The 69674-nt window shown below is 44.8% G+C and overlaps 4 protein-coding genes and 1 non-coding gene across 23 annotated transcripts in view; 3 read left to right on the forward strand and 2 right to left on the reverse strand.

Moving 5' to 3' along the window:
• The first annotated feature begins 10034 nt into the window (after positions 1–10034).
• TRNAK-UUU (transfer RNA lysine (anticodon UUU)) lies at positions 10035–10106 on the forward strand. The gene has a single exon. It is a non-coding gene; the product is annotated as a tRNA-Lys (tRNA).
• Positions 10107–16375: 6269 nt separating this feature from the next.
• Positions 16376–32208, reverse strand: PYM1 (PYM homolog 1, exon junction complex associated factor). The gene is made up of 3 exons (XM_059081514.2): positions 32138–32208; positions 17709–17802; positions 16376–17319 (listed from the first exon to the last, which is right to left on the reverse strand). The coding sequence occupies exons 1-3, from the start codon at positions 32169–32171 to the stop codon at positions 16836–16838; spliced, it is 612 nt and encodes a 203-aa protein (XP_058937497.1). The 5' UTR covers positions 32172–32208; the 3' UTR covers positions 16376–16835.
• Positions 32209–36643: 4435 nt separating this feature from the next.
• DGKA (diacylglycerol kinase alpha) lies at positions 36644–56529 on the forward strand. 14 transcript variants are annotated; one of them, XM_067009466.1, is made up of 25 exons: positions 36696–36795; positions 37472–37582; positions 39270–39469; positions 41597–41744; positions 42165–42238; positions 42568–42700; positions 42952–43026; positions 43483–43532; positions 43893–43967; positions 44167–44286; positions 44400–44514; positions 45079–45167; positions 45292–45411; positions 45606–45704; positions 45879–45962; positions 46165–46238; positions 46543–46617; positions 47024–47109; positions 47201–47290; positions 53921–54081; positions 54360–54424; positions 54662–54752; positions 55253–55451; positions 55564–55684; positions 56178–56528. In XM_067009466.1, exons 3-25 carry the CDS (start codon positions 39350–39352, stop codon positions 56326–56328), a joined length of 2415 nt encoding a protein of 804 aa, XP_066865567.1. In that variant the 5' UTR covers positions 36696–36795; positions 37472–37582; positions 39270–39349; the 3' UTR covers positions 56329–56528. The 14 variants fall into 14 exon arrangements, with proteins under 14 accessions (XP_058937457.1, XP_066865571.1, XP_066865569.1 ...); XM_067009464.1 differs by lacking the exon at positions 39270–39469 and adding an exon at positions 55876–55936 and having other exon boundaries at positions 36738–36795; positions 56178–56529; XM_067009465.1 differs by lacking the exon at positions 36696–36795 and adding an exon at positions 36823–36921 and having other exon boundaries at positions 56178–56529.
• Positions 56530–56610: 81 nt separating this feature from the next.
• PMEL (premelanosome protein) lies at positions 56611–64868 on the reverse strand. The gene is made up of 11 exons (XM_059081468.2): positions 64750–64868; positions 62249–62359; positions 61942–62088; positions 61005–61136; positions 60461–60622; positions 59180–60208; positions 58313–58429; positions 57991–58075; positions 57675–57880; positions 57485–57572; positions 56611–56861 (listed from the first exon to the last, which is right to left on the reverse strand). Exons 1-11 carry the CDS (start codon positions 64823–64825, stop codon positions 56720–56722), a joined length of 2295 nt encoding a protein of 764 aa, XP_058937451.2. The 5' UTR covers positions 64826–64868; the 3' UTR covers positions 56611–56719.
• A 740-nt stretch (positions 64869–65608) lies between these two features.
• Positions 65609–69674, forward strand: part of CDK2 (cyclin dependent kinase 2) — a 5525-nt gene continuing 1459 nt past the window's right edge. Inside the window, exons 1-7 of one of the 6 annotated variants that reach the window (XM_059081496.2) lie at positions 65609–65965; positions 66701–66778; positions 66886–67006; positions 67675–67845; positions 68320–68421; positions 69101–69244; positions 69548–69674. The exon at positions 69548–69674 is cut by the window's right edge and continues 77 nt beyond it. In XM_059081496.2, the coding sequence (XP_058937479.1) occupies positions 65850–65965; positions 66701–66778; positions 66886–67006; positions 67675–67845; positions 68320–68421; positions 69101–69244; positions 69548–69674 (859 nt within the window). In that variant the 5' untranslated portion in view covers positions 65609–65849. Of the gene's footprint in view, positions 65966–66700; positions 66779–66885; positions 67007–67674; positions 67846–68319; positions 68422–69041; positions 69245–69547 lie in introns of those variants that run through there. The other 5 variants (XR_010835824.1, XM_059081497.2, XM_067009475.1 and 2 more) reach the window with 5 other exon arrangements.

Genomic DNA, 69674 nt, shown 5'->3' on the forward strand with positions numbered 1-69674 from the left:
CAGTCCAGGAAGATCCCACATGCCGCGGAGCGGCTGGGCCCGTGAGCCATGGCCACTGAGCCTGCACGTCCGGAGCCTGTGCTCCACAACTGGGGAGGCCACAACAGTGAGAGGCCCGCGTACCACAAAAAATATATAATAATAATAATAATCCATTCAAATATCATTAACCTTAGAAATACCTGAACTTAGGAAGACCCAAACCGTTCTCTAGATCGGTTCTCCATAGTGGCTGTATCAATTTACATTCCCACCAACAGTGGAAGAGGGTTCCCTTTTCTCCACACCCTCTCCAGCATTTGTTGTTTGTAGATTTTCTGATGATGCCCATTCTAACCGGTGTGAGGTGATACCTCATCGTAGTTTTGTTAGGAACCAGGCCACACAGCTGGAGGTGAGCGGTGGGCTAGCAAGCGAAGCTTCATCTGCCGCTCCCATCGTTCACATTACCGCCTGAACCATCCTCCAACCCCCGCCATCTGTGGAAAAACTGTCTTCCACGAAACTGGTCCCTGGTGCCAAAAAGGCTGGGGACCACTGTGCTAACCTGAGTCATACAGATTGTTAATCAAGTGGTGCTGAAATAGGCAATATTCCTGGTTTAGGTAGTGCCTGGTAAGGTAGTCTCATGTGTGCTGAGCAGGAGAGATAAACCAGACTCTTAAATTACTTTAATACATGAGCCTATGTGATGATAAGTACCATGAGAGACATAAGAGGCTATAGAATTTCGAGACGTAAACAACCATTTTCAGTTGGAAGAGTCTGAGAACAGTTAACAGATGAGTAACTTCTCAGCTGATCTCTGAAGGATGGATAAAACACTTTAAAATAAACTTCAGGGACTTCCCTGGTGGTCCAGGGGTAAAGAATCAGCCATCCAATTCAGGGGACACGGGTTTGATCCCTGGTGGGGGAACTGAGATCCTACATGCCGAGGGGCAACTAAGCCTGTGCGCCACAACTACTGGGCTCGTGCGCCTCAAAGAGAGAGCCCGCTTGCTGCGAACTACAGAATCCTCATGCTCTGGACCCCACGCACCACAAGTACAGAACCCACGTGCCCTGGAGCCCCCACAGCCACAGCTAGAGTGAGAAAACCTGCACACCACAACTAGAGAGAAGCCCACGAGCCACAACTAGAAAGAAGCCTGTGCACCACAGTGAAGAGCCTGCTCCACAACAAAAGATCCCACATGCCTCACAAAGATCCCGTGTGCTGCAACTAAGACCAGACACAGCCATAAATAAATAAATAAATAAAATAAAACAAACTTCAATTTTTAGATTATTAAAAATGCATATTTATTGTAATAAACTTAGAACATAAAAATTACATAAAAGAAAAGAAAAATCATCTATAATCCCACTACCCAGAAATAACCACCACTGACATTTTGCAGTATTTCCTCTTAGTCTTTCCATGTAATTAAGTGTTCTTCTTAAAAAGAACATAGTTGTTTTTTAAAATTTCTCTATGGCAGTATGTTATACATCATAGTATATTTCATCAATGGCTTGTTTGGGGACATTAATTCCCTGGTGGTCCAGTGGTTAGGACTCCACACTTTCACTGCTGAGGGCCCAGGTTCAAGCCCTGGTTGGAGAATTAAGATCCTACAAGCCATGGGGTATGGCCAAAAAAAAATTGTATTCTTTATTTTTGTTTTATTTTTTCTCATTTTGTTTTTGTAAAAATACTCTTAACAAAACATCCTTGTGACTAAATCTCTACATACCTCCTTGTATTTTCCTTAGGACAATTTCTTGCAAGAATAATTTCTTTGTCCAAAAAAAAAATCTTTTTTAGGCCTCTCATTAACATTTTTAAAAATTGTTATAAAATATACATATTTTAATCATTTTATAAGTAAAAATGCAGTGGCATTAAGTACATTTACAACACTGTGTAACTATCACCACTATCTGTTTCCAGAACTTTTTCATCATCTCAAGCAAAAACTCTCTACCCATAAAACAGTAACTCCTCATCCCACTTCTCCCAGCCCCTGTTAATCTCTACTCTACCTATTATCTCTATGAATTTTCCTATTATAGGTACCGCATTTAAGTGGCATCATATAATATTTGTCCTTTTTTTGTGTCTGGCTTCTTTCACTTGCATGATGTTACCGAGATTCATCCATTTTTGGCATATGTCAGAATTTTATTCATTTTATGGCTGAATAACATTCCATTATATGTATATATCACATTTTCTTTATTCATTTATCTGCTGATGGAAACTTGGGCTTTTCCTGATTTTTGGCTATAGGCCTTTAATATTTTTGACAAATTGTCCCTACAAGAAGACTTTAACAATTTGCACCAGCAGAAGTATGAGTGTGCCCATTTCTCTGGTACTTATGAACACTAACTATACTCTTTTTTTTTAACAACATAATAGTAAAGTATATCTTATTGTTGTTTTACTTTTCATTCCTGATAAAGACACACTACATTTGGAAAAACAAAGATAGCGGTGCAAGTCAGAAGACAATGGAATGACATCTTTGAAGTACTGAAAGAAAAAATGCCAACCTATAATTCTATATCCAGTGAAAATTGAATTGTCTGTTTATTTCTACATGGCAAAGTAATGTGACAAATTAGCCCTCCCACCATTTAATTTTTTTAAAAAACTAGAAAACTGTACAAAATAGATGAACTGTTTTCAGATATTGGGCAAAGGCAACACAGGATTACAACCCCTGAGAGAAAAAGAAAGAAAACAAATTATGTGAGCCTTTCAATTATCCCAACTATCTGACCAGAGATACATTCCAGACAATATCACAGGGATGGGAAATCCAAGCAGAGTACAGTGGTTTTGCTGAGATAAAGGGACAGAGATTAGATTTTTGGGAAGGCTGAAGAGGTGTGATTCTGTGGAAGAGAGTACTAGAGAGAAGAGAGCTATGTGAAGAAAGAGCTCCACAAATTTTCATAGTGGCCCTGTGAATCTTTGACTGAACAATAGACTGCTCATGGATGAGAGTGAGACGGGAGACTCCATGAAACTGGCCAAAAATCAACTATCAGGTAAAAAAACAACTGCTGAAGAATTACAAAGTTTTACAAAAAAGAAAAAGAATTACAAAAATTACAAAATTACTGGCACTTACACAGGGATGGGAAAATTAGAGTTCCAAGCAGTCAGACTGAAGAGACCTTGTTGAATACTCAGAGTATTCAGTAGAGACTTCAAAAAAGCTATGCCTTAGGAGTAGGGCACCTACAAGCCTGAGAGTAAAGCTACACTAGACCTACACTAACAAAGTTTAAAAACATGCCTCAAAAGTACCAAGCTGATATTCCAGTAAATTAGCTGCCTGCCAGAACAAAGCCCAACACTCTTTAAAGGAAGGAAATAAAATTCAGAAACTCAACAATGGAACATTCACGATGTCCAGAATCTAATAAAAAATTACTAGACATACTCCTTGCAACCATCAAATAAATAAATAAGTAAATAAATAACATTTAAAAAGGAAAATGGGATCTATCGCCACCAGAAAAATCAGACAACAAAAAAAACCCAGAGACATTCACAGAAAGACAGACAAGATGAAAAGGCAGAGGGCTATGTACCAGATGAAGGAACAAGATAAAACCCCAGAAAAACAACTAAATGAAGTGGAGATAGGCAACCTTCCAGAAAAAGAATACGGAATAATGATAGAGGAGATGATCCAGGACCTCGGAAAAAGAATGGAGGCAAAGATCAAGAAGATGCAAGAAATGTTTAACAAAGACCTAGAAGAATTAAAGAACAAACAAACAGAGATGAACAATACAATAACTGAAATGAAAAATACACTAGAAGGAATCAATAGCAGAATAACTGAGGCAGAATAACGGATAAGTGCCCTGGAAGACAGAATGGTGGAATTCACTGCTGTGGAACAGACTAAAGAGAAAAGAATGAAAAGAAATTAAGACAGCCTAAGAGACATCTGGGACATTAAACACAACAACAGTCACATCATAGGGGTCCCAGAAGGAGAAAGTAGAGAGAAAGGACCAGAGAAAATATTTGAAGAAACTATAGTCGAAAACTTCCCTAACACGGGAAAGGAAATAGCCACCCAGGAAGTGCAGAGAGTCCCAAGCAGGATAAACCCAAGGAGAAACATGCCGAGACACATAGTAATCAAACTGGCAAAAATTAAAGACAAAGAAAAATTATTGAAAGCAACAAGGGAAAAACGACAAATAACATACAAAGGAACTCCCATACGGTTAACAGCTGATTTCTCAGCAGAAACTCTACGAGCCAGAAGGGAGTGGCATGATATATTTAAAGTGATGAAAGGATAGAACCTACAAGATTACTCTACCCGGCAAAGATCTCATTCAGATTTGATGGAGAAATCAAATGCTTTACAGACAAGCAAAAGCTAAGAGAATTCAGCACCACCAAACCAGCTCTACAACAAATGCTTAAGGAACTTCTCTCAATGGGAAACACAAGGGAAGAAAAGGACCTACAAAACCAAACCCAAAACAATTAAGAAAATGGTCATAGGAACATAAATATTGATAATTACCTTAAATGTGAATGAATTAAATGCTCCAACCAAAAGACAGAGACTTGCTGAATGGACAAAAAAACAAGACCCATATATATGCTGTCTACAAGAGACCCACTTCAGACCTAGGGACACATACAGACTGAAAGTGAGGGGATGGGAAAAGATATTCCATGCAAATGGAAATCAAAATAAAGCTGGAGTAGCAATTCTCATATCAGACAAAATAGACTTTAAAATAAAAACTATTACAAGAGACAAAGAAGGACACTACATAATGATCAAGGGATCAATCCATGAAGAAGATATAACAATTGTAAATATTTATGCACCCAACATAGGAGCACCTCAATACATAAGGCAAATACTAACAGCCATAAAAGGGGAAATCGACAGTAACACAATCATAGTAGAGGACTTTAACACCCCACTTTCACCAATGGACAGATCATCCAAAATGAAAATAAATAAGGAAACACAAGCTTTAAATGATACATTACACAAGATGGACTTAATTGATATTTATTGGACATTCCATCCAAAAACAACAGAATACACATTTTTCTCAAGTGCTCATGGAACATTCTCCAGGATAGATCATATATTGGGTCACAAATCTAGCCTTGGTAAATTTAAGAAAATTGAAATCATATCAAGTATCTTTTCCGACCACAATGCTATGAGACTAGATATCAATTACAGGAAAAGATCTGTAAAAAATACAAACACATGGAGGCTAAACAATACACTACTTAATAACGAAGTGATCACTGAAGAAATCAAAAAATACTTAGAAACAAATGACAATGGAGACACGACGACCCAAAACCTATGGAATACAGCAAAAGCAGTTCTAAGAGGGAAGTTTATAGCAATACAATCATACCTTAAGAAACAGGAAACATCTCGAATAAACAACCTAATTTTGCACCTAAAGCAATTAGAGAAAGAAAAACAAAAAACCCCCAAATTTATCAGAAGGAAAGAAATCATAAAGATCAGATCAGAAATAAATGAAAAAGAAATGAAGGAAACAATAGCAAAGATCAATAAAACTAAAAGCTGGTTCTTTGAGAAGATAAATAAAATTGATAAACCATTAGCCAGACTCATCAAGAAAATAAGGGAGAAGACTCAAATCAATAGAATTAGAAATGAAAAAGGAGATGTAACAACTGACACTGCAGAAATACAAAAGATTATTAGAGATTACTACAAGCAACTGTATGCCAATAAAATGGACAACCTGGAAGAAATGGACAAATTCTTAGAAATGCACAAGCTGCCGAGACTGAACCAGGAAGAAATAGAAAATATGAACAGACCAATCACAAGCACTGAAATTGAAACTGTGATTAAAAATCTTCCAACAAACAAAAGCCCAGGACCAGATGGCTTCACAGGCGAATTCTATCAAACATTTAGAGAAGAGCTAACACCTATCCTTCTCAAACTCTTCCAAAACATAGCAGAGGGAGGAACACTCCCAAACTCATTCTATGAGGCCACCATCACCCTGATACCAAAACCAGACAAAGACGTCACAAAGAAAGAAAACTACAGGCCAATATCACTGATGAACATAGATGGAAAAATCCTCAACAAAATACTAGCAAACAGAATCCAACAGCACATTAAAAGGATCATACACCATGATCAAGTGGGGTTTATTCCAGGAATGCAAGGATTCTTCAATATACGCAAATCAATCAACGTGATACACCATATCAACAAACTGAAGGAGAAAACCATATGATCATCTCAATAGATGCAGAGAAAGCTTTTGACAAAATTCAACACCCATTTATGATAAAAACCCTACAGAAAGTGGGCATACAGGGAACTTTCCTCAACATAATAAAGGCCATATATGACAAACCCACAGCCAGCATTGTTCTCAATGGTGAAAAACTGAAACCATTTCCACTAAGATCAGGAACAAGACAAGGTTGCCCACTCTCACCACTCTTATTCAACATAGTTTTGGAAGTTCTAGCCACAGCAATCAGAGAAAAAAAAGAAATAAAAGGAATCCAAATAGGAAAAGAAGAAGTAAAGCTGTCACTGTTTGCAGATGACATGATACTATACATAGAGAATCCTAAGGATGCTACCAGAAAACTACTAGAACTAATCAATGAATTTGGTAAAGTAGCAGGATACAAAATTAATGCACAGAAATCTCTGGCATTCTTATACACTAATGATGAAAAATCTGAGAGTGAAATTAAGAAAACACTCTCATTTACCATTGCAACAAAAAGAATAAAATATCTAGGAATAAACCTACCTAAGGAGACAAAAGACTTGTATGCAGAAAACTATAAGACACTGATGAAAGAAATTAAAGATGATACAAATAGGTGGAGAAATATACCATGTTCTTGGATTGGAAGAATCAACATTCTGAAAATGACTCTACTACCCAAAGCAATCTACAGATTCAATGCAATCCCTATCAAATTACCACTGGCATTTTTTACAGAACTAGAACAAAAAATTTCACAATTTGTATGGAAACACAAAAGACCTTGAATAGCCAAAGCAATCCTGAGAATGAAAAATGGAGCTGGAGGAATCAGGCTCCCTGACTTCAGACTATACTACAAGGCCACAGTAATCAAGACAGTATGGTACTGGCACAAAAACAGAAATATATATCAATGGAACAGGGTAGAAAGCCCAGAGATAAACCCACACACATATGGTCACCTTATCTTTGATAAAGGAGGGAAGGATATACAGTGGAGAACAGACAGCCTCTTCAATAAGTGGTGCTGGGAAAACTGGACAGCTACATGTAAAAGTATGAAATTAGAACACTCCTTAACACCACACTCAAAAATAAACTCAAAATGGGTTAAAGACCTAAATGTAAGGCCAGACACTATCAAACTCTTAGAGGAAAACACAGGCAGAACACTCTATGACATAAATCACAGCAAGATCTTTTTTGACCCATCTCCTAGAGAAATGGAAATAAAAACAAAAATAAATAAATGGGACCTAATGAAACTTAAAAGCTTTTGTACAGCAAAGGATACCATAAACAAGACCAAAAGACAGCCCTCAGAATGGGAGAAAATATTTGCAAATGAAGCAACTGACAAAGGATTAATATCCAAAATTTATAAGCAACTCATGCAGTTCAATAACAAAAAAACAAACAACCCAATCCAAAAATGGGCAGAAGACCTAAATAGACATTTCTCCAAAGAAGATATACAGATGGCCAACAAACACATGAAAGAATGCTCAACATCATTAATCATTAGAGAAATGCAAATCAAAACTACAATGAGATATCATCTCACACCAGTCAGAATGGCCATCATCAAAAACTCTAGAAACAATAAATGCTGGAGAGGGTGTGGAGAAAAGGGAACACTCTTGCAGTACTAGGGGGAATGTAAATTGTACAGCCACTATGGAGAACAGTATGGAGTTTCCTTAAAAAACTACAAATAGAACTACCATACGACTCCGCAATCCCACTATTGGGCATATACCCTGAGAAAACCATAATTCAAAAAGAGACATGTAGGGCTTCCCTGGTGGCGCAGTGGTTGAGAGTCCGCCTGCCGATGCAGGGGACACGGGTTCGTGCCCCGGTCCGGGAAGATCCCACATGCCATGGAGCGGCTGGGCCCGTGAGCCATGGCTGCTGAGCCTGCTCGTCCCGAGCCTGTGCTCCGCAATGGGAGAGGCCACAACAGTGAGAGGCCTGCCTAGCACCAAAAAAAAAAAAAAAAAAAGAGAGACATGTAACAAAATGTTCATTGCAGCTCTATTTACAATAGCCAGGACATGGAAACAACCTAAGTGTCCATCAACAGATGAATAGATAAAGAAGATGTGGCACATATATACAATGGAATATTACTCAGCCATAAAAAGGAACAAAATTGGGTCATTTGTAGAGACGTGGATGGATCAAGACTCTCATACAGAGTGAAGTAAGTCAGAGAATAACAAATATTGTATATAAATGCATATATGTGGAACCTAGAAAAATGGTACAGATGAACCAGTTTGCAGGGCAGAAACAGAGACACAGATGTAGAGAACAAATGTATGGACACCAAGTGGAGAAAGGGGTGGGGGTGGGGGTGTGTGATGAATTGGGAGATTGGGATTGACATATATACACTAATATGTATAAAATGGATAACTAATAAGAACCTGCTGCATAAAAAAGTAAATTAAAAAAACACAATAATGCTGAAATTTTTTAAATAATAGAACCAGAAATGACAGAAGTTATGGAATTAGTGGATAAGAATTTTTCAACACCTATTATAAGTTTAAGAGAAAAGAAAACAATAAATAAAATGAGGAAAGAAATAGAGACTACATAAAAGAAATGAAAAATACCACTGTATGGCCTTAACAACAAATTAGACAACACAGTTGAAAGATCAGTGAACTTGAAGACATAGAAATAAAAACTATATAAAATGAAGCATAGAAAGAAAAGAAAGCTGGGGGGAAAATGAACAGAGCCTCAGTGACCTGTTGGGCAATATCAAGTACACTACCATACATGTGACTTGGAGTACTGGAAAACAATAGGAACAGAAAAGGATATTTGAAGAAGTAATGGCAAAAAATTCACCATATTTAATAAAGAAAATATCAACACACCCAGATCGAAATATTTGATGAACCACAAGCAGTATAAACACAAAGAAAACTATATCAAGACACAACATTAATAAAATTGCTGAAAATCAATGAGAAAAAGGACGTCTGAAAAGCCAGAGAAAAAGATCATTATGTATATGGAAGCAAATATAAGAATAACCATTAACTCTCTTCAGAAACAATTCAAGATGGAAAACAAGGGAATGACGCCTTTAAAAAGTACTAAATGAAAAATGTATCAATCTAGAATTCTATACCCGGTGGAAATACCCATTAAAAATGAAAGCAAAAAAGAAATTTTAAAACAAACAAAAGCTGAAAAAAAATATATCGCGGGCTTCCCTGGTGGTGCAGTGGGTAAGAATCTGCCTGCCAATGCAGGGGACACAGGTTCGTGCCCTGGTCCTGGAAGATCCCACATGCTGTGAAGCAACTAAGCCCGTGAGCCACAACTACTGGGCCTGTGCTCTAGAGCACATGAGCCACAACTACTGAGCCCATGTGCCACAACTACTGAAGCCCACGTTCCTAGAGCCCATGCTCCACAAGAAGAGAAGCCACCGCAATGAGAAGCCCGCACACCGCAAAGAAGAGTAACCCCCACTTACTGCAACTAGAGAAAGCCCATGTGCAGCAACAAAAGACCCAACTCAGCCAAAATAAATAAATAAATAAATAATAAAATAAATTTAAAAATATATATATATCACTTGCATTACCAGAACCATTAAAGGAGGTTCTTCAGATTGAAGAAAGATGATACCAAGTGGAAACAGATCTACACAAAAGAATTAAGGGCATGGAAATAGTAAGCATGTGGGTAAATATAAAAGACATTTTAAAAATTGTTTAGGGAGTTCCCTGGTGGTCCAGTGGTTAGGAATCAGTGCTTTTACTTCTGTGGCCCAGGTTCAATCCCTGGCCAGGGAACTAAGATCCTGCAAGCTGCGCAGCACAGCCAAAAAAAAAATTGTTTAAAGATCAACTGTTCAAGACAAAAATAGTATTAATATATAGTGGGATATAATATATGTAGAAGTAAAATGTATGACAACAAAAGTAGAAAGGATGGGAGAAGGGAAAATGGAAGTATGCTTTTGTACAGTTTTTACATTATATATGAAGCCATATAATATTATTTGAATGTAGACTGTGATAAGTTAAAGATACATATGGTAAACCCTAGAGCAACTACTGAAAAAAATAAAGAAATATAATTAATAATAGGAGATAAAATGAAATACTAAAAATAGTCCAAGGTGAGCAGGAAGAAAGGAGTAAAAATGGATAGGACAAGTAGAAAACAAATGGCATGGTGGTAGGGACTTAAACCTGACCGTATCAATTGGAATTGTCCGTTTATGGACTTTGCCTATCTTTCTATTGGAGAGGTTGTCTTTTTGTGTTGATTTGCAAGAGCTCTTTATATAATAAAATATAAATCCTTTGTTATATATGTTTTCTGCCTTTAATGTTATGCTCAGGAAACCTTTCCCTGACCAAAATAGATAGCACTTTGACAAGGAGATGAGATTAGCATAAACTTAAACACTGACTCAGAAAACTGAAAATAGAATTACCATATGATCCAGCAATCCCACTCCTGGGCATATAATTCAAAAAGATACATGCACTGTTCACAATAGCCAAGACATGGAAACAACATAAATGTCCATCAACAGAGGAATGGATAAAGAAGATGTGGCACTTATATACAATGAAATACTACTCAGCCATAAAAAAGAAGGAAATAATTCCATTTGCAGCAACATGGAGGCAACTAGAGATTATCATACTAAGTGAAGTCAGAAAGACAAATACCGTATGATATCACTTATATGTGGAATCTAAAATATGTTGCAAATGAACCTATCTATGAAACAGAAACAGACTCACAGACATAGAGAACAGACTTGTGGTTGCCAAGGGGGGAGGGAGGGGGAGGGAGGAATGGACTGGGAGTTTGGGGTTAGTAGATGAAACTATTACATATAGAATGGATAAACAACAAGGTCCTACTGTATAGCACAGGGGACTATATTCACTATCCTAGGACAAACCATAATGGAACAGAATATAAAAAAGAATGTATATATGTATATAACTGAGTCACTTTGCTGTACAGCAGAAATTAACACAACATTGTAAATCAACTATACTTCAGTAAAAAAAATAAATTAAAAAAACGTAAACACTGAGAAATAAAGAGCTGTATTTAGGAAATAAATATTGCGTAGGTGAGTTTAGCTCTAAAAGGCACTCAAGGGAATCATAGAACATAAGGTGGAAAGAGTAATTCAGGACCGAAACATTGAGTGCTATCTTAGTCTATTCAGGCTCCTATAACAAAATACCACAGACTAGGTAGCTTATAAACAATAGAAATTTTTTGCTCACAGTGAGAAAGGCCAAGGCAGAAGTAGGGAATTAAGAGGTAGAAACTACTATGTATGAAATAAATAAAATACAAGAATATATTGTACAGCACAGGGAATATAGCCAATATTTTATAATAACTTTAAATGGAGCATAATGTTTTAAAATTGTGAATCACTATTTTGTATACCTGAAACTTACATAATATTGTAAATCAAATATACCTTGATAAAAAGAATAAAAATTATTGCTCACAATTCTAGAGGCTGAAAGTCTGAGATCAGGGTGCCAGCATAGTCAGGTGAGGGCCCTTTTCCAGGTCTCAGACTTCTTGTATCCTCACATAGTGGAAGGGGGTAGGGAGTTTTGTGGGGTCTCTTTTATAAGAGCATTAATCTCATTCACAAGGGCTCCACCCTCATGACCTAATCACCTCCCAAAAGTCCCACCTCCTAATACCCTTTGGGGGATAGGATTTCAACATATGAATCTGGGGGGACATGAACATTCAGACCATAGTAACTGCCTTGATTATCTGATGAATAAGCTTGATCTCCATTGGGTAGACCAAAGGGAACGCATTAAAGGTTATTGTTTGATGAAATGACACCATCAACATTGGGCTTAAAGGAAGTAAGTCTTGTTGAAGATCAAAGTGTGTGGGACTGACTGGGGGAGGTGGGTGGTGGAGAGAGATCTAAGTTGGAGACCAGTTAGTGTGCTTTTGCAGTAGTTCAGACAAGTAGTGACTAGGATATCCACCTAGATAATGAATAAGGATAAGAATTATATAACTACTGTAAAAACCAATAGCCTCAAGCTTCTTTCAGTTCTGAGTTTTAGACAAATTGAATCTGAAGCACCAACATCCAAACAGGAGATATTGGATAGGCAGGTTTTAGAGGTGGTCGGGTTAGAGAAAGTTCGGGAGTTATTAGCACAGAGGTAATTATTGAAATCGCAAGAGTAAATGAAGTCACCAGGGGAGACTTGAGTACAGCAGAACCTTGTAGATTTCTAGAACGTTGGACTCATCCTTCCAGACTCAGCCTAGTCATGTCCTCTGGGGAGCCTTCCGTGATCACCACCTGCCTGTCCGCACCCCCACAGATGGGGGACTTAGGAGTCCCTTCTCAGCTTGCCCCTAATAGAGTATCTTTTATACTTTATTACTGTTGAGTGTTTGCTTCTTTGTTTTTCTTGAGGTTCTAGAAGGGAGGTACCAAAATTTATCCAACTTTGGGTTCTCCTGGACTATAGAAGACTCTTGAAAAATGTTTGCTGAATTTAATCAAAATCTATGTCTTGTTGCTTTCCCCCCAAAAGAGATCCTTTAACATTTCTCTCCCCACCTCTCCGCCAATTCTATTACCCCCACTCAGCCAGTTATCTATTTGGGGTTATAATTTCCTTCCCTCCCACTGCAGTTCAGCATCTTCTTTGATCTCCAGGAGAGAATGGAAAGCATTACTGTTTCTTTTGAGAGATGGCATTACTGACAAAAAAAGGTACCCTCTCGATCCCAGATTCTCTATCCTCCTCAATTTGCAGCTCTAGGTTATAGCTGGGTAGGGGAGATCTATATATCCCATCCTGGAGTGCCTGGGAGCCTGAAGAGAAAAGATTTTCTAGCTGAGTAAACCTATCTGCTAATTTCAAAACAAGCTGGAGTTTAGGGACAAGATAACTTGCAAACTTTGACCCCTCACAGTACCACCTAGTGGACAATAAGAAACTAACACATGGATTCTGAGCCTGTGAGGGTAAAAGGCCAATCCTAAAATAATTCACTTCTGGATCCCTAGAATCTTTGCTATTTACACAATAGGAGAGACGATTCATCTTCAAGGAGGAAAGAAATGGTAAGTAAATAGTAATATAGTCTCAGGATTTAAAAAAAAAAGCCAGGGGCTAATGTACTTCACCATAAGCAATAAGGGTCCTTGAGGAAATAATTAAACTAATATCCTTCTATCCCACCCATCCCAAATATAAAGACCAGAAGGAAAGTGTGTGTGATGCTTCAGCCCCTCAGTATTGATTTCATCAGTGGCTTTGAAATTTATTTTCCTGCAAACAAAGGTAAGGAAAACATCTTACATTCTAACCCAATACTCATATAGTATATATCTGAAACAAAATTATCGTGAGACATATTTACTCTTATTAAGCATCAGTCTCTGCTCTATTATATTCTATTTAAGAACCAGTACTGGTAACAAGTTTCTAAATTGATTACATTACCCACATATAGAAAAACACTAACTTATGTGCAAATTTTCATTTGCACATAAGTTAGTGTAATATTAATCAAGTGATTAACGTTGGTTTTATGTAAGAAAATGTGCCCCTACAAAATTGAAAGCAAATTGGGACTTCCCTGGCTGTCCAGTGGTTAAGACTCCTCGTTTCCACTGCAGGGAGTATGGGTTCGATTCCTGCTTTATGAACTAAGATCCTGCATGCCACATGGCCAAAAAAAAAAAAAAAAAAAAATCAAAATTGAAAGCAAATTTACCACATACCTTTCATGCTGCCAAGCCTTTGTACATACTTGCTCTCCACTACTTGTCTTTCTTGAGATGCTAGTCATGGTCTTCTTTAAGATTCAACTTCACCATTAAGGCTCCCCATCCCCGCAATCAGAATAAACAGTTTCCTTCTTAGCTCTCCCTCAACTCATTGCTGATACCTCTACCACAGCACTTAATTAAATCTGACCAGTGCTTAGTGATTTACATGACTTAACAGCTTCCTTAAATGAAGGTTCTACAATGTGTAGAATTGTGTAAAATGTGTTCATAATTTCACCCCTCCAGACTAGCGCAATGATTGATGGGACCCAAAAAATAGCAAAATAAACTTTAAGCAAGCCACTAAAGATCCAGGAAATTTAAAGGTTTACTGTGGTAAATACTGTGCTTTTGCAAAGCAAATAATCTCTCCCTAATAATGACTGTTAAAGTATAGATTCCTCTATAACATCTGAACTTACAAAGCATCAAACACCTACTTATAAGCCAATTAAATCTTATTTAAGGGACTTCCCTGGTGGCGCAATGGTTAAGAATCCGCCTACCAATGCAGGGGACACGTGTTGGAGCCCTGGTCCAGGAAGATCCCACATGCCGCGGAGCTACTAAGCCCGTGCACCACAACTACTGAAGCCCACGCACCTAGAGCCCATGCTCTGCAACAAGAGAAGCCACTGCAATGAGAAGCCCACACACTGCAACGAAGAGTAGCCCCTGCTCGCCGCAACTAGAGAAAGCCCACACGCAGCAACAAAGACCCAACGCAGCCAAAAATAAATAAATAAATTTGTATTAAAAAAATCTTTTTAAAAATCTTTATAATTGCATAGGGGTCTTTCTTACACAAGGGAACTTGAACTTTTGGTCTCACACTGAGGTGCCCAATCAAGTTCTCAGGAACTGCTCAGGTGTGCAAGGCATACATTTTCCCTCGTCTTCTGTTTCCCCACAAAGTTTGTGTCTTCATTCATTCAGCCAAACATTTGAGAATTTACTATACTGGGCACTGGGATGCAATGATAATAACCACAATCCCAATGCTCGAGGAGCACATGATCTAATAAGGAGAAGAAGGGCTAACAAGAAAACAAGTGTGACAATATAATAAATGCCACCACAAATGTAAGGGTGGAGTGTTAAGGAAGCAGGTTAAGAAAGACACCTAGGGCTTCCCTGGTGGCTCAGTGGTTGAGAGTCCACCTACCGATGCAGGGGACACGGGTTCGTGCCCCAGTCTGGGAGGATCTCACATGCCGCGGAGCGGCTGGGCCCGTGAGCCATGGCCTCTGAGCCTGCGCATCCGGAGCCTCTGCTCCGCAAGAGGCCACAACAGTGAGAGGCCCGCGTACCGCTAAAAACAAAAACAAACAAGACATCTAAATTAATATTTGAGGGTAACAAAAGTCTTCCCAGAGAAGATAACATTTAAGCAGAGATCCAAAGGCTAAGAAAGAGTTGATTAGGGAGAAGGGGACAGGAAGAGTATTCTAGGCAGAGGGACCAGCATGGGCAAAGGACTAAGGCTCAGAGAATATGGCTCATTCGATGAAATGAAAGTAGTTCAGTAGAGTTAAAGCAGTTTGACCAGAGTTAAAAGAATGGCAAGAAACGAGGCCAGATTGGGTGGGACCTTAAGAGTCAGGTTAAGAACAAAGGTTGACTTCTCCTCCGTGGGTTTCTATTCTGGCAGCTGGCTAGAAAGAAAGATTATGACAAGTAAAGGTGTGGAAATCAGAGGGTATGCGAAAATTAAGTGACAGCTCCTTTTGGCTGTAAATTCCTCTTCCTGTATCATTAGTTTGCCCCACAATGCCATCTTGGGGTAGCATCTGAGAAGGTAAAATTTCAAAAGAGCTGTCCCAGGAATTCCCTGGTGGTCCAGTGGTTAGGACTCGGCCCTTTCACTGCAGTGGCCCTGTTCAATCCCTGGTGGGAGAACTAAGATCCTGCAAGCCCTGCGATGCGGCCAAAAAAAAAAAAAATTCGGTCAATGACCTTCAGAAGTAAACAGTAAGGGAGATACTAGGGCGCCATTGCTATGCAGCACAATAATGATGATACATGTAAATTAATATCAAATTAAATTTGTTCTAAGTTTCATTTTATTATAACACTAATTTCTATTCACTGAAGTCTGAGCAAACGTGTACAGAAGTCAGTGTTGCTAATTTGGTGATACACATTATTTTTAAAAATCAAAAGGAATATTACTCCCAACACTTATCTTCCTGTGCCAAACTGAAGGGGATAAAACACCTACTACAAGCTGAAAAGAAGAGAGGCAAAACATGTTGTCTACTTGAGTTTATTCTGTTCTTTAAAAAAAAAAAGAAAAAAAAAAGAGGTTAGGGATGGAGGGGGAAATAACCCATAAACACTGTGAACAGGAACCAAGACTCCAAGACTTGGGCGTACTCCCCCTACCCTCAACCTCAGTTCTCCAAGAGACTCCCGCCCACCCAATTTTCTTTTAAACAAGACACCCAAATCAGCAGCAAAGGTACCTGGGATAGTCACTGAGATTTTGAACACTGGGAATGGGAGGGAGAAAAGTCCAAAAAAATAGGAGTTGGGAAAAAAAGGGAAGGAATGAGGGAGAGGCTAGGCTCTGGAGGACGGAATTGGGCCATGAGAGGTGGAAGTGAGCCAGTACGGGGGTACCCCTCCTGACTGCTGCTGCCCACATTCCCGAGGACCCCAGAGAGCCCCATGGTTTGTTCTGCAGTCCATCCTCTATTCCCCAAAGGCCTCACAGGCCCAGCTCCAAGTCCTCTAGCTCCTCCTCCAATGCCCTCCTCCTCGCTAGCTTCTCCAGCTGCTCTTTGCTGGGCTGGCTGATTTCCCCAGCCTGGATCCGCTGCTGCAGCTCTTCCACCTGCCGAAGCTTCTTCTTTAGGTTCTTTATCTTCTTGGCCTTCTCAGCGGTGGCAGTTGAATCAGGCTGGTCGGAGGCAGCTGCAGGCGCTGCCCGGGAGGCCTGTGGGGCACTGGGGACCTGGGCTGTCTCTCCCAGGGACACCTTCTCGAGAGTCCGGCTCAAGGCCTCCGCCTCCCCTTTCTCTTGCTGCTGCCGCCTCTTCTCCTTCCGCTTCAGGTTGCGTTTGGCTGTCTTGGAGAGGCCTGGTTCACCACCTTCCGGCCTGGATGGGGTGACCGGAGCAGTGGCCTCCGGGCTCAGGCCGGGGGGCAGTTCTGGTTTACTCTTGAAAAACTTCACATACTTGTTCTCATACCTGTGGAAAACAGTGTTAAAGAATCACTGACTTTTCAAGTCCTTTTCCTAACCTTGTAATTTACTTCACCCTTTTCACTTTCCTGCTTTCTTCCTCTGCCTCTGGTCCCTCCCCAACTTTCCTCTGCTCTGCAGGTTGTAGGATCCCTAGGTCCTAAAGCTCTGGATCTCTGAATGCTATTTACAGGTTCTGCTGAACAGAGGCCACAGCAACAGGACTTGTCAGTCACTTGGTTACTGATCCCTCACTCATCCCTGAATCCCAGCCCCCTCCTTCCCTTTCCTAGGATCCTGGTATCAGGAAATTCTTCCCTGATCTCATAGTCACACATATTCTTTCTTGCTGTAGGGACCCCATTAAATACTCCCTCCTCACGCCTAACCACGCACACTGGGACCTCCTCCTGGGGCACATAGCCTTCTTTCACCCTCCGCTGCTTTCGCCAGGTCCCGTCAGGTCGCTGTGTTGAGGCGATGTACTTGCCTGAAATGGAAGAATTAAATTGGAGAGTTACTCTTTCTAATTTTAAAATAGCCTCCAAGGTGAAAGAATGCATGAATGCCCACAGCATCCCCCAGCACCTTCCACTAAATGCATCCATTAAGGCATTCTTTTCTCATATCAACCTTCATTCCCGCTCTCATTATTTACTGAGTGCCTAAACACTGTATAATACACCAGCCCTGCCCTCAGGGAGTTTCTACTTTTATAATCTAGTTGGCAAGACAGGGCAGGGATAGAAGAAGTTTAAAAAAAACAAAACAGCATGAGGACATCAAAGGACAGTACATGAATAAGAGGCTAAAAAGGGAAAAAACAAGAATCAAAGGAAGGAGAAATGACCAGGGATGTAGAAAAGGGGAAGTTTTAAGGTGGATGGTGAAAAATAGGTCAACTTTCAGGAATCCATACTGTAGATATAAAAGCACCAGTACACAAGGCTATATGTAAAGATGTTTGCATTATAATAATGTTGCTGCATTATTTAAATTAGCAAAAAGCTGAAAGCAACTTGAATGACCATCAATAGATGAGTGACTAAATAGATGTGGGTCATCCACATGATGGAACACCGTGCCGTTATGAAAAAGAATGTTACATACAAAGGTACTGACCTTGAATGGTATTCATGATATACTAAGTGAAAAAGCAAGTTGCAGAATAATGCGTAAAGATCCTCAAACTTTTTTATTTCAGAATTCCCCATACGCTCTTATTTTGTAATATTATGCATTTCACTGTGCAATCATTTTTAAAAAAATCACATCCGTTGGGCTTCCCTGGTGGCGCAGTGGTTGAGAATCCGCCTGCCAATGCAGGGGATACGGGTTCGTGCCCCGGTCCGGGAAGATCCCACATGCCGCGGAGCGGCTGGGACCGTGAGCCATGGCCGCTGAGCCTGTGCGTCCGGAGCTTGCGCTCCGCAACGGGAGAGGCCACAACAGTTGACAGGCCCGCGTACCACCAAAAAAAAAAAAAAAAATCATATCCGTTAATCTCATCCGAAAACCCTTTACTGAAAAGCTGTCACGCTCCCAGTGGCAGTTAACAAGTGTTCCAAAATTCTAATTTCCACTTGAAGGCTTGAATCTTATCCCTGGCAACAAACACTGAGAGTTGTTTTCCTTGAAATGACAGGCTCACTCCTTTCATTTTTCAGGAAAATACCTATCAGGTACTCAGGTCTGAATTACTATAGTTTGTCAGTGGTTCTTTCAAGGAAAAATAGAGTTCCATGAAAAGGAAGCTTGTTTAGCTTACAACTCCAACAACTGCGCCAGTGCTTTCCCTTGAGACACCACTTCAGTGCGCAGCAGTGTTCCATGCTTACTTCCCATTTAATTCACAGAGAACTCTAAAAAGATGTGTAATTTTCAGTTATAAGATGAATAAGTTCTGGGGGTATAAGGTACAGCATGGTGACTACCGTCAGCAAGACTGAACTGTAGACTTGAAAGTTGCTATGAGAGTAGAGTTTCAGTGTTCTCACCATAAATCAATGAAATGGTAATTATGTGAGGTAAAGGATATGTTAACTAACCTTATTGTGGTAAACCTTTCGCAATATATATGTGTATCAAATCATCACCTTGTACACCTATAACATTGTACACAATGTTAAATGTCAGTCATATCTCAATAAACCTGGAAAAATAAATAGATAAAAAGGTGTATTAAAGAGCCAGGGTTTAATAAAATTAATAATTTTTATTGCATCATCAAGGATACTCTTACGTGAAACTGGCATTATTTACTGCAAGCATGTGGCAGTGAAGAACACAATGACCAGTACGGTTTGGTGCCACCACCTTGATTAGTGCTAAGAGGCCAGCAGTTTTACCCACCATTGCTTTTGTACCCTCAGTGCAAATGTCAACCCAGTAAAAGGGCAAATAACATCTCAGTATATTATCAAAATAGTTACGCTTGCAGACCTCCTGATAGGGTCTTAGGGAATCCCCAAGGGTCCTGGACAACATTTTGAGAACCGCTGGTGTAGAGGGTGCTCCCATTCTTGTTGGGGCAAGGAGCAGCACTTAGAGGTCCAGACAGTTTGTGTATAGGGGCAAAGAGAAAGGTGTGGAAGGACACATACCAAGATACCAAGACTTTAATGCTGGCTACCTTAAGAGGGATAACCTGGAAGAAGAGGTGGTAGAAACCATTAACCTTTAATAACATATTCTTAAAAAAAACACACATATATATTTATATCTTGTGTTACTCTTGTTTTTCTTTTTTTTAGTATAACTTATTTTTTTAAAAAAAGGAAAAAGAAGAAAATAAAAAAGATTAACAAAATAAAAATAAAAAGTCCAGTCCAGAGCCTCCCACGGGGATTATACATTGTTACATGAATTGGGTTTTTGTTCAAAAGGCAAATATCATTAATGAACTAAAACAAAAAATGTTAAAGAAAATGGGTAAGATTTGACAGGTAGAGGGGATGGGAGAAAGAACAAACATGTGCCAAGAAAGGCTTGGATGTGGGGATGGCCTGAGTATGTAACAACAGAAAACAGAGGAGTCCAGGAGAACCAGACAGTTCATGATGGGGAATAAATAACATGAAGCTAGGTTGAAAATTAAAAATGGGGCCAGACCTTAGAAAGCCTTAAAAACAAGGTCAAGGAATTTGGAATTTATCTGGTGAATAAAGGAGGGCCACTGAGAATATTGTTTGCCGAGCTACAACAGTTTAGAGACAAGAGTGAAGATTCAAGAATGAAAAAACAGGGACTTCCCTGGTGGCCCAGTGGTTAAAAATCCACCTGCCAATGCAGGGGACATGGGTTCGAGCCCTGGTCCAGGAAGATCCCACATGTCGCGGAGCAGCTAAGCCTGTGCACCACAACTACTGAAGCCTGTCCACCTAGGGCCCGTGCTCTGCAACAAGAGAAGCCACGGCAATGCAAAACCCGTGCACTGCAATGAAGAGTAGCCCCCGCTCACCACAACTAGAGAAAGCCCGTGCACAGCAACGAAGACCCAATGCAGCCAAAAAGAAATAAATAAGTAAATTTAAAAAAAAATAATCTTTCAAAAAAAAGACTGCGATAATCCTGGCATGAGAGACAGAACTGACTGAGAATGGAAAGGAAGAGAATGATGCCAGCCACATTACCAAAGGATCAACCTCACTTGGTAATTCACTAACTGGGGGAAGCATAAAGAGGTTAAAGCCAAAGACACTTCAACACACTTCGTTTTAGCAATGCCAATCTTGAAAATTTAGCATAAGGAAATAATTCCAACAGGAAAAAACAAAAACAGAAAAAAGAAGAAAGGGACAGTAATCATGTGAAAACTATGGCATTATTTATAAATAGCTAAAAATTAAAAACAAACTTCACATCCAGTTATACAGGAGTGGTTTATAATATAGCCATTAAAAATAATGACAAAAATTTTAATCATTAATATGATATAATGGAATATAAAACAAAGTTATATACACTGTGATTTATTATTAAATGTTATGCATATTCATAAGTTTAGAAAAGAATGTGCAATACGAAAAGTTACGTTGGTGATTGGCTTATAAATAACTTATCCTTTTAAAAATTCCAATTAATGTCGTTGCTATATTGTAGGTTTTTAAAAATCTCATTTTGGGTTTCAAATCCAAGCGGCTTTGGAGAACGAGTACACAAAGGAGAGTGAAATTACTTTTGACCAGGTAAAGTAAAAATTTTATGGAGGACAAAGTATCTTTGTAATCTTTGGAAGATGAGCAGGATTTAGACAGGTGGACATAGGGGTGTGGTTATGAGGAAAGAGGAGAAAGGGACGTATTTCAGGCTTATAGGACAACATAAACAAAGGGACAAATCTGACTAGTCATTCCCCTACTTAAAATTCTTCCTGGATTCCTGTTGCCCTCAGGGTATTTACATGGAAGATGGAACCACACACAAAGGCCTTCTTGACCCAGCTCTTGCTAGTCTCCAGCCTCTTCACACCCAGTCATTCACACTCTCTGCTCCTGCCACTGAAATAGTCACAAATCTCACCTGACTGTGTCTCTTTTTTTTTTTTTTTTTTTTACCCCGGTATGCGGGCCTCTCACTGTTGTGGCCTCTCCCGTTGCGGAGCTCTGGATGCACAGGCTCAGCGGCCATGGCTCATGGGCCTAGCCGCTCTGCGGCATGTGGGATCCTCCCGGACCGGGGCACGAACCCGTGTCTCCTGCACCGGCAGGTGGATTCTCAACCACTGCGCCACCAGGGAAGCCCCTGACTGTGTCTTTATTTTCTACGACTTTTTGCTTTTACTTCCTTTGGCTTGGAAGACTTTTCTTGATTCTTATCTTAGTTAACAGCCTAATTGGTTTTTTTTTTTTTGCGGTATGCGGGCCTCTCACTGTTGTGGCCTCTCCATTTGCGGAGCACAGGCTTCGGACGCGCAGGCTCAGCGGCCATGGCTCACGGCCCAGCCGCTCTGCAGCATGTGGGATCTTCCCGGACCGGGGCACGAACCTGTGTCCCCTGCATCGGCAGGCGGACTCTCAACCGCTGCGCCACCAGGGAAGCCCCCCAAACCAGTTTAGAAGTTGCCCTTTGTGCATCCACAGCACCTGTTGTGGCCTTTTATCATGATCTAATGTTTAAAATAATTGTTTGCTTAAGAGCAGAAACTTTGCCTTTGATCTTTGAAGCAAAGGGCCTGGTCTATGGAAGACTGTAATTAATTCAAATTAATGAATAAATAAAGTTAAGCATCATAATAGGGAATAGCAAGAATCCAGTATATTTTGGCAAAAAGCATATGTAATGGAAAAAGAGACTAGAGGTAAATTAATCAGAATATGAAAGGTATCCAATCTCTTGAGTTTGGACTCAAGCTTCAAAAGGTAGGAGAACACTGAAGGCCATTAAGAGAGTGCAGATGATCTGCTCAAAGCATTGCTTTAAGATTAACCTGAAAAATGTGTAACATAAACTAAACGTAGAAAAAAATGAAAGCAATAGCTGCAATGTGAGAAGACTTGATTTAAATGGTCTCTATAAGTGTTGAAAAGAAAATGAAAGAGAAATTCATTATGAAGAATAAGTAGTCAGGATCTGAAGACTGCCAAGATTTGAATGAGAGAGAGGAAATCATTGTGCTACAGTGGATTTAATCTGGTGCTTTTCACATGTTTTCTCTTATTTTTCACAACATCACTGTGGGCATGTAGGGCGTATAGTAATAACATTATTTACACATGGATTTTAAATGTTTATTGAGTACTTGCTGCTGTGGCAGGCAATGTAACAGGAGTTAGGGATACAACAATGAATGAATAAAGCAAGCAAGGGTCTTGCCTTCTTGGAGCATGCATTCTAATTAAAAAGAAAGGTAGGGCTCCCTTGGTGGCAAAGTGGTTAAGAATCCGCCTGCCAATGCAGGGGACACGGGTTCGAGCCCTGGTCTGGGAAGATCCCCCATGCCACGGAGCAACTAAGCCCGTGCGCCACAACTACTGAGCCTGCGCTCTAGAGCCTGTGAGCCACAACTATGGAGCCTGTGAGCCACAACTACAGAGGCCCACATGCCACAACTACTGAAGCCTGTGTGCCTAGAGCCTGTGCTCTGTAACAAGAGAAGCCACTGCAAGAGAAGCCTGCGCACCACAACGAAGAGTAGCCCCCGCTCGCTGCAGCCAAAAGTAAATAAATTTATTTTTTTCAAAAAGAGTCCATAGGAGAAGACAACTTTGTGAAAATAATTCAATTCTAGACAGGCAGTGTTTTTACATGGAATTAAGGAGAAAGGGACAATGCTAGAAACATATATTTAAGTACACTGCAGAGATTATAGTTGAAAGCTTAAGACTAGTAAAGATGGCAAAGGCGTGGATGGACTTAGATCCTCTCATACAGAGTGAAGTAAGTCAGAAAGAGAAAAACAAGTATCGTATATTAACGCATATATGTGGAACCTAGAAAAATGGTATAGATGATCTTATCTGTAAAGCAGAAATAGAGACAGAGACGTAGAGAACAAATGGAAAACAAGGGAGAAAGGGCAGGGTGGGTGGGATGAACTGGGAGATTGGGATTGACATATATACACTACTATGTATAAAATAGATGACGAATAAGAACCTACTGTATAGCACAGGGAACTCTACTCGGTGCTCTGTGGTGACCTAAATGGGAAGGAAATCCAAAAAAGAGGGGATATATGTATACATATGGCTGATTAACTTTGTTGTACAGCAGAAATTGACACAGCAGTGTAAAGCAACTACACTCCAATAAAAAATTAAATAAATAAAACACAGCAAAAAAAAAAAGAGAAAAAGACTAGTAAAGATGGAGTGTGAGAAAAGATAGGGCAGAAGCTTCTTGAATGGCCATCCTAACTGGAAGCCCTCAGAGACACAAATAGCCCATTATCACAAAGGAATACCTATTTTATGCTATCTTGGTTTCAGTCTCTGGCCTTGATGGTATCCAAAGATAAAGTCAAAAAGAAGGGAGAGGTTTGCTGATTCCTAACCCTAGAAATAAAAACCATGGGCAGATTACCATGATTTTCAGTAGCATCTTTGAGAGAACCAGAAACTAGAGATTAGAGACTGCTACTATAAGAACTTTGTAAGCTTTGTTATTTCCCCACATCTGCTATTTTGTAATCCTCAATCTATTTCCTTAAACTGAAAAGGGCTTTGTTTTCAAGGGTGGCAGGAAGACAGTGAAGAGACAACACAGCAAGGCTTGAAAGAACTCCAAGGGGTTAGGTGGAAGTGACTGTTAAAGGTGTGCTGAATCCCTGGGGCCTGTTTCAAAGTTAAGAAAGGAGATCTGGGTTATAGATCTGAGCCGAGGATGACCTCAGGGCCAACAATTATAAGACTTAGACATGGTTTCTTTTTTTTTATTATTAGTCATCCAGACATGGTTTCTAACATAGAGAAAATATTAAAAGAGAAGATCCAATCTGGAGGAATGACCCTGGAAAAATGGTCATGATTATTTTCCTCAAAGAAGAAAAGGTATCAGCAACACTAGAAAATAATCCTTAGAAAAGAAGGACCAGGACAGTACTATTCCATGGAGACCAAAAGAGTTTGAAGTAATGGCAGGTGATTAACAGTATTAAATATTACAGAGAGATTAAGGAAAAGCAGAACTGAGTAGGAAAAGGTTATTGATTTTGGAAATTTGGAAATCCCTAATTATGTTCAAGAATACAGCCTCAGACAAGTAGGGTGGTCAGAAGCCAGACTGTAAGTTAATTAAGTGCAATGAACGTTTATTGAAAGCCTCCTATGAGAAAAATACTATATGAAGTGCTACAGGGATTATCAAGATCAGTAAAATGGCCCCTACTTTCAAGAAATTTACAGTTTAAGTAAGGAAGAAGGTGGGCAATTTAGGCAAACAAAGAATAAGACAAAAGTATAAATGTCTTAGGTATCCCTAAGAGACACTGACACATAACTAATAGGAGATTTCAAGAGTATAAACAACCACACCCCATTTGATGGGGGAAGGTGACAGGAAATTAGGAAAATCTCAGGGACTTGACCTCAAAAAGTAGGAAGCAGTAGTAATAATAACAACAGTAAATCAGTGGCTGATATTTTTGCAGGCAGAGAAACTAAGGGAAAGGGCATTCTAAGAGGAATAATAACAAGCAAAATGATGGCAGTGTAAAACTCACAGTATGTTAAGAACAATTAGGAAAGAATGTTTATTAATGAGTGGGTACTTTACACCAGGAACTTTTCATACACTACCTGACTGAATCTAGACAATAGGTAGATTATTATGATCTATAGCTGAGGAAACAAAGTCTTCAAGAGGTTGAAGATATGTCCAAGATCACAAGGGCAGCATGTAGCTGCAGTCTGAACTCAGTCCTGACGCCGAAGCTTACATACCAGAACACTCCTATTCCACCTGTTTTATACTATACCTCCCAGTTTCACTAGAGGGTATAGGCAGAGATATATAGTATGTGATGATACTGTATTGAAAAGTGGTTAGTGCTCATATTAGAGAGGAGTATCTTGAATGTAAAAGTGAATGGTCCATATGTAAATTTGATAGTCAATTCCAAAAAGATAATAGCAGCTACCCTTTATTGAGTGCTTGCTTCATGCCAAGGACAGTACTCAATGTTTTTGTGTATATATATATATATATATATATATATATGTATAATTTATATATACATATGTATGCATATATGTATATACATGTATGTATACATATGTGCATATATGTATATATACACATACACATATATGCATGTATATAATACATATACACGCATATATGTATATATGTATAATTTTTTAAAGATTTTTTTGACATGGACCATTTTTAAAGTCTTTATTGAACTTGTTACAATATTGCTTCTGTTTTATGTCTTGGTTTCTTGGCTGCGAGGCATGTAGGGTCTTAGCTCTCTGACCAGGGATTGAACCCGCACCCCCTGCATTGGAAGACTAAGTCTTAACCACTGGACTGCCAGGGAAGTCCCTGTTTATATATATTATTTCATTTTCACAACTCCATGTAGGATTATTCATTTCACAGATGATGAGAAATTTAATAATTTGCCCAAAGTTACAATGTCAGTAAACTGCAGTAGAATTCGAATCCAGGCTGTGGGTTCTAAAGACTGTGCTTTTTATACGATTATTGTGTATTGTGTTATAAGTGAAGAAGAGTACCAGAATGTTCAACCTCACTAGTAATCAAAGGAAATACAAATTAAAACAATAAAGTATCATTTTTACCTATCAAAGCAGTAGAATTTTTAAAGATCAGAATACCAGTGTATTCCAAGAAGTGATGAAACCAGTATATTCATATACTGTCAATGGTAAAACCCTTCAGAAAGCAATCTGGCTAACTAAGTGAGAGAGTATAAGGTAGTCCTATCATACAGCAGCATTTCCTAAATATTGTTATGTAATAAAACACTACTTCTGTAAGATATTCTAACACTACTTCTGTAAGGTTACCCAAAAAAACTGTTAAATAAGTTTGAGAAATTCAAGGTTAAACATAGGAAAAAAAAATTTCTGTTCTTATCAGCGAGACTTAAATGTTATGTTCTCGTTCATGTGAATATTCCGATGGAAATGTGGTTTACAGTGTTTCCCAAATTTATTTGACCACAGGAAGCTTATTTTTATTTTAGTTTTTTATTTTACAGCACATCTCACAGGACTACTAAGTGTTCTGAGAATCATATTTGGGGAAGTACAGCCATTCGGTATGATCCAAATTATGTTAAATAGATATGCTATATATGTGCAGAGAAAGAAAAACTAAAAGGAAATGTAACTGTAGTTATCTTTGGGCTCTGGAATTACCAAATATGCATGGGACTTATATTTTAGACTAGTTATGAAAATATTTTCCAAGTTTTCTACAATCAATATAAATTAATTTAATAATTAATTTAAAATAAATAAAAGTTTGTACCCTCTAATCCAGTAATTCGACTTCTGAGAAATCTGTCCTAACAAAATAACCCTAGGGCTTCCCTGGTGGCGCAGCAGTTGAGAGTCCGCCTGCCAATGCAGGGGACACAGTTTCGAGCCCTGGTCTGCGAAGATCCCACATGCCGCGGAGCAAATAAGCCCGTGAGCCACAACTACTGAGTCTGTGCTCTAAAGCCCGCAAGCCACAACTACTGAGCCTGCATGCCACAACTACTGAAGCCCGCATGCCTGGAGCCTGTGCTCCGCAACAACAGAAGCCACTGCAGGGAGAGGCTCGCACACCGCAACAAAGAGTAGCCCCCACTCGCTGCAACTAGGGAAAGCCCGCGCACAGCAACGAAGACCCAATGCAGCCAAAAATAAATAAATTAATTTTTTAAAAAAGAAAATAACCCTAAATGCAGACAAAAATTTATACACAAAAATATTTATAGAGTTCTTATAACAAAAATTCTGGAAACAATCTAGAAGTCCAATAACAGAAGAAAGGTAAGAGAGGGTGTATGCCCAAATAATAAAACACTCTGCCAGTATTTTAAAAGATGTTTTCAAAGAGTTTTTAATAGCAAGGAAAAATACTTATGTCGTGAGGTTAAATGAAAAGGCAACACATAGAAATGTAAATACCGTCTGATTAAAAAATGTTTTTAAAATGCACAGAAAAATAGAGATCAGAAGGGTATATTCCAAATTTAACAGTGGACAAATTATACTGAACAAAAATTAAATAATTAAATTTGTACTTAAGTAGCAGTAATCTGGTAACAGTGTGTCAAATGAACTGAAACAGAGAAAGAGACAGAGGTAGGACAACTGTTTAGGAGGTCACAGCAATATCTGCAGGAAAAAGGAAACTAGCATTTTATCAGGCACTTAGATTGACCCAAGTACTCTGTTTGATACTTTACACATGTAATCTATTCTAATCCATAATCTTTATAACAGTAATAATTACAGAAACATTTCTTGGGTACTTTCTATGTGCTAGACATGTACATTATTTCATTTAAATTTTAATTCTCACAATAATCCTATGTTGTAGGAGTTATTATTCCTATTTCATTGATGAGAAAACTAAAGCTTGCATTCCCTAGGCTTAAAACTCCCAGGCCATGTAGCTAACAAACACTGAAGATGGGATAAGGGTAACAACAGCAGAAACAGAAAATGATACTTTGACAACTGGAAGGTGGGGGGTAGAAAAGGGAGTAAAAGACAATGCAAAAACAACACCCCAGTTCATTTTGTTAATAACAACAGAAACACCTAGTGCTCTGATCTTGGTTTCCCACACCATTCTTCAGTAAAAGGAACAAGGGCTCCTTAGAGAAATAGCTGATTCTAGGACTCGGCCAGGAAATATGCAAGATGAGCCTGGAGCAGCTTCTAGTGCCAGAAAGTAAGAAAGAGCTAAACAAAACAAAACAAAACAAACAAACAAAAATCCTACACTGATGGGGATATGTCAAAGGGACACAGGGCCAACTAAAAGAGCTCCCAATGTTCAAAGCTGAAACATTTGAGCAATAAAATAAATAAAATAACCCGATGTTCATATTGATACACATAAATGATTGAATAAATAAATGGCAGAGAAGAGACAAATCTGTGCAGAAGAATTTCCAATGATGTGTATAAATACTCCATCCTTAAGGAAGGTAGCATAACTCCCCACTCTTTAAGTGTGGGCTGTGAATAGTGACTTTCTTAAGAGTACAAAATGGAAAGGAGAAGGGGAAAAAAGTAACTTTACAGTGGAGAAACTACAAACACTACCTCAGTCAGGAGATCATGGTAAATATCAAGAGTAAAAAAATCTTTGTGATACTATGTATCCTCGATACTATGACAAACACCACTTTACTTCTATGGTCCTCCCCTAAAAAACACATAACCCCAGTCTAATCATGAGACAAACATCAAATTCCAATAGAGGGGCATCCTACAAAAACAACTGACCAATACTCCTCAAAATTGTTAAAGTCATCAAAAACAAGGAAAGTCTGAGAAACTGTCACAGCCAATAGGAGTTTAAGGAGACACGAGAACTAAACATAATATGGGATCCTGGATGGGATCCTGGAACAGAAAAAAAATTAGGTAAAAACTAAGGAAATCTGAATAATGTATGGATTAGTTAATAACAATGTAGGAATATCGGTTCATTAATTGCAATAACGATACCATACTAATGTAAGATGTTAATAACAGGGGAAACTGCGTTTAAGGTATATGGGAACTGTCTGTATCATTTTCTCAATTTTTCTATAAATCTAAAACTGTTCTAAAAAGTAAAGTCTATTTAAAATAAAGAAAGAGAGAAATGATGCAAGAAGTTGATCTTGGGTTGGCTAGAACAATGGTGCCTTTAACAGAAATAAGGAAGGAAAAACTGATATTGATTATGGTCAGACTGGATTTAAGGTGTGATAGTATATCCAAGAATGAAAGCTACTCACCAAACAATTAGAACTGACAACTCAGGAGAGAGGCTAGTGCTAGAAAGAAACCATTTTGAAGAGTTAAGGAACAGGGAATTCCCGGCAGTCCAGTGCTTAGGATTCGGTGCTTTCACTGCTGTGGCCCAGGTTCAATCCCTAGTCAGGGAAATAAGATCCTGAATGCCGCAAGGCCAAAAAAAAAAAAGTTAAGGAACAAGTAAGCAGTGAGGAAATGGAAATAGTATGTGTGGACCTGATATTCAAGAAATCAGGCTATGAAGAGGAAAGAAACAGAAATAACAGACCTTGATTTCTCAATGAAAAAGAAAATGAGGTCATTTGCCACAAGAAGGGGAATTAAAAGAGAAAGTCACTGTGCCTTTTCTCTAGCCATGTGCTGTGGCCTAGAAGCTGAATCCAAGAAAACAGTTGATGGGTATGATTCAAGATAACAGAAGTGCTTGCTTAGTATTGAAGATCAAAATGAATGAGGAAAGCAATGAAGATCAGTGACTGGTCACAGAGGTCTAGCAGGGTAGCATCAAAAGTAGTCATGAAGATACTGGTAGACTCAATGAAATGGGAAAGGTCAAGGACCAGAGAACCTAAGGAGGGCAAAAAGCTGATTCTATGAGCATGTGGAAGTAAAAAAGGTGACTGGGTAAGGAAGCTAAAATAAGTGATGGGGAACACCTGAAGGGGGAAGCAGTGTCATAGGTGATGTCCTGTGTAGTAGGATATGTAGTAGGTCCAGATTGTAGTGATTCTAATGTGTGGCTGGTTTGAAAATTCAAAGGAAAGTTAATGGTCTCATGCTGAGAAACTATACAATAAGAGTACTCCAAAGACGCTGAAGACACTGAGAATAAGCGGAGACACTGAGAAATAGAATAAAAGAAAAGAAAAAAAAAAGATATGCTACATCAGGGTCCTTGTGGGCAGTGAATGATAGCCCTGAGGTTTTAGAGAAAATGCTATAATTGCATGGCAATACCTTCCATGAGAATTACAGTGACAGTGGTAGATCAATGATCTGGAAGTAGTAAGAGAAAGCAGAAAAGCAGTGTGATTCCTTCTCTTCCACACAGTCACAGAGAACAGAAGATACCTCTTGGTGGGAGGGTAGGGTGAATTGTGATGTCTGGATGTCCGTTAAATCAGTTTAAAGAAAACAGTTAAGAATAAAGAGAAGTGTACTGGACAACGAGTAATATTTGCAAAGCACACATTAAAAGAAGCAAACTGAAGAAGTACCTACTATGTAGAGAGCAAGAGAAGAGGTTGTACCACTTTGAAAGGTGAGGTTGCAGAGAAGTAGCAGAGACTTGGGTTGTCATTAGATACCATAGGAGAGGTGGGTTGAGATGTAAGTAACATGGAAAACAAGCAAAGCAAGAGGCATAAAAGGTACATTTTAAAACAAACCGCATGTACCAAAGCACACACACACTGTCACTTCTACAGAATACACATACACAATGAGGGCTACAAAAAGAACAGTAATACTTTGCCTTGCACAGTATTTTATAAATTGCTTTCACATATACTATCTTATTTGACCGTCACTGGGTAGATATGCACATTTTTCTGAAGGTGGGGAAATTAGGATGGGCTATAGCCAAAATGAAAATCTTGATTTTCAGTTTTCAACACATAAACCTCACATACACAACAGATATTTCAGCATCTCAATCAGCCAGGTTGAAAAATCTTCTCTGATCAGAAGGCACAGTGGGTTCTGTAAACTTGTCACACGGCTTGAGAGGCCACTAGACACCTTCTTGTTCACCTTCTACCACCTTAGATCCCTCAACTCCCATCACCATCGCCAGAGAAGGTACAGAAGGGTGGTGCCATCAAGGAGAAAACTCTAGTTGAAAGTTGTATTAGGTTCCTCTTCCCTTCACACCTCTGTACCTCAGTGACCCAACAATGAAAATAAGGGAGTGGAAAAAAGAACTATGTAGCAATGAGGAGGTCTCCAACAGATATAGCTTCGAGAAAAAGAATTTAAACGGGGCTGGGGTAGTGCAGAAAGCAGGTACACTGAGAGATGGGGGAGGGGAAGAGGGAGAGAGCAGGAATTGGAGGGAACTGAGAGTGGAGGAGCCCCCAAGCCTGAAGAACCCAAAAGAGATATGGCAGCTCCAACTTCTGGACAAAAGCTAAGGGCCTGTGAGGGTCCTGGAGCAAGGTCCAGCATTGAAGGACCCCACGGTTTGGGTGACCGGAAGCGGAGACCCCCAAACACGAGACCAGAAGGGGGCGCAGGTGACACCCCGAAGGAGAGAATGAATGGGGAAGGCGGTCCGGAGGGCGGGGCAAAGGAGGGGCCCCGGGATGGGCGGGGCACAGACCCCTTTCCAAGTCCGAACCCCTACCCCGAGAGCCCGGGGAGAAGCAGCTCCACATCTCCCGCACTCACCGCCGGTCTCATCAGTTACATAGGGAGTCGCCATCTTGAAAACGCAAACCACTTCCGGCGTGAGCGGGCTGGGGTCCCGCCCCCCTCCCCACCGGAAGTGGAGTTCTGATCGTAGCAAGCCACCATTTTAGTCTTAAAGGAAGAGTGCACCATTTCGTGGGCAGCCCTGAAGGAGGAGGGAGGGAGTAGAAGCTGAAGACTCTAAAAAATAAGAGCAGTGGGCTTTTTTACTGCCACTGATAGCATTATTGAGCGCCTGCTGCGTATACAGCAGTTCTCTGGGCGCCGAGAGAAGTTCCGAGGCACAGCCCCTCTCCTCAAGGCACTCTTCGACTGTCTAGGACCTGCGGGAGGAAAGGGGGCAAGGCCCACCTGCACCCAGAAAGGGCGGGGGGCGGCTAATAAATGAGGAAAAGAAGAATATTCAGGCCCTGGCCTTCATCCAGGTCCCAGAGCAGCTTGGGGACATGGGGCGGGACAGGCAAACTCCGGGAACGCACTGGGGCGCACCAATGTTGGGGGCGAACGCAAGACCCCAACTAACCCTCTCTTAGAAGGTGGGGCGGTCGAAATCGCGTGCCGATTGCTCTTGGCCGCTCAGCTCAACCCTCTGGACGGAGACTCGAGAGAGAGGAGTGCAAGGCCGAAGGCGCTGCCGGTCGGTCACCCGTCCCCGCAGCCTCAGGGTTGGCGCGGCGGCTTCTACGGCTAAGGAGGCGCGGCGGGCCGGGCTGGGCGGGCAGCCCGGGCCTGGCCCTGCCCCTGGGGCGGCCCCAGGGACTCGGGCGGCGAAGTGACGACGGCCCAAGTTTGCTCTGGCCTTTGACCCGGGAGCCTCCTCGGGCTTGGCCCCAGGGTCAGAGGGCAAGGCGAAGGCTTCTGGGCGGACCCAGTTAGTATTCTAATTAAACTCGTCCAAGTCTCTGGGCTCTGGGGATCGAAATCGGGGCAACGCGCCAATAATTTGATCCGTACAGTCACTCCCTTTGCAGCCCTGCCCTGCCCCGTGCCTCCCTATTCTTGAGAGGAACCCAAACGTTCTCCCTCCCCCGCTGTTTTCAGCAGCTCTTGTTCCTTCTGGGCTAAGCTTGGGAGGGGCCGGCTGCAAGTTCTTCTCCTCAGGTGTCTGCCCTGCTCTCTTCCTCCTCCTCCCCACCATGTTGCTTTTTCCTCATCAACCCTTTTACCTTCCTCCAAATCCCCCACTTTGGCTTAGGTTAATGTCCAACAGAACCAGTTAGTGACCACCTCCAACACTAGGCTGCATGTCCCACTTAAAAAACAAACAAAAAACACAGCAATAGCTGACTAGGAACTTACTAAAGCTTTGAAATAAAGCTTCAGAAGTTTTATGGGGTCACAGCTTGGCTTCTCTTCCATACTCCACCTCCCTGAGTTCCACCAGAGGCCCAACTCAGAAGATCTCAAAAAGGCTCATTTAAAAACTGATTTGCAAAAAAAAAAAAAAAAAAAAAAAAAAACTGATTTGCATTCAATACACTGTCATTGCAAATGTTCTAACACTGCCATCCTTCATCCCTGCTCTTCCTTCACCAATTGTGCTTCAGCCCTGCTGGTGTAGTATCTTGTCCGTAGCCTTGTTACTAAAGGTAAGAGTGAGCTGAAGCATCTAAAAACTAGAGGGGTGCGTTGGTACTGACTGTACTACCTGAGGAGTACTAATGGGCTAATCAAAGGACCTTTCTGCAAGAAGCAATCCTAAAGTGGCCCCTGTTGACCACCCTACCCTAGGCCCCCCACTATGCCTTCAGACATCCTGCCTCAGCTCTGGGGTTGACAGGAAGTGAAACTCAACTGTCTGCCTAGCAGACCTGCCTGGAACCCAGCCCTGAACCCCGGATGTGTCCCCCACCACTCTGAAGAGGAAGAGGGGAACGAAGAAGCTGGGGAGAACAAAGCTGTTGTTTTTTCCTTTCCCTTTGTTCATTGCGGTTTCTTTCTTTCTGATTTTTATGATGTGGTTGATTAAAGAAATGAGCACCTGGAACTGTAGGCATTAGACGCCTCCTCCTTAGATGTTTCTTGGCCTTTCTTCCTCCCACCCCCACCAATAACTGACTGGGGTATGATGGAGCACAGATCCGAAAGAAGACGCAAGCCTAGAGTATGACCGATCCCATCTTATTGCTCATTAGAGAGATCACCTCATGCCCCACTTTTTTTTTTTTTTTTTTTTTTTTGTGGTACGCGGGCCTCTCACTGTTGTGGCCTCTCCCATTGCGGAGCGCAGGCTCCGGACGCACAGGCTCAGCGGCCATGGCTCACGGGCCCAGCCGCTCTGCAGCATGTGGGATCTTCCCGGACCGGGGCACGAACCCGTGTCCCCTGCATCGGCAGGCGGATTCTCAACCACTGCGCCACCAGGGAAGCCCCTCATGCCCCACTTTGAAGTCTCAAAAAATGTCTTAAAAGGAGCATCTTTAACTTCATGTAGGAACATATCTGAGGATGACAGGGTGAAAAAACACAGGTCGTACATAGGGTGGTAGCACTGCAAGTGTTATTTGCAAGGAAAGCTGAGTGCCTTAAGGATTAGTATCATTCCAGGATTTCTAGATGAGGGGCTCAGGGGCAGAAAACTGATTGGAAGAGGAACTAGGGGACCTGTTCTTACTTATATTGTATGTTTGTTTACGATGGCTTATACAGGTACCCACACAACCAAGCCACTGTTTGGTGCAGTCCTTAAGCTGGGCTATCTATGTCTTTGGCTGTCCTGCAGAACAAAGTACAGGACTTGGTGCATAATAAACCTTCAAAAGTGTATGGGGCTTCCCTGGTGGCGCAGTGGTTAAGAATCTGCCTGCCAATGCAGGGGACACGGGTTCAAGCCCTGGTCCAGGAAGATCCCACATGCCGCACAGCAACTAAGCCCGAGAGCCACAACTACTGAGCCCACGTGCTACAACTGAGCCCAAGTGCTACAACTGAGCCCACGTGCCACAACTACTGAAGCCCACATGCCTAGAGCCCGGCTCCGCAGCAAGAGAAGCCCCCGCTCACCACAACTAGAGAAAACCCGCACGCAGCAACCAAGACCCAATGCAGCCAAAAATAAATAAAATTTTTTTAAAAATTTTTTAAAAAGTGCTTATGATTTCATGACTGAGGAGGTCATGTAGGAAGGGGAGCTGAAGGATGGGGAGTGTCCTTGTCTTTTTAAGATTAGAGGGGAGACAGGAGCAGAGAGACAGGTCCTCTCCAACTGCTGCCTCATATCTCCAGTTCAGATGCAACAACGATACTCCAAACCCTATTACTCAGCAGCTATATTTCTGATTAAAATGGAGGATTCTCTTCCAACAAGTCTCAAAACAGTCAAGAACTGCTTAGGCCCCTCTGTTTCCACTAGAGGGCCTCGTGTATTCATTCCTTCTCTCCAACCTCCACCAAAAGTATGTATATATTACATTTGTGTTTGTATGTGTGTACACGTACAACATACACACAACACCCACATACATCCTTCCAATCAGAGCTCTCCCTCCCTCTCTCCACCACCAGGTGTATGAGGGAAGATTCCAGGAACTCAAGCCTTTGTTGCTGTGCCCTACTTCAATGAAGGGTAGGAGGGGGTTAGACAGAGTTGGGGCGGGGCCAGGGAGCAGGATGCCTGGGTCTTCAGTTCCTACCAGTAACTCCCTAGGCCTCAGTCTCTCTCCCTGCTCTACCAGCCTCACCACCATCCATGCTGCCCCAAGAGTCTTAACTCCAAACAGATTCCAGACAGGAGAAGCTGAAAGGATATCCTTTCACCCCAACTTTTGGCCAGGGCCTTCCACAGCACCTGCCAAGGCCAGCAGGTAAAGTGGGAGGGTTAGGGCATGGAGAAAGGGTGGACTCAGACCAGAATGCTCTTTGCACCTGAATCACAACCCCAGACTTAAGGGAAGAATCTGAGTCTTGAGAGAAGGAGGTGTCCTTAGCCTGGGGAAAACAAATCTGAGGCACCTGGGGTTTGGGTTTAACGGACGTGAGGAACCTGGAGGCAAAGGCGGGCAGATTCTCTCAAGTAGTGTCAAGAAGTGTGGAGCCCATGGTGACAGGGAGGTGTTTGGTCTTAGGATGTGCAGTCTGGAACTCTGGCCTTGCTCCTGCGGAACCTCCTGAGTGTGAATTCAATCCATGGTGGATGGATGGAAAGGAGTTGGGAAGGGAAGTCCCCTGCTGGCAGCAACTAGGAGAGGGTGAGAAGTTGGTTGGGTGGGCAACAGCAAAGCTGTCTCATCAGCGGCCCCGCCCCCTACCTTGGCCTTCCAGGATTGAGATGCGGGGAGAGGCTGTGAGTGATTGGAAAGAAGGGATTGGAAAGACAGAAACAGAGCTGTTACCGGGGCGGGAAGATGAGCTGCGTAGGAATGTGGAGAAAGTGGCACAGACCAGAGCCCTGGAGATAATCGGGGGAGGGAGGAATCGGGTGTGGTGAACTAGAAGTTTCCAGAGTTGGGGGCGCCCGGCGCCGGCGCCGGGCGCGGGCGCGGGCTGGCCTTCTGGGGTGGGGGGCGGGCAGCTGTGTCGTCAGGAGCGGGGCGGCCCCGCGGCGGCCGCGTCTGCCTGGCCCGTCCCCTCCAGCCCAGCTCCGGCTCCAGCTCCCGCGCCGGCGCTCCAGCTCCGACCGCGCGCCCTCCGCAGGCAAGGTAGAGACCCCGCGAGCCCCCTGCTGCCTTCCGCCCTCCCGCACCGGAGCAGGCCGGGAGGGGACGCCCCACGGGCTAGGGTAGGGCTGCCGGGCCGAGAAGGAGGAAGCGTGACAGCTGGAGCGGGTAACTAGAAGGGTTTGCGCCAGGAGCGGGGGGCAGCGGGAGGGCTGGCCCAGAACCCCGTAAGCAGTGTTTCCCCCAGACCTTGCCTTCCATCTGTCTCGATGACTCGGACAGATGCTGAAGCTGGCTCCTGGGGACCCGAGTCGGAGGAAAGTCCATTTTGGAACCCGCACAGCGCTGCACGGGTGAAGGGTTCTTGTTTGGCCTCCTGGTCCCCAACTTCCCACCCCTCTCCTTTCCACACCTGTCACCGGGAAGTTTCTGAAACTACCTGGGTCTGAATCCCACTTTTCACCCTTCAGTGGGGGAAATGAGCTTTACTGAGGAAGAAATGCAAATATTGCTGGGCATCTCCTCAACCTCTTAACCGTGTGAGCCCATATCCCCCAAGCGTGCCAACATCGTAACTTCCTCCTGTACTGCACAATGACACCCCCCCCCACACACACACAAACACCACCCCCTTAATCAGGCAACACTACCATCTGCGATGTTTGTGGAGGGAGGCTTAACAAATATTAAGTCTTCAAGCCAAATGATTCCCTCTCAGGGGCCACTGACTGGTAGCAGGGATGGGCAGGAAGGAAGAGACCCTCCCTCAGTCTTCAGAAACAGGAGGAGGATGCAAGCCCTGGTGTGGTTAAGGGATTCAGAAGTCCAGGTAATCAGGTCTGGGCCCTCAAAAGGGAGTGCCTGCCCCTTGGGGTTCTTTGCTGGGTCAGCCTGAGTGTTCTGGGGGCATAGCTGATTCTTGGGTAATGGTAAACCTACATGACTTGGAATGTGAGCAATGAATGTTGTGAAAAAGGAAACTTTAAATGTTAGCACTGGCTTTGGAAATCATAGTTATCTCTCAGTTACCAGCAATTTTAGTACTTAATGTTTAAAATAAGATCTAGAAGACCAGAGACACTAAGATTTAATGGAATGGATGAAGGACACTATGTCTAGAGTCTGGGTGTGACCCTGAGAGAGCGGCTCTCTATCTGGACCTCAGTTTCTTCCTGTGTAAAATAAGAGAGTTGGTGCCTCCCAGCTCTGAGGACGTTCTAGGATTCTCTGCCTCCAAGTCAACTTCTTACTTTCTCACCCCAAGTTGGTAGGAGCAGGCAGGGAAACCAGAGGAGGGAGGGGAAGGGTGAGTCACAAATATCTGGCAGGTTGGGCAGCAGACCCCACCCTCCCAGCCCTAGCCTTCGTCTGGACTAGCCCAGGTTACAGCCTCGGGGCTGGAATGGAGCAGGACAAAATTGAACTTGTTCCAGATTTTTAAGGCCCTGGACAACTGAAAAAAATCCCAGGAGCCTTTATGTCCAAGGTCCCAGCCCAGGGGTGTTCTTAGACCCTGATAGTCTAGTTTCTATAGCCACCTCCTCACCCTCCCAGAGGGAAAATGCAGGATCCTGATATTACATGCCTGTGCCTGAGACATGACACAAGTGGGAAGGTATACAACTTGGGCTTCACTGCTGCTGGGAGTCCCTAGAATTTATGCCATCCTGGGTCCAAGGCATCATTTTTCCTAATCTCCAGATATGTTTCTCTAGGTACCACCCTTGTATAATAATAACAACAATAATAATAATAGCTAATGTTTATTGAGTTCTTCCTCTGTGCCATGCAGTTTGGTAAGTATATTGCATGTATTACCTTATTTAACACACCCATGGTGACTGATTTCTCCAGGTAACCATTTTACTGATAAGAAAACAGGTTCAGGGAGATGAAATAACTCACCCAAGAGCTAGAATTCTTTTTTTTTTTTTGGCCACGCTGGGTGGCATGTGGAATCTTAGTTCCCTGACCAGTGATCGAACCCACGCCCCTTGCATTGGAAGCACGGAGTCTTAATTAACCAGTGGAATGCCAGCGAAGTTCCAAGAGCTAGAATTCTAATCCAAGCCTATCTAATTCAAAAGTCCATTCTTTTAACTTCTACTATATACTACATGTAAGACCGGGGGGGGGGGGGGGGGGGGGGGCTTGTGAAGACAGGCAAGACAGAAGTATTCTATCTTCTCTCCTGTTTATCTCTTGTTTGCTCTCTCCCTGTCACTTACTTTCTCTCTCAGATTCCATTTCCTAGAACCTTGGAACCACCTAAGAATCCCCAGGGGTAATCAGAGAGGCTAATTAAGCCTTACAGGAGCCATAAGACTATTATGTACTCATTAGATCTGTTGGCAGAAGAAGTTAGATTATAGTCATTGAAAGGGCCAGATGGGTGGAGTCTTTTCTCCACAATATTAGTGTCTCAGAACCCCCTTCTATTTTTTTTTTTTTTTTTTTTTTTTTTTTGCGGTACGCGGGCCTCTCACTGTTGTGGCCTCTCCCTTCGCGGAGCACAGGCTCCGGACGTGCAGGCCCAACGGCCGTGGGTCACGGGCCCAGCCGCTCTGCGGCATGTGGGATCTTCCCGGACCGGGGCATGAACCCGCATCCCCTGCATCGGCAGGCGGACTCGCAACCACTGCGCCACCAGGGAAGCCCAGAACCCCCTTCTAAGTGTTCCCAGAGAGCCTCCAGAACAGGAATGCTATACATGGAGGTGAGTGGCGGAGATGTCCCAAGGGCAGAGGTTACAGAGAAGTTTCTTGCACCATCAGAAAAGAAATTCTAGTATACCCTAACTGCCTCCTTAAGCCTGCCCCAACCACCCTAAATAAGTGGGCGGAGGGGAGACAGAAGGTCAGAGCCTTGGATGGAGTACCACAATAAGTGCTTTTTAACATCATTCATTCATTTAACAAATATTTATTTAGCACCTACTATATGTGCTCCACATTGTCTCATGTTCCCCTCACTGTCCAGATGGATACTCTGGCATCCCATTTAACCGCGTTTGGATTAAGAGTACCCATATATGACTCCCTACCTTTATACAACTATTTGTACAACAAATATGGAGCACTTATAACATGATGGGCATTAGGTATTGGGAATACAGTGGTGAATAAGACTGGTAAGTTCCTGCCCTGTGGAACTTACATTTTGGTAGGAAAAGACAAACAGTAAACAGAGAAGCAAATAAATGGGCAAGATATCTCCAGTTGTGATAGGTTCTATGAAGGAAACAAAGGAGGGTGCTACGCAAAGGAGTGGGGGGCTACCTTAGGACAGAATGATCAGGGAAGGTCTCTTGGAGGAGCTGACATTTCAGCTTAGGCAAGAAGTCAGCTCTGCCAAGAGTGGGGAAGGGTGGTCCAGGCAGACAGAGCAGTTAAGTCTCATGGCCCTGAGCAGGGAAGAACTTGGCATGCTTGAGGAACAGAAAGGAGGGCAGTGAGACTAGAAGGCAGTGTGTGAAGGGGAGAGTGGAACAAGAGGAGGTCAGAGAGGCGGTGGGGGAGGGGGTTGCACCACGAAGTTCTTGGGTTGGAGCCTTGGCTCCTCCACTTGTCACCTGCCTTGGGAAGTCCCAACCTCTTTGAGCTCCCGTTTCTTCATCTGTAGAATGGCTATACCAATAATGTCCTATCTCATAGAATTTGATTTTACTTGTTAATACAATAACTACCATTCCTTGTAGGACCTCTATATGCCAGGTGTTATACTAGGTACTTTTCATACATTATTTGACTTAATCCTCACAACTGTGAAAGATGGGTATCCTTCTGCCATTTTATAGCTGTACTTTGCCCAAGTTGCACAGTGGTAACACAGCTAAGAATGGAACCCAGATATGACTAACCCCAGTTTTGTTTGACTCCAAAGTGGTGTTGTACTATGCTAATGTAAAATATTGTTATTGCTGTTATTGAATACTCAAGGCAAGTTGCCCTCTGCAGCTTGGCCCCAGGGTCAGTTGGTCCCTGGGTCCCATAGCTGAAAGTTGGGGCTCCCTAAACACTGCTAACCTAAAAGGGTGGAAGGAAGGCTCCCGCACTCAGCACAACCCTCCTGGAGCTGAGAAGCCAGGCAGATGCTCAGAGCCTTCTTCCCCTACCTTCTCCCCAATCTCTCGTGCCTGGGTCCCGCCCTTCCCCAGTGGAGCGCTGCGGGACGCAGACGAGGCGGGGCCAGGGCTGGGGACCCGACTAGAGCTGGTTCTGTGTCGCGCGCGTCAGAAGCGCTAGAGGTCGTTGCGGGGCGTGGGTGGTTCTGGGAGTGGTAGCTGAGCGGGGCTGGGGACTCGGGCTGGAGGCGGAGCAAGATGGGGTCGTGGCCCGGGAGGCGTGCCGCCATCTCAGTGAGAACCACCGGAGGGCCTGGGCTGCGGGATGCGAAGAGAGATGGGACAGAGCGCAGGACCGGCAGAGACTGCAGAGATTGGGGGTGGAGGCAGAAAAGGTAGGAGCAGCTGAGGGACACACTCAGAGAGACGCGTATAGCCTGGGAAAGAGGGGTGGGGGGGCAGGGAGGTGAGGGATGGTCAGAGATGAATCAAGACAGACAGATTGGGGAAGAAATCAGGGAGCTGGAGAAGGATACAGAAATATTGGAGAGAAAGTCAGGGATGAGTCAGAGAAACGGAGACAGAGGACAGACTGTCAGGGAGAGATAGAGACACAGAGGAGAGGAACACAGGGAAAGGAAGAGATTTAGGGAGGAACTCAGAGACAAGAAAAGAACATAAATAGTAGTAGTAGGAGTGGAAAATGAACAGAGTATACAGAAGCAAAGAGACCCAGACAGCTGGCCAGTCCTGCCACATGCTCTTGTCATCTTCCTCCAGAGCCACCCTTGGAAGCAGAGTTCCAGGAGCCAGAAGTACTACTACCAAGCTGCCTTCGTGTCCATCCTTAAGAAAAAAAGAAAGATGGCCAAGGAGAGGGGCCTAATAAGCCCCAGTGATTTTGCCCAGCTGCAAAAATACATGGAATGTGAGTCTTCCTCTCAGTCATTCAGTCCTGGAGACCTTACCCTTAGACAATACCTCCTCCCCCTCCCTCCTCCCAGTTCCCCCTCTTTTCCCCAGTGGCCTTGAGACAGGATGCTCCTGACATATACCTGGCTGGGAGCAGATGGGGAGGGAAATAGGAAGATGACCGTGGTCTTAGCTCTCTACCCACCTTCTCTGAATCTTGACTGCCTGCACCAAATCTCAGAGAAGAGAGAGAAAGAGGGCAACCACTTTGGAGGATATGAAATGTTTTTCTCTCTGTACTTCTGTGTTTCTTCTTGGAATTTCTTTTTCATCTCACTGGAATCTTCTTTCCTGTTGGATGTCTGGGTGGGACTGTGGCAGAGGGCAGGGAGAGCTGAACCAGACTAATGCTCTCTTCACTCTCTTCACATCCTAGACTCCACCAGAAAGGTCAGTGATGTCCTAAAGCTCTTTGAGGATGGTGAAATGGCTGAATATCTCCAAGGAAACGTGAGTGGCAGCTGGGAAATCCTCTCCTTCACCAACTCCTCCCACCTTTGTTTTTGCTACTTCATTGGGATGCCCAACTTCCAGGGATTATTCTGGGCCCAACTCTTGCTATCCTCTCTCCAGATTCCCCAGCATCCATTGTTACCGCAACTATTGCTTTAGAACAAAACAAGAGATTCTAGTAACTCAGGACTTAGCCCAATAAACCATACTCCTGCCTTGGATGCTTCTCAACTCTGCACTTATTGTCACTGTCCCCACCACTCCCAATTCAGTCCACAACTCCCATCCTGCAGATCTCCCCAGGGTAATGCTTGCTCTCATCATAGGCCATTGGGTACGAGGGATTCCAGCAGTTCCTGAAAATCTATCTGGAAGTGGATAATGTTCCCAGTCCCCTAAGCCTGGCACTGTTTCAATCCTTCCAGACTAGTTACTGCTTAGAAGAGACTGTAAAAGAAGGTATGGTCATGTAGGTGGGACTGGGCTGGACCTCCTGAAGAAAAGGCAAATTAAGTGTGGGTTTTGGGGTGAGAGTTGAATTGAGACACATGTTGGGGGCAGGGTGGTGGGAGGGAGAGGGAGAGGGTAGCCAGGCTTGCCTAGGAGCCAGAGGGAGGAAAGTTAAAGGGAAGAGTTGGAACAAAGGAAAAAGAGAAGAGCCAGACTGGAGGGAGCCCCAACCTCAGATCTGCTGTACTTTCTGTAACCAGATGTGGTGTGTCTCAGTGATGTCTCCTGCTATTTTTCCCTTCTGGAGGGTGGCCGGCCAGAAGACAAGCTAGAGTGTGAGTTACCATTCTGGACTGGGAGAGGGAAAGAAAAGTGAAGGGAGAGAGGGTATTCCCCAGCCCTCCTTCCCTCATTTTTTCAGGATTCCTAAAGGCTGACAGGCCAGACAAAGGTGGGGCCAGAGAATGGACCCATTTCCTCTGTTTCCCCAGACTCCTTATACCTAACGCCATCCACCATAGTCACCCTAGTTCCCACGTCTTGTATATTTTCATGTGGGGGACCCGGGACGGGATGTGGGAGATGTGTACTGTCTCACCTATCAGGTTCACCAAGGGTGGAATCCAGACCTGTTTCCCCTCCCTTTTTGTCTCCCATCTCAGTCCCAGCCCCAAGTCCTGAGCTCTTCATCCAAAAAGTGTCTCCTTATCTCTTTGTTTCCCCTGTATTCTGTTATGGATTCTTTGGGTATCCCTCACAAACTGACCCTGGCCCCCTAAAACACCCCACAGTCACCTTCAAGCTGTACGACACGGACGGAAATGGGATCCTGGACAGCTCAGTGAGTTGGGGGACCTGTGTGCTGGACAAGGGAATATGTGTCCATTTGTCTGTGCCTCCCTGTCCCGACTCTTCCAGGATCTTAAGAAGTAGAGGAAGCTAGAGGGAGAAGCTGAGTCCTCTAGGACTAAATCTGGGAGTAGGTCCCAAGCTCTTGACCCCTAAAAGAGGATGCTGGAGACATGACTTGGGGGCTCCCTTGCAAACACAGACACATAGACATTCATTTACTTGGCAGAGACACCTGAGAATGAGAGGGGGGTCTGTGGGTGGAACTCAGGAACCCTGATTTCTAGAGGAGGGTTTGGATGGTGGTAGTGAGGCAGGATATGGCTGTGGTTCTTACCCTCTCGGCCCTCAGGAAGTGGACAAAATCATCATACAGATGATGCGAGTGGCTGAATACCTGGATTGGGAGGTGTCTGAGCTGAGGCCGGTAAGGCAATTCTTCCTGCATGTCCCTTGTTGTACCTGGTCCCTAGTGAAACCTTCATCTACCTCACCCCATCTCTGACAGGCAGCCTGGTGCCCTTGGCTAGGATGGCTAGGCTGGCTGTCCTAGGGGGCAGTGGAGAAGTGTCAGATCTGAGGGGTTCCTCACACCAGAAGTCCACCTCCCCACATTCTCTGCTCAGATTCTTCAGGAGATGATGAAAGAGATTGACTATGATGGCAGTGGCTCTGTCTCCCTAGCTGAGTGGCTGCGGGCTGGGGCCACCACCGTGCCACTGCTAGTGCTACTGGGTCTGGAGATGGTGAGTAGGAGAGACTTGTGAGGATGGGCAAAACAGTTGCCTTGGGTTGTACTTGCCAGAGGTTGGCACTCTAAGGGCTTAGACATTCCCCAGCATCTGCTGTGCCCTCCCAGACCCTGAAGGACAATGGGCAGCACATGTGGAGACCCAAGAGGTTCCCCCGACCAGTCTACTGCAACCTGTGCGAGTCGAGCATTGGTCTTGGCAAACAGGGGCTGAGCTGTAACCGTGAGTGATGGGGCCTGGGAATGTGGGAACAGAGGGGCAGCCCAGCTATCTGTGGGAACACGGCGCTCTGAACTTAGAGAGACCTGGCTTTGAATCCTGGGCTCTTCCAGTGACTGGTTATGTGACCTTGGGAAAGCCACATAACTTCTTTAAGTCTTAGTTTCTTCAACTGAGAATGAGATAATTGTGAGCATTAAATAAGTTGATGCAAGAAAAGCGCTTCATGTAGTGCATGTACATACTATCAAGTCTGCAATAAAAATTAGCTATTATTATTGTTGTTGTTATATCTGGGCCTCCTTTACATCATCCAGCTCAGTTCCTGACACATGAATGGAGTGGGGTTGGGCATGCAGTAGCAATTGCTCTTTTAGGGGGAAGAGTGAGCAAAAGGCACAGGTCTTGGAGGTGAGCCCCCAGCCCAAACTTGAGTTCTGTACCACACCCTCACAGCAAGGGGTTATATGCCATGTTTCAGTGAGTGATGCTATCTCACCTCCAGGTAAGGGAGAAGTAGGGGGAGGGGCTGCAGCTAAGCCTGTTACCTTCTTCACTCTTGCCCAGTCTGTAAATACGTCGTTCACGACCAGTGTGCCATGAAGGCCCAGCCCTGTGAAGTCAGCACCTATGCCAAGTCTCGGAAGGACATTGGTGTAAGTGACCCCACGCCCACCGGATCACCACCTGCATCCTGGCTCTTGGCCCATTGCTGCCCTCAGGCCTTGCCCGAGTCCCTGCTCAGACCCTCTCAGACAGGAGTTTGCCTTTCTCCCCAAGGTCCAATCACATGTGTGGGTGCGAGGAGGCTGTGAATCCGGTCGCTGCGACCGCTGTCAGAAAAAGATCCGGATCTACCACAGTCTGGTTGGGCTGCATTGTGTGTGGTGCCACCTAGAGGTCAGTCCGGGAGCTATCCCTCCAGCCGTGCTTTGGGCCCCTCCCTAAGCTGCCCTCTCCGCCGGCCCACCCGGCACATCTCCCTTACAGCCTTGGTTGCCCGACTCCCAAGGGCTCTCTTTCAGTAGCAGACCCCAAGCTGAGAGGTGATGGGGTTCCCTTCACAATCTCTCCGTGCCTGCCTTGTCTTTCAGATCCATGACGACTGCCTGCCAGCCATGGGCCATGAGTGTGACTGTGGGCTGCTCCGCGATCACATCCTGCGTCCATCTTCCATCTATCCCAGCGTCCTTGTGAGACCCCTGGACAGCGGCTGGGAGGGGACAGGAGTGCTTCCCCAATTCACACACGCACACAATGCCATTTAGAGCAGAGAGCCTATATTTTTAGGATTCAAGTCAGACTCTCATCTGTTTATGGATTCACACAATCCAGTTTTCCTTCCTTCTGCCTCCTTCCCTTCCTAGGCCTCTGGACAGGAGCGTAAAATTAGCAAAACAAACCAGAAGACCGTGGATGATTTAAATTTGAGCACCTCTGAGGCACTGCGGGTACAGGGCTGAGAGGCTTGGGCTTCATGGTGGGGACCTCATGGGAGGGAATGAAGTGGGAAACCTGGGGACTGGTTCCTGCTCCCTGGGGGAGGGGAAAGCCACCTGGGGGGAATGCCAGCCCTCTGCTCCTGTCTCTGGGGCCCATCTTAACTCTGACAAAATCCTGCTTTCCTTATCCTGTTTTCTTCCCTCAATGCAGATTGACCCTGTTTCTAACACCCACCCACTTCTGGTCTTTGTCAACCCCAAGAGTGGTGGGAAGCAAGGGGAGAGGTGAGAAGAGCTCTACTAGGTCTTGTAAAATAGAGAGGGAAGATGGACAGAGGTTGGGAATCTGTGTGTATGCAGGGGACATACCTTGAGGACATCAAGAGAGTGGAGTACAGGGACTTCCCTGATGGTCCCATGGTTAGGACTCCATGCTTCCACTGCAGGGGGCAGGGGTTCCATCCCTGGTGGGGAAACTAAGATCCTGCATGCTGCGTGGCACAGCCAAAAAAAAAAAAGAGAGAGAGAGAGTGGAGTACAGAATATCCATGCCATGCCCTGCCATGAGCTTTCCTTTTTCCCCACACAGGGTACTTTGGAAATTCCAGTATCTACTAAACCCTCGACAGGTGTTCAACCTCCGAAAGGATGGTCCCGAGCCAGGGTGAGTATAGGGGCTGTATCGCAGGGTTTGTGTGTGTGTGCCTATCTGTGTATGTTGGAAGAGAGCAGGAAAGAGTACCTGTTGGGAGGGGAGGGCCAGGGGAAGCCCAAGAAACCAGACTTCAGAATGCTGCTTTTGCTGGGTATCCCTACCTCTGAATTCTCTAGCTCATCTCTGTTCTGCTCTCAAAGAATGGAGATACCAATTTCTCCCTCACCACTAAGGAGTGGCTACAAGATTTCCCCATTGTACTTTTTCTCTACCCTTAATAGAAACAAGTCGTTTGACAAAGGGGAAGGGTGTTATAAGGAATGAGAGACAAGAAGTACTTACTCTGCCTGTCCAAGAGTTGGGTAGCCTCAGTCCAGTTATCCTTGCTCATCTTCTCTCTCACCTTTCGTCTCAGGCTCAGATTCTTCAGAGATGTTCCTGATTACCGGATTTTGGTGTGTGGCGGAGATGGCACAGTAGGCTGGATTCTAGAGACCATTGGTCAGTGCAGGGAGTGGCTCCAGGCTGGACTCAGGGGCAGTGGCCTTCCAGAGCTAACTCCCTTCATCCATCTCCTTACCTGCCTCCACAGACAAAGCCAACTTGCCTGTTGTGCCTCCTGTTGCTGTGTTGCCCCTGGGCACTGGAAATGATTTGGCTCGTTGCCTCAGATGGGGAGGAGGTAAGTGGTTAGAAATTGTTTTCCTGGGGAATGGGGGAGTTGGGTAGGTAGGGGAAGGCACACAGAGAAGGCATTTAGGCATCTGGTGAAGAAAAAGCCTTGGTGGAAAAGAGAGGCACAGATAGGTGGGTCCCAAAGTGGATTGTCCCAAAGGAAAAGAGCTCTGGAAGAAGCAAAAACCTGAAGGGTCAAGGATGACAGTCTGAACCTAGAAGGGTCAAGGGTGACAGTCCTCTTCCCTATAAACCTAAAAATATCCTTCTGTTTCTCCCAAGTCTTAAGGCTCAGAATCAAAGAATATGGGGGTAGAGAGGATAATGTGGGAAGAAGGAAGGTTGTATAAGAGCTAAGCCAGATGCTGAGTGATGGAGCTAGCAGGGAGCTTGGCCATGATTCATTCATTTATTCAACCAGTTACAGTTGACACTTGAACAGCATGGTCTTGAACTGTGCCGGTCCACTTATTGAGGATATTTTTCAGTAGTAAATGCTACAGGACTACACAGTCCATGGTTGGTTGAATCCGAAGATGTGGAGAAACAGTGGATATGGAGGGCCAGCTATAAGTTATACACAGATTAACCCCCACGTTATTCAAGGGTCAGCTGTAATCAGGGGTCATTCATTCATTCATAATTTTTCCCATGTCTATTTCAACAGTCTCCTAGCTGCTCTCCCATTTCTAGTCTCTTTTTCCCTTCAAAGAGAAAGTTTGAGAGATGTAATTGGTAGATAAAGAGGTCAGTGTGGGGCAGATTGAAATTGTCCTGGAATTGAGGAAGTTGTCTTGGAATTGAGTCTCTTGGATTCAGAGTCCAGCTCTGAGATCTTACAGGAGATTATAGAATAGGAGGCTGCTAAGGAGAGCAAAAAGTATTCTAGGTGGAAGAAGTTGTGTAAGGCCAGAGGAGTCACCAAACAACATGGTGGTGCATTTTGGAAAGCGAGTCGTTCATTGTGACTGGGTCATAGGGTGCACAGTGGGCAATGAGAAGAGGGAGGACTGAATTGAGCAGGGTCCAGAAAATGGAGGGCCATGAATGCTGTGGTGAGGAGTTTTTAACTTCATCCTGCCAGAGTTTGAAAACTGACAGCCCACAGAAATGATGTGTAGTATTTTGTATTGTTTGTCTTGCAGTGTTTTGAATTTTTTTGACCTTGGTTATTTCTGAGAAGTGGGTCATGTATCCTTCAATTCACCACAATCCTCTTACCTCCCTGCCACTCATTCACTTTACATTTCTAGCCTCTGAGGCATTTGAATGTGCAATCCCTGAACCATGGGGAGCTCTGGAACTCATGAAAGATGTAACTAAAAGAAAAAATAGGTGTGTGTGTGTGTATGTGTGTGTGTGTGTGTGTGTGTGTGTATATGTGTATATATATATATATAAATTATAGTTTGTATAGAATAAAAATTACTTTTTATATAAAATATTATTCCAGAAAGGAGAAATATCTCTGCATAATATAATTTAAATCTTGTATGTAAACATATGACCATTTGGAGGGGGAGGCATGCTTAAATCCTCAACATCTGACATTGTTTTCATTAACAGTATTAGACACTTTGAAATCATGAACTTTGAGTCTTCGTTTTGTGTTTTGCAAATGAGACTCTCATAGCAGTTTCTGCGAATTCCATCTGAATCATGAAAATAATGATATAAATATAGCACTAATGAAAACTTGTGTTGATATTGAAAAAAATCCTAAGATTCAAAGGGGGATTGATGGAAGGAATACCACTGTGGGAGCTCTGTGGAGGATGCATTGGAGGAAGAAGGCAGGACCTCGATTGCAATAGTCTAGTCAAGAGATGATGAGCACAAAAGCAAAGGCACCACCAGTGGAGTCATGGGGTAGAAGCCACAATACTTGGTAACTAATGGATTGTGGAGGAAGAGGTAAAGACAAGTCTAAGACATTTTCTAGGTTTGTGGACTGAGCAGATGGGGATACCATTTATTAAAATAGGGAACATAGGGCTTCCCTGTTGGCATAGTGGTTGAGAATCTGCCTGCCAATGCAGGGGACACGGGTTCGATCCCTGATCCAGGAAGATCCCACATGCTGCAGAGCAACTAAGCCCGTTCACCACAACTACAGAGCCTGCGCTCTAGAGCCAGTGAGACACAACTACTGAGCCCGCATGCCACAACTACTGAAGCCTGCGGGCCTAGAGCCCATGCTCCGCAACAAGAAATGCCACTGCAATGAGAAGCCAACGCACTGCAACAAAGAGTAGCCCTCACTTGCCACAGCTAGAGAAAGCCTGCATGCAGCAACGAAGACCCAACTCAGCCAAAAATAAATAAATTAAATAAATAAATTTTTTTAAAAATAGGGAATATAGGAGGAGGACCAAGATTCGGTTTTGGATTTATTGAGTTAAGGTATCAGTGGAGCACCTAGGTGGAGATGTGTGGTGGGTAGTCAGAAATTGATGTTAGGAATTTAGGAGAGAAGTCAGGGCTGAAGATATGTGTTTGAGAGTCAACTCCTAGGAGGTAATTGACATCCTCAGAGTAGATGAGTTACCCAGGGAAAGAGGTAAGAAGAGAAAGTGGATAAGGACAGCCAGATCCTGGTAAACACCCTATTTAAGGGTTGAACAGAAGAAGATGAATTTTTTAAAATAAATTTATTTATTTTTATTTTTGGCTGCGTTGGGTCTGTTGCTGCACGCAGGCTTTCTCTAGTTGCGCTGAGCGGGGGCTACTCTTTGTTGTGGTGCACGGGCTTCTCATAGTAGTGGCTTCTCTTGTTGCAGAGCACGTGCTCTAGGCACGTGGGCTTCAGTAGTTGTGGCACACGGGCTCAGTAGTTGTGGCTCGCGGCCTCTAGAGTGCAGGCTCAGTAGTTGTGGCTCATGGGCTTAGTTGCTCTGCGGCATGTGGGATCTTCCCGGACCAGGGATCGAACCCGTGTCTCCTGCATTGGCAGGCAGATCCTTAACCAATGCACCACCAGGGAAGCCCAAAGATGAATTATTAAAGGAGTCTGTATTAGTGTCCTCTTGCTGCTGTAACAAATCTCCATAGTGCCTTAAAACAACACGAATGTATTATCTTAACAATTCTTGAGGGCACAAATCCACAATCGTTTCCACTGCGCGAAAATCAAGATGTTGGCAGGGCTGTATTTTTTCTAGAGGCTCTAGGGGAGAATCCCTTGCCTTGTCTTTTCCAGTTTCTAGAGGCTGCCTGCATTCCTTGGCTCACATCCCCCTCTTCCAACCAGCAATGTTATCCTTCCAAGCTCTGCTGCCATTGTCAAATCTCCTTCCATGACTCTTCTTTCTTGTAGCCTTCTTTCACTTATTAGGAGCCCTGTGATTACATAGGGCCCAGCCAGATAATCCAGGATAATCTCCTCATCTTAAAATCCTTAATTTAATCACACCTGCAAAGTCACTTTTGCTATTTAAAGCAACATATGCACAGATTCTGGAGATTAGGTTGTGGTTTGCTTACCACAGAGACTAAGAAAAATCAGAACAGGTCCTCTGTAAATTTAGTGGTATTTTAGAGGCTGAGTGAGGAGTTTCATGTGTTAAAATGAGAGCTAAAGATATACTATTGGTTTTGGCAGGAATCACTGGCAGTCTTTGCCAAAAGAGTTTCAGCAGGGTGGTATGGAGAAAGGCAAATTATAGTGGGTTGAACCATTGATAGAATGTGAGGAAGTGAAGAATTTTTTTTTTCTTTTCTTTTTTTTTTTGCTGCACCACGCGGAATGTGGGATTTTAGTTCCCCAGCCAGGAATTGAATCTGTGCCCCCTGCAGTGGAAGCGTGGACTCTTAACCACTGGACCTCCAGGGAATTCCCTAACTAGTCCCATATTGATAGACATTTGGGTAGCATTCAGTTTTTTATTACACACCATACTGCAGTCTATCTGTGCACACAGATGTGAGAATTTCTCTAGAAGAGATTTCTAGGAGTGGAATTGCTGGCTCAAAGAGTATAAACATTTTACTAGTTATTTTATTTTTAAAAAATTACACAAGTAATGCATCAGTACATTTTCACTGTGAAAGGTTTTAAAATGTAAAATGTGTGTGTCTTCACATACAGGTTTCCTCTTCCCTATCCCCTCACCAAATTCCACGTTCCTCCCCAGAGATAACTACTCTTTCCTATTTGCACTCATTTTTCTGTTTTCACACACACACATAACTTTTTTTTTTTTTTTTTTTTTTGTGTGGTACGCGGGCCTCTCACTGCTGTGGCCTCCCCCGCTGCAGAGCACAGTCTCCGGATGCGCAGGCCCAGCGGCCATGGCTCATGGGCCCAGCCGCTCCGCGGCATGTGGGATCCTCCCGGACCGGGGCACGAACCCGTGTCCCCTGCATCAGCAGGCGGACCCTCAACCACTGCGCCACCAGGGAAGCCCCACATAACTTTTAAACAAACATAAATGGGATCATACTACACACATCGTCCTGGGTCTTCTTTTTTCATTGAATATGTCTTGGAGAACTTTCCATGATACTACATAGAGATTTCATTCTGATTTCAATAGCTGCACGTTATTTCATAGCATGGATTTGCCATAATTTATATAACCTTCCCCTCCTGGTGGACATTTAGATTGTTTCCAGTTTTTCGCTGTTTTACAGAGTACCTCAGCAAAAATCCTTATACATCCATCTCTGTGGATTTTTGTTTCTGTAGGAGAAATTCCTATAAGTGGAATTGCTGTGTCAGAGAATATGTTTTGATAATATTTGATAACATTTTGGTAAAAGTTGCCACATTGTCTTCCAAAAATGAAATACCAATTTATGCTCCAACTAACAGCAAATGAGAGTGCCAGTTTATTCATAATCCCATTAGCGTTTGGTTTTCTCAGTCTCTTCATAGTTCGTCAATCTGATAGGCACAAAAAATTAACTAATTTACAATTTTAATTTACAATTCTTTTAACTATTAGTAGTATTGAGCATCTTTAATACAAATATTGGCCATTTGTATTTCTTCTGTGATTGGCTTGAGTTATTTGCCCATTTTTCTACTGACTTAAAAAAAAATATTTATTTATTTATTTGGCTGCCTCCAGTCTTCGTTGCGGCCCGTGGGATCTTTCCTTTCAGCGCTCGTTGCAGCGCACGGGCTTCTCTCTAGTTGTGGTGTGCGGGTTTTCTCTCTCTTGCTGTGGTGCATGGGTTCCAGAGCACATGGGCTCTGTAGTTGAGGCACACGAGCTCAGTAGCTGTGCGCGGGCTTAGTTGCCCCGTGGAATGTGGGATCTTAGTTCCCAGACCAGAGATTGAACCCGTGTCCTCTGCATTGGAAGGCGGATTCTTTACCACTGGACCACCAGGGAAGTCCCTAATATTTTTTTTAATGTTAATATTATTTTTTTATTAAATTTATTTATTTTTGGCTGTGTTGGGTCTTTGTTGCTGCATGCGTGCTTTCTCTAGTTGTGGCAAGCAGGGGCCACTCTTCATTGCGGTACGCGGGCTTCTCATTGTGGTGGCTTCTCTTGTTGCAGAGCACAGGCTTTAGGTGCATGTGCTTCAGTAGTTGTGGCGCATGAGCTCAGCAGTTGTGGCTCATGGGCTAAGAGCGCAGGCTCAATAGTTGTGGTGCACGGGCTTAGTTGCTCCGCGGCATGTGGGATCTTCCTGGACCAGGGCTCGAACCCGTGCCCCTGTATTGGCAGGAGAATTCTAAACCACTGTGCCACCAGGGAAGTCCCCCTGACTTTTTAAATATAGTGATTTGTAAGCACTTTTTGAATGTTGGAGAAGTTAGCCTGTTATGTGTGCTGCAGATATTTTTTCCCAGTTTGTCTTTTGTCTTTTTTTTAAGGTGTGTGTTTATTTAACTGTATAGAAGTTGTTTGTTTGCTTGGTTAGGTCTTTTTATTTATTTTTTTGTCAGAACTATTTCTGTTTATTTTGTGGCAATTTTGAAAATTCCAAATATATTTGCTTTACTTCTGTTTGATTTCACAAGTTTTTAATTTTCATATAATTGTATTTATCAGTCTTTTTCTTGTTTGGCTCTGAGTTTTGTACTATGCTTTAATGTAAGGGGTGACTTCTGCATCCAGTACCATTTACTGAATAATCTATCTTTCCCCATTTATTTAAAATGTCATGATATACTAAATTCCCATATATACTCGAGTCTATTTCTGGGCACTCTGTTCTTTACTATTGAACTTTTTATTCCAGTCACTGTGCCAGTTATTACCCTGTTTTGATACCGTTGCTTTATACTGTGTTCTATCTGGTAGAATGGGGAGAGGAAGCATCAGAGAAAGAGAGAGATTATTCCCATTCATCACTTATCTTTTTCAGCACTTTTCATTTTCCTGGCTATTTTCTTTACTCTTCCAAATGAACTTTGGCGTTATTGTTAGATGCGCACACACATTGGGAACTTTCACCCTCCATGGCAGTGACAGTGTGGAGAAAAGGGTCAGTAAGAGTCTGACCTTAAGATTGGTCCATGGGAGCCGTGACTGAACACCCTACCCTTTCACTGCTTAGGGCTCAGAGGATCTGCAGAACCAGGTCAGAGGATCCCTGGGAATCTGTGGATCTGGGAGCTGAGAGGAGGTCCATCTGGGACCCGGGGTTCAGTGCTAACCTGTCTTCATACCATCCTTAGGGTATGAGGGACAGAATCTGGGGAAGATCCTCAAGGATTTAGAGACGAGTAAGGTGGTACACATGGATCGATGGTCTGTGGAGGTGATACCCCAACAAACTGAAGAAAAGAGTGACCCAGTTCCCTTTCAAATCATCAATAACTACTTCTCCATTGGTGTGGTCAGTGGAATGGGGCATGGGGGGGACGGGAGGAAGTCGGGGTTAAGCAGGCAGAGGCTGGAGGAGGGCAGAAAAGGAAGGTAGAGGGTAAAGGAGCTGTGACGCAGGGAAATCAGGAGTGAGCACAGTGGTGGTGTGAGTTGCAAGAAAAGAATGTGGGACGAAAGAAAAAAAAAAAAGAATGTGGGACGTATCACTCCCAAACTGGAGAGTTAGAGAGAGGGTTCTGTGCTGAGGAACGAGGCGGCCTCTGATCTCATATGCCCTGGACTCCTCAGGATGCCTCTATTGCTCACCGATTTCACATCATGCGGGAGAAATATCCTGAGAAGTTCAACAGCAGGTGAGGGAAAGGGGGCGGGTGTGGGCATACACAGTGGCAGGGACCACATGGTGGCCAAGTTTGACTCAGTGCTTGGACGGGCAGTGACACTTCTAGGAAGCCCCTCAACCAAGCTTCCCTGTTCCCCACGGGACTGCAGTTGGGAGGTGGATGCCCTTCCCTGTCATTTAGCCTACCCCTGCCAGCACTGTGTAATTTGTCCCCTCCCTCCTGGGCCTGGTGTTGGGGCCGACACAGAATGAAGAACAAGCTATGGTACTTCGAATTTGCCACTTCTGAATCCATCTTCTCAACGTGCAAAAAGCTGGAGGAATCTTTGACAGTTGAGGTGGGTGTGATGAGAGCCAACCCCACATCCTTTTTAGCCCCTTATATCTTAATTTTTCCCTCCATAGGAGCCCTCAGGAACTTCTCATATTCTTGAACCTATACTTTGACCTCCCCGCTCTCTAACCCCGATTTCCCAAGTTCTTAAGATACACCAGTCCTGGGCTTCCCTGGTGGCACAGTGGTTGAGAATCCACCTGCCGATGCAGGGGTCACGGGTTCGTGCCCCGGTCCGGGAAGATCCCACATGCCGCAGAGCGGCTGGGCCCGTGAGCCATGGCCGCTGAGCCTGCGCGTCCGGAGCCTGTGCTCTGCAATGGGAGAGGCCACAACAGTGAGAGGCCCGCGTAATGCAAAACAAAAAAAAAAAAGATACACCAGTCCCTACTTCCCTCCACCTCTTGCAAACCTCCAAATCCTAGTCTTCCCAGTGTGTTATCTGGTGGAGGGAGCGGTCACGTCCATTGCGTGGGGCAAGGATCTGTGCTCTCCTCCCCTCAGATCTGTGGGAAACCACTGGATCTGAGCAACCTGTCCCTAGAAGGCATCGCAGTGCTGAACATCCCGAGCACACATGGTGGCTCCAATCTCTGGGGTGACACCAAGAGACCGCACAGCGATATCCATGGGATCAACCAGGCCTTAGGTGCTACAGCCAAAGTGATCACCGACCCTGATATCCTGAAAACCTGTGTACCAGGTAAGAGGAGCAGCCTTGGGAGCTGAGTGGGGGAGACTAAGGAGAAGGTGTGACTCTCTTTGGAGGAACCCTGCTTCTACACAACCTGTCTCCCTACTTCCCACCCCCCCAGACCTAAGCGACAAGCGGCTGGAAGTAGTAGGGCTGGAGGGAGCAATTGAGATGGGCCAGATCTATACCAAGCTCAAGAGTGCTGGACATCGGCTAGCCAAGTGTTCTGAGATCACCTTCCAGTAAGGAAAACTCAAGCTGGGGGCTCTGAGGGAAGGAGTGGGACCAGGAAAGCAGAAGGGTATGGGAATGGTGGGGAGGGACTGTACCAGAGCTTCCTCAGTAACAAAGAGTCTCAAGGCCAACCTAAGAACAGAGTTTTGGTAGTCGGTTGATAAAGAAACTGCCACCAATCTGCCTTGACCTCACACAGCACCACAAAAACCCTCCCCATGCAAATTGATGGAGAACCCTGGATGCAGACACCCTGTACAGTGAGTATTGCCATGGATCCTAATTTCCATTCCACAGCTTCTTTACTTCCTGCTGAGGCCTCAAGTTGCCCTGTGCACCCTTCCTCCCAAATCCTGATTTCTCAGCCCCTGGCCTTCCTACCATGGCCTCTCTAGGACCCTGGCAACCCACCCCGAACCCTACAGATTTTCCCCCAAATCTCTGCTGCTCCAGCCCCAAGGCACTAGGTCTTATCTCTGAATGCACCTCCTTCCCTTCCAGATCAAGATTACCCACAGGAACCAGATGCCCATGCTCGTGGGCCCACCCCCCCGCTCCTCCAATTTCTTTGGCTTCTTATGCTGAAGGGGGACATCTCAGCCTCCAAGCCAGCCTTGAACCCACCTCCTTGTCCCTGGACTCTACTCCCTAGGCTCTGTACATTGCTGCCAAACCCTCCTGCCAGCTCAAGGGAGTGTTCCTTCACTTTCACAGTATTTATTATCCTGCACCACCTCCACTATTCCCCATGCACATGCGCACACACACACACACACACACACACGTCACAAACAATACATTGAAAGTGCCTCATCTGAATAAAATGATTTTTTTTCCCACTGGGATATCTGTTAAGTAAGTGGTACACTTCCTTCCTTTATACCTCCACTCCTTTAATGACATAGATTCTCCCAGAAGTAAGGAAATAACAGCACCAGGTTCTGAGTCTTTATTTCAGGCAATGGTAGTTTCCAAGGGAAGACTGGAGAAAAGATAGGCATTGCTGTCCACACTGGGTAAATCATGACATCACATGAGAGTACTCAGACCTGCTGCCCACTGAGGAGGGGGCTGCTCTCACCAATGGGGCAAGAGCGGAAGACCCAGGGCAGACGTAGCCACTGGGTTCTGCCAGGTGGCAGCTGGGGAAGGGGGAGAGCTGAGCCCTGCTTCATACGTCTTCTCCTGATATTGGAAGAAAAGCAGGGATACTGGTTAGCGGTAGTCAATGGCAGCCTGTTTGTGCTTCTCCAACGAAGAGGATAAATCATATCCCAGGTTTCCTTGGCCTTGATCCTGGCTCCTTCCCCTCCTTCTCACCAACAGAGTTCATCCTCTCTTATTTCTGTGGTAACCTCTGTCCATTCCCCTCTCACCCTACAAGCTTCCCTGCTTTGAGGCCCTCGGCACCCCAGACCTAGGGATTTGCCCTTCATGCAGGCGGAGAACTCACTTCACCCAGCCTTTTCCACTCTTGATATTATTCATAACAAAAATCATCAAGATCATCATTTATTGCACTCTTGCTTCAGAACCAGGTGCTTTACCCACATTGTCTAGAATCCTGACAACAGCCTCACAGGGCAGGTATCAGTTTTCCTACCTTTCAGAGGCTCAGAAAGGTTAAGCTACTTCCCCAAGATCCCACCAGCAAGACTGCAGCCCAGACCTGTTTAACTTCCAAATCTGGGCTCTTTCCTGGACACTATGCTTTCTCGAAGGGGGTGGTGGTTCCTTCTTGCCTTGAGGAAGAATGAGCGGTGGTGCTAAGGGATAACAGAGTGTGAGCAGCATGGTGGGGCTCTCACCTATATATCAGAGATGCGAGCAGCAAAGCCATCAATACCAGCAAGATGCCCAAGAACAGGGGAGCCTGCCCGAAGCCTGCTTCTTGACCTACAGGCAGAATCCCAGACATAGCTATAGTCAGCATCTGCTTCCTGTCAGATATCCTCTACCACTCCCCTTCTTCATCCTACCTCTTGTCCAAGTACCTACCAGGCATGACAAGCTGGGTGCTGACAATTGCCAGGCTGTTGGCATCAGCCAAAGACACATTGAGGCAGTAGGTCCCCGAGCCACCCTTCAGTACCTGGTGCAGAACCAGCTGGCAGGCTGGGCTGGGTGGCACAGGCTGACACAGCCGCTGGGCAGGGGGCTGGCACCCTGGCGATGAGATGTCCATGCAGGCCTCCTTAGGTAGCCTGGGAGAGATGTCAGCTTATGTCAGGGAGTCTGGGAAGGAACACTAGACACCAGAGAGCAGGGCAGCAGTCAACCCAAGAGTTCTCGGGGCAACCAGTGGGACACTCACCCGCCTTGGCAAGACACAGTCAGCTCAAATGCATCTCCTTCACTGGATGGCACAGCCTGCAGGATCTCAGCACTCTCAATACCCTCTGCAAAGTTGCAAGGTTTTAAGTCTGGGACTCCTCTAAAAGTCCTCCCCAAAGGCCCACGGACAGGAAGGTCCTCGGGCTACCTCCCCGATCCCATCCTCATGCCTGCAAATGAAAACCCTGAGATTTGGGTATTTGTGTTCAGGTGAGTAACTCCTTCCAGGGTGTGCTTCCACTGGGCAGCCCTAAGCAGCACACGCCTTCCCTCCACCAGCTCCCAAAGTAGGCAAGACTCACGGATGATGTCCAGGGTGAGGGCAAAAGAGCCATATCGATACAGAACACAATCCAGGGAGACTTGTCGCTTCACCAGGATTAAGGTGGCTGTGTCATCCAGTAGGGGGCTCTGGGAGCCTGGCAGGAGAGGATTGAAGAGGCAAAGTCATGAGACAAATGACTCACCTGTAAACAGAGGCCAAGCAGGCATTTTTCCAGGTAGAGCCAGAGCTACTGGATCCAGGCTTGGAATCAGGCAAGAGCTGGGAAATCTCATTTTATAGATAAGGAAACTGCGGCCCAGAAGGAGAAATGACTGCCCCAGAGTCACAGTTAGGGGTAGAGCTGGAGTTTTAAATATCCCAAATGTTTATCACACCCCACACTGTGCCAGGTCCTGGGTTAGACACTTGACATATGTTAACTCATTATAGTGTCACTATCTTATTCCTCCCTTTTCAGTGTTTCTACCACAATTCCAGGTAAACCTACTTTGGGATGGGAATCCAGGGGTGGGAAATGGTGTCAGAAACTGGGAAAGATTTCTATGCATTTACACTTAATCAGAAAATGAGATATAAGTATTATGTAAATGATCACAGACTGCTCCCTGACCTTCACTTTAGGGAACAGCTCTTTTCAGAGACAGAGGAGCAACAAGCTCTCTCCCCATGGCCTAGGAGAAGACCCTGGTTTCCTGAACTCTGGATCTCTTCCATGCCATTAAGAGGGACTTGGGGGGCTTTAAAACCAGTGAAGACTCTGAAGGGACTCCACTGGTAAGCTAAGGATTGGGTAACATCTGGATCCAGAGTAAGTCTTTCAGGTCTTTAGAGCTGTGACAAATGCCCCCACCTCAATGAACCTTATTCATACTGGCCCTCTTACCTGTAATACCTTCTGTAGACAAGAATGGGCTGGCATCTGGACTGTCAGGCTCAGGGGTGGGTACCTCTCCAGCTGTGGTCTCCACCAGCTCTGTAGTTACCTGTGCAACTGTGGTTCCAGAGGGTTCTGCAGTTGACACTTCAGGTGTCGTACCTATGGCCTCTGCAGTTGGCATCTCTGCAGGTGTGGTACTTATGACTTCTGAGGTTAGTACCTGCTCAGGTGTGGTACCTGTGCCCTCTGCAGTTGGCACTTGCACAGCTGTGGTTCCAGAGGGCTCTGCAGTTGGCACCTGAGCAGGTATAGTGCCTACGACTTCTGCAGTAGGCACTTGGCCAGCTGTGGTGCCAGGGGCCTCGGCAGTTGGCACTTGCACAGCTGTGGTTCCAGAGGGCTCTGCAGTTGGCACCTGAGCAGGTGTAGTGCCTACGACTTCTGCAGTAGGCACTTGGCCAGCTGTGGTGCCAGGGGCCTCGGCAGTTGGCACTTGCACAGCTGTGGTTCCAGAGGGCTCTGCAGTTGGCACCTGAGCAGGTGTAGTGCCTACGACTTCTGCAGTAGGCACTTGGCCAGCTGTGGTGCCAGGGGCCTCGGCAGTTGGCACTTGCACAGCTGTGGTTCCAGAGGGCTCTGCAGTTGGCACCTGAGCAGGTGTAGTGCCTACGACTTCTGCAGTAGGCACTTGGCCAGCTGTGGTGCCAGGGGCCTCGGCAGTTGGCACATGCCCAGCTGTGGTGCCTGGAACTGGGGAGGAGCCACAGGAGGTGAGAGGAATGGCAGCCTGTAGCACCACCTGTGCAGTGACTGGGCCAGACTCTAGGTAAGTGTGAGTGACCACAAGTGCCCGAGAGATCAGGGTCCCAGTACTGTCTCCAAAGTCCCAGGTGTAGGAGAGGTCAGCCCCAGCCAAATAGCCACTGGGGTCGTGGAGCCGGAGGGCAAAGGTCAGAGGTTGCTTTCTCAGAAAGTGCTTGTTCACTCCATCCAAGGCCTGCAGCTGAGACACGCTCACAGAGAAGGGCACCTGGTCTGAGATGGGAGCCAGAAAAGGTGAGAACCAGGTCTGGACCACAGCTGCTTCTTTCACAGCCACATCCTCTAACCCCAAGCGGCCTGGCCCTTCACTGGCTCCAAGCCCCACATTCCTCTGCCCATGTCTTCCTGGCTCTACCCCTATAAGGTGCCCCTACATACCATTTCCTCTTTCCCCATTCCTGCCCAGCCAAGCTTCCCCATCTCCTCCTGCCCTGAGACTGGCCTTGTCCCTTCCTAAGTCCTTACCAGTAATGGTGAAGGCTGAGCGGGAGTGAGCGAGGGATACGTAGCTCTGGGACCCCCGGCGGTGGTAGACAGTCACTTCCATGATGTGTGTGCCCAGCACTGCCTTGCCTGTCCCAATGCTCAGTCCAGACACTGGGCCCCCCAGAACTTGCCAGTATTGGCCTGAGGTTTTTGGAAAGAAGAGTAGAGAAGGGGGTTACTGGTCAAAGGGGACTGGGGAAGGGTTAGAGACAGGGCACCAGAAAAGGAAGGTCAGGAGATGTATTGAGAGGATGGTTATTTCAGAGGGTGTTTTGAAGCTTGTATATTGGGGCAGGAAAGGAGTCCTAACGAGGAGTTCCATGGGATGGGACTGTAATTGGAGAAGGGTTCCCAGAAACAAGTATAATAGAATTAGCTAGGTGCTGTGGAAGAAGAAGGAGTCATGGGGAGGTGAAGATTAGGGAAACTCACAGAGTTTAGGGGTGGTACCAAAAGAAAAGGGATCAGGTAGGAAGAGATGAATCCAAGTGTGGGTGACAGGCCAGAGAAGGGAGTCTCTCACCCCAGGTCTTCCAGACATAAACAAAGCTTCTCTGAGGTGAAGGGCCAGATGGGCAGGCCCCCCCATCGGGGAAGATGCAGGTATCATCAGGTTCTTGGGGATACACTGGCTGTCCTTCCCACACCTGGCTCCCTGAAAGGAAGATACAGACACCCTCAAACCCTGGCATTCCTTATTATACACCAAAACCTTTAACATGGCTCCCAGAGCAGGGCTCTGGGAATACTCCCTAGCTACAAAATATAGTCTCCTTGATATAACCCACTGTGGGTGGTAGTGGGGAGAATGGAAACTATAATTAAAGATTCCTATGTAGGGACTTCCCTGGTGGTCCAGTGGTTAAAAGACTCCACTCTTCCAATGCAGGGGGCATGGGTTCAATCCCTGGTTAGGAAACTAAGATCCTCCATGTTGAGCGGCCACAAAAAAAAAAAAAAAAAAACAACACCTATGTAAGTATATACATAGAGATTGGATAGAAAGAGATTGGAAATGTATCAAAATGTTTAGAAAGATTTGCTCTGGCTAGTAGGATAAAAGTAAAAATAACAGCACCAGCTAACATTTACTGAGCCTTTACTGTAGGCTAGGGCAGGCACTATGCTAAATTCTTTATAGATTATCACATTTTAATCCTTACAACAACCTTTTAAAGTAGTATCATCCCTATTCTACAGATTAAGGGAATGGAAGCACAAAACAATTAAGTGACTTGCCCAGGGTCACATACTGATAACAGGTTTAAATCCAAGTCTGTCCAACTTCTATATCCACTGGGTCTTCTGTCCCCCATTTTGGGGACTACAATTTTTTTTTTCTTTGTGCTTTATCTGTGTTTTCTAATCTAATTACATATATAGTTTGTTTAAAAGAAGAAGAAGGAGAAGGGGCATGAGCTGAGCCCTGGGAATAAGGCCTGGAGTGGAGTGGTACCCACCGTTAATGATGGTGTTGTTGGCCCAGATGACCTGCCCATCTGACAGCACCTTTTGGCTTTCAGGGAAGTGTAGGGCGATAGAGAAGGAGGCATTTGCCCCAAGCAGTGTAGGCCCATCATTGCTGACCTTCAGAGATACCTGGCCACCTGGAAAGGGCAGCTGCGTTAGCTGGGACTCCTTGGCTTCCCCTCCCCATATGCCTTTTCCCTTCCTGTTTTCTCAAGCTGCATTCAACTCAGTTCTTGCTCCTCTCCTCTCCCCACCCCATTCCCACCATAACCTCCCCAGAAATTGCCAAGTTCCTACCTCTCCAGCAGTCAGGCCCCTGGCCTTCTGTCCACTCTGGATATAGCTGCCTGTTCCATGCTTTAGTTCTGAGCTGCCTTGAGACACCAAGCCAGTCCCGGTCTCTGGGTCCTAAAAGGAAGGTATAATGAGGACTCTCAGGTCATTACTCCCTTCTCAGGGGACCACAGTGTCCCATGTCACGTCACTCATTCTCACATTCAAAGTGCATTTTAATTTACCCTATACCCAGGCACTGTGCTAGGTGCAGAGAACTTAAGAAATGAAAAAGAAATGGTCCTAAAGAGATTCAGGTTAAAGTATATGAAATAGACATATATATAAATTACTATAATTCAAGGCACTGCTTAATATGAGCCATAATAAACATGCATGATGTACAACAAAATGACAGAATAAACAGATTAATTCCACTCTGGTAGACTGGGAAGGACCCAATGAGGAGTTGGCTTGTGGCATAAAGCATTCTAGGCAGAAGGCCCAGCATGAGCAGATACATGGAGGCGTGGAAGCACATGGCATGATAGGGGACCACTAGCCATGTTGTTGATGTACACCGTGAGAGATGAGGCCAAGAAGATGAGGTGGGGGCTTTGAGTGCCAGGTGAAGGAGTTTGGCCTTTATCCTGTAGGCAAGTCCACCTCAGAAGATTTTGTCTGTTGTATTGAGATATAATTCACATACCATAAAATTTACCCTTCAAAACTTTTTGAATATGATCAGATTCGTGTTTTAGAAGGATCACTTCAGCAAGCAGTGAGGAGGATGGACCAGAGGCAGGTAGAAATTGGGAGTGGGGACAAACAAAATTATTATAACTGACCAAGAGAGAGGTCTGAAAGAAAGGGATATGATGGCTCTCCACATGCCTCACCCAGATCCAACAACTATCAACATTTTGCCACATTTGCTTTATCGATCCTTTGTTGTTGGTTTGTTTTTTGGTTAAAGCATTTAATTTTCTTTTTTAGAGTATTCATTTCTAATGCTGTACTTTTTCTGTCTTTTTTTCTTTCTTTCTCTTCCTTCCTTCCTTCCTTCGTTTTTTTTGGCTGTGTCAGGTCTTAGTTGCCGCATGTGGGATCTTTTGTTGCATCATGCGGGCTTCTCTCTAGTTGTGGCGTGTGGGTTTTCTCTCTCTAGTTGTGCGTGGGCTCCAGGATGCGGTGGCTCTAGAGCGCATGGGCTCTGTAGTTTGCGGCACACAGACTCTCCTTGAGGCGCACGAGCTCAGTAGTTGTGGTGTGCAGGTTTAGTTGCCCAGCGGCATATGGGATCTTAATTCCCCAACCAGGGATCTAACCCGTGACCCCTGCATTGGAAGGTGGATTCTTTACCACTGGACCACCAGGGAAGTCCCTGGCTAAAGCATTCACAAGCAAATCCCAGACATAATGTTATTTAAAACCATACAAATTCAGTATGTATTTGTAAAAAATAAATATGTTCTTGAATAAACGCAATGCTAATTCACACTAGACAAAATTATGGAAACCAGTCCATACAAAATTTCATGAATATCTAAAAATGTCTTCTTATGATTTTAAAAATCAGGATCCAAAAAGTAAGCACAGTATTTTAAGAGCCTCAGGTGGACACGTATGAACAGAATGTTTCCAGAGTACAATAAGGAAAGTAGTAAAAGAAAAAGACTTGAAATTGCACCATGAATGAGGGAAGTCAGATCAAGGAGAACTTCCTAGGAGTCTGTGAGACCAGGGATCTAGAGAAAGGGTGGCACTGGAATATGATGCAGATATTTCAGCACAGCAGAGACTATCCTCACTCCCTTTCTAATATGTACCAGAAACCTGGTTGATTCTGCTGGGGGAGGATCTGGACTCATCCCACTGAGCATCCCACCATGAGAGCAAGAGAATTATAAGATGCCCCATTCTTTCTCCACTCCCAACCCTCCCTCCTCAGAGCAGCACGGGACATTCCAGACCCTCTCACCACCACCCCCACCCCCACCCCTTGCTCCTGTCACGAGGCCCCAATCCCCCAGAGCTCTTTCATGTGATGCTCAGCTGAGACCCCTCTGCCTGTCTCTCCCAGCCCCAGAACAAAAGCCTGGGCTGTGTTCGCCTATGCCCATCCTAAAGAGGGGATGTGGTGCCTCTTTACCCTCTATCCAATACATTTTCTAGCTCCTCACTTTAAATACCCTATCCCAAGTGCCTGAGACATTGCCTAAAAGAGTCTCCCACTCATTTTACTTCCTTGGAGCCCCCACTCCAGCTCACTGCCCAGGGGTTCTCAGAATTAGGGCCACAAAGACCCAGTATTCTCTTGCCCTTCCAAGCAAATGGAGTTATTTTCAGGCTGAGTGCCAAATCTTCATGTGGGGAGGGAGCTCAGTTGCCCATGTCCTCACTAAATCAAATGGGTGGGAGATGCCCGAAGCATTGCTGGTTATCTCCCATTAGGGAGGGGGAAACCAGAGCAGGTGTGCAACCCCAAATTCACACTTGCTCATGTCCACACACCCCACACTCACCTTCTGTAGCCCCCACAGCCAGAAGAGCACCCATCACAGCCACATGGAGAAGGCATTTTCTCAGCACCAGATCCATCCTGTTCTTCTTTCCAGCAACCAAAGGCGCTGGGGCGTAAGACAAGCCCCTATATAAGAAACGGATGCTCATTTGCATAGCTCTTCCCCCTCTCCCTGCAGGGGAGGCCTGGGAGGAGCAGGAGGACCTGAGAAAGGCAGAACTGAGGAGGGATCCTGGTCCCTGGACATCCCGCTACTCAGTGACAGTTTCTGGTTTCACAGGGTCACGCTCATCTTAAAGTACTCCATCCCCCCCGTGGAAAGAACTGACTGAAGGGCAGCTACAAAACAAAACATGTACCGGACACACACGATTCATCATGGGAGAGTGGATCAATTTATTGTGAGTCAAACCAGGAACTTCTCAAAAAGACTGTAGAAGCAGTGACCCTGGATCCAAAATCAAAGAGAGACAGTATCGGGGTAGGCTGAGAGACGGAGGCAACGACTCCTCCGAGGCCCGGGAGACCTTTACAATGAGATTCCCAGCTTCCTGCTTTCAGAGGAGGTTCCCTGGACCAGGTGGCATTCAACCTTAGGTCAATACACATTTTCCTAGGGGTGGTGAAAACGGCGAATTAGAGATCAGGAAATCCCTATAGACTCAGGACACAGGTAGGAAACTCGATCCCAAATCAGACACTTGGGAAAAGGTGTTCAGCCTCCCCACCTACGTTGAAACTTGTATTAATGCCCCTCGGAACCAAACTTGCGCGGGTCGGGGTCGTTTGCAGAGAGGGACGCAGGGCTGGCCCCTCCCGCTCTGACGTTGACCAATAAGAAGATCTGGGGGCGGAGCCAGGGAAACGCGGGAAGGAGGGGCGGGGCTTCTGGTGGCGGTAGGGAACTGGGGGGAGGCGGTAACATTGTTTCAAGTTGGACAAATTGACAAGAGCGAGAGATACACTGCGTTCCATCCCGACCTGGGGCCACGGTACTGGGTGCTGTTTCCCCTCCTCGGCCCCCGAGAGCTGGGTGCCGCTTTCTGCAGGGTTCCCAGGCCCCCACTCCAGGGCTGGGCTGACCCGACTCGCTAGCGCTTCATGGAGAACTTCCAAAAAGTGGAAAAGATCGGAGAGGGCACGTACGGAGTTGTGTACAAAGCCAAAAACAAGGTGACGGGAGAAGTGGTGGCGCTTAAAAAAATCCGCCTGGACACGTGAGTGGCCTCTGTACCCGGGACTCCTAACTCGGGAGCTCCTTGAGTGCCCCCTACCCCCACCCCAACCGGCGGTGGCCATCCAGGGACCGGAAGGTAGCAGGGAGGGACTTCTTTTGAAGTGGAGAGGTGGGTTGAAGGACGAGTAGAGGGTTTCCCAGGGGAGACTATAGGGTAGTGTAGAATCCATGGGAAATTTCCTCCCTAAAGGCGGGTGATGCCCCCAAATGTACAGTCAGAAAGACTCAGGAAGAGGAAGGAGGCCTCTGAGATGGGGGTTCCAGGACTCCCTGTGGAGCTGGGTTTTGCAGTAAGCTGTAAAGAGCACCTTTTTGAATGACGAGCCCTCCTTACTGCCCCAACCCCACCCTCATCTTAGAATTCTCTCCCCCTTTCAAAAGAATGGCAGTTGAACCTCACTGGCCCCTGTAGAGAGGCTGCTACTCCCCCCACCTTCTTTTTTTTTTTTTTTTACCTGTTACCTTCTTCACCTTCACCAGAAGGTTTTGCTAACCTAACCCTGGGCAAAGAAATAATGACCTTAATGTGTCCAAAAGCCAGTCCTGTCCATCCATGAATTAACCCCTGAAACACCCCTTCTCTTCTCTCACTTTCCTAGGGGATACTGTGGTGGCATCTCTCTGGGGAGGCAGGGGGTGGGGTAGAATCACTGGGCTGGGGGAAAAGGAATATTTGTAACCACATTCCCATCTCTGCTCTCCCAACTTCTCCAAGTGAGACGGAGGGTGTACCCAGTACTGCCATACGAGAGATCTCTCTGCTTAAGGAGCTTAACCACCCTAATATTGTCAAGTAAGTATGTATCTGGGAGGTGCTCTGACAGTAAAGGAGGATACCTTCTGTTTGTATTGTCTGGGCATTTCTCTCCCTCACTTCTATCCCTGGACCTCCCTCCCTAGGCTGCTGGATGTCATTCATACAGAAAACAAACTCTACCTGGTTTTTGAGTTTCTGCACCAGGATCTCAAGAAATTCATGGATGCCTCTGCTCTCACTGGCATTCCTCTTCCCCTCATAAAGGTAATCCTTCTCATCAACTCTTCCCAACATGGGCATGTCTTGGGGGGACTGAAGCCAGGCAATCCAGACTGAGTGTTGATTTGTGATCTTAGCTTCCTTCCCAGCCCTCATCCCCCCCCCCACACACACAATCACAATCACAATCACACATACCTTTTTTGTGGCTCCTTCACTGCTCATTATGCTTATTAACCCTAAGGCTGGGCAGGAGAATCAAAGTTGAAACTCTAGTGAGTCAGCTTAGCAGCAGCTCAGGTGAAAGGTGAGATGAAACTCAGATAAATGGGACTGGAGGGCAGTTGGTAGACCCCTCCAAAAAGCCTTTCCACCTGCTTGGTGGGAGAAATAGCCAGTGAGTCTCTATTGTCTGTTTTTCTGGGTTCTTTACTCCCAGAGCTACTTTCAATCTATCAACAAACGTTTATCCAACACACATTTATTGAACACCTTCAACGTGCTGAACACAGGATATGGAAAAAAAAAATGCAAAACTGAATAAGACCTGATCCTTATCCTCACTGGGCTGACAGTCCAATCGGGGAAATGGCTTGTAAACATGTAATTATTATCTAACTAGTGAAGGCTTTAGTAGAACTTTGGAGGCACAGAGGAGACCCTAACCTTCTCACGGTGATGGAAAAACACAGTCTTTTCTCTCCCCTTGTCAGAGCTATCTGTTCCAGCTGCTCCAGGGCCTAGCTTTCTGCCATTCTCATCGGGTCCTGCACCGAGACCTCAAACCTCAGAATCTGCTTATCAACGCAGAGGGGGCCATCAAGCTAGCAGACTTTGGACTAGCCAGAGCCTTTGGAGTCCCTGTTCGTACTTACACCCACGAGGTGAATCCCTCTCTGCATGTCTTCTCTGAACTTCCTGGGAGGTGTTAACAGGGACATTCACAAAGTTTTTAGTAACTATCTGGCCAGCAGTTTCTCTCTCACTAAATGGAAAGTATCTCTGACACCCTAAGAGGTCTTAGAGTATACACAGAGTTCATATTTTGATAAATAATGAGCCAGGAGAGCTGGATGGCACACCATTAAAATTATGACTGATTGCCTCAAGTTTTCCAAGAAAGTTGCAAATTGGGGGTTCAGAAAATATGGTCCCCAGAACCATGGACTAGGCTAACTCTGGGCTAAGAAGTTGTACCCAGTTATTTTACTTATAGGGGAAATCAGAGGGAAGGGAAGGATGGAGGGAAAGAAGTTGCTTGTTAAGAAGCTGAGTTAGCAGAGTAGTCCTGAGGAAGTGAGATGTGGGAATCTCCATGCCCCATACACCACCCCTCCCCTTCCTATGCTTGTCCTCAGGTGGTGACTCTGTGGTACCGAGCACCTGAAATCCTTCTGGGCTGCAAATACTACTCCACAGCTGTGGACATCTGGAGCCTGGGCTGCATCTTTGCTGAGATGGTACGGAGGCATGCCAGAGTTCTACCCAGCCCCCTCCTCCCCACATTCAAGAACAACAGAACTGTTTCTTGGCCTAGACCCATGGCCCTTCTCTTATCACAGGGTCCTTCCTCTAGAGTAGCAAAAAGCGGGTGGTGGGGAAAGGATAGGACTGTCATCCCTGATGTCAACCACAATGTTAGGATATCCTCAAACAGCTTTAGCATGCAGTATACATATCTTATCTCTGAATTGAGCTAAATCATTTCTGCAACTGTTTTAGCTTTAGCCTGCATATATTTGGGAAAATGAGTTCCACTTAGTGTCCCCTTCATTTGGCCTGTAGACCTTATTGTAGGGCACCAGGAATGTGGTGAGGCCAACTTTGTTCACCTTACCCACACCTTTTATTTAAACTGCAGAGTTAGATCACATCCCCCCTCAACCTCTGGCTTTTCAGATTGAAGGATCCCTGAGGCCCAGCCTTATAAGGGAGCTCTCATCCCCTTTAATACAACAGTGGAGTGAGCTAAGTTTTCAAATCAAATCAGCAGTATGTTTTATGGTCCCTTATCTGGGTTGTAACTGGGGGCATGGAGACCATTAGCCCATATATATAATGTGCATCATTTATCCCCCAGTGCATTACTTTACAATTGCCCATATTCGTCTCTCAATTCATCAAAAAATATTTGTTAAGCACCTAGTGTGTACCCAGCACCATGCTAGGTGCTGTGGGGAACACAGAAGAAATGGAAGACACAGTCTCTGCCCGCTGTGCTCCTATCTAGAAGTGGCTGCATCACAAGGAGGGGGGATGACCGCAGTGTCTACCCCACACCCCGTGAGTGGCTTGGGATCCCTTTGCTACATGTCAGTGGCACCCCAGACATTCACCCCCTCCCAGCCCCACCCAGCCTTGGGGATCTGCAAAGCCATGGTTGGGGGAAGGAAGGAGGGGGCAAGGAGACAGATGAAGGGACTTCATTGTCTCAGGCTCTGTTTGACTGACCCCATGAAAGGCCCTGGGGAGGGAGTCATGGGGCCCTGCTGACCTTCCACTGCCTGTGGGAACCTCCATTATCCAGTGGGCAGTTTTGACTGACGTCAATGTGGGTCTTGGCTTTTCCTCTTTCCCCATTTTCAGGTGACCCGGCGGGCCCTATTCCCCGGAGATTCTGAGATCGACCAACTCTTCCGGATCTTTCGGACTCTGGGGACCCCAGATGAGGTGGTTTGGCCAGGAGTTACTTCTATGCCTGATTATAAGCCAA

This window comes from Kogia breviceps, chromosome 12 (genome assembly GCF_026419965.1).
Source record: "Kogia breviceps isolate mKogBre1 chromosome 12, mKogBre1 haplotype 1, whole genome shotgun sequence".
Classification (NCBI taxonomy): domain Eukaryota; kingdom Metazoa; phylum Chordata; class Mammalia; order Artiodactyla; family Physeteridae; genus Kogia; species Kogia breviceps.

Coding starts and splice junctions, on each gene's coding strand:
- PYM1 (XM_059081514.2), bottom strand. CDS start 32,171: ATGGCGACTCCCTATGTAACTGATGAGACCGGCG. Junction 17,803..32,137: donor TGTAACTGATGAGACCGGCG/GTGAGTGCGGGA, acceptor CTTCCATTTCAG/GCAAGTACATCGCCTCAACA. Junction 17,320..17,708: donor CCCCAGGAGGAGGTCCCAGT/GTGCGTGGTTAG, acceptor TGTTTTCCACAG/GTATGAGAACAAGTATGTGA.
- DGKA (XM_067009462.1), top strand. CDS start 39,350: ATGAACCCGCATCCCCTGCATCGGCAGGCGGACTCGCAACCACTGCGC. Junction 43,533..43,892: donor ATGGGATCCTGGACAGCTCA/GTGAGTTGGGGG, acceptor CTCGGCCCTCAG/GAAGTGGACAAAATCATCAT. Junction 55,452..55,563: donor CCTGAAAACCTGTGTACCAG/GTAAGAGGAGCA, acceptor CCACCCCCCCAG/ACCTAAGCGACAAGCGGCTG.
- PMEL (XM_059081468.2), bottom strand. CDS start 64,825: ATGGATCTGGTGCTGAGAAAATGCCTTCTCCATGTGGCTGTGATGGGT. Junction 57,573..57,674: donor CACCCAGCTTGTCATGCCTG/GTAGGTACTTGG, acceptor TTCTGCCTGTAG/GTCAAGAAGCAGGCTTCGGG. Junction 56,862..57,484: donor CTCGCATCTCTGATATATAG/GTGAGAGCCCCA, acceptor TTCCAATATCAG/GAGAAGACGTATGAAGCAGG.